The sequence below is a fragment of the Petaurus breviceps genome, unplaced genomic scaffold (genome assembly GCF_028583685.1).
Source record: "Petaurus breviceps papuanus isolate PSGF00001 unplaced genomic scaffold, PetGlider_PUasm1.0 90491, whole genome shotgun sequence".
In the NCBI taxonomy this organism is placed as follows: domain Eukaryota; kingdom Metazoa; phylum Chordata; class Mammalia; order Diprotodontia; family Petauridae; genus Petaurus; species Petaurus breviceps.
Genome location: NW_027187263.1, coordinates 1,623,856 through 1,695,944, shown reverse-complemented (window position 1 = coordinate 1,695,944; position 72,089 = coordinate 1,623,856). Strand labels below are relative to the sequence as shown.

The window sequence follows — 72,089 nt, the reverse complement described above, 5'->3', positions numbered from 1 at the left end:
TTCCCCTATAAAGTACTTTCCTAGGGGGACCTATTGGGAGGGAAAGAGAGAGAAGAATAAGCAAAATTAACTAACAGCATCACAGTAATTGATAGTACAACATTTTCCACTTTACTTGTTTACCAGCCATTGATTACCAAAAGAAAAGAATCTTTGATTTTGACAGTAAGTCCCAATATTGACCCTTGTATTTGACATTTTTGTTTAGTTTTTTTAATGAACATTGTTGTAGTGACTATGTATATTGTTCTTTTACCTAGCATCATTTATTATTCATCAATTTATAATCTTCCCAATTTATCTGAATTGTTCATATTTATCATTCTTTATGTCATTACATTCATTGTCACAGTTTGTTCATACATTCCTCAATCATTGGATATATATATATGTACATATATATATAATTTTTGTTACCACAACTAATGCTGCTATGAATATTTTGTATATATGTGTGTGCGTATGTGTGTATAATTTCTTGCTGTTAATAACCTTGTAATATAACCCCAGTAGTGAGATTTGTAGATCAAAGGATAATGAACAATTTAGTAACTTTTTTTTTTCCAAGCCTTTTTCAGTTCCATTAGGAATAAATTAGAGCACCAGTCTTCCTACTGCCCCTCCAACATTGGATTTTCCCATCTTTGTTATCTTGATGAGTGTAAGGGAGGGAAGAAGAGAGAAAGAGAAAAAGGGGAAAAACACATATTAAGCACTTACTGTATATTAAGCACTAAGCACTGGGCTTAAAAAAAAACTACACAAACAAGATTGAACTTTGAGTCCAAAAGGGAAAGATAATACATGGGAGGGGGGGGAGGGGGGGAGGTGGCTAGAGGAAAGGGCAAAGTTATCGGGTGGAGGGGGCAATGTGGCATGGAAATTGAGAAGTGGAGTGGGTAGCATTGGGACTAAGCTAGTTAAGGTGAGAACTCACCAGTCACAGCCCAGAATCCCAGGTGTAGGAACCCAAGTTCTGGTGGGAGGAAAAGGAAGTAGGAGTTTGGCTAAATTTTGAAGGAAACAAGGAATTCTAAGAAGATGAGGAGGTGAGGGAAAGGGTACATTCCAAGCACAGTGGCTGACAAAAGAGAGGTGTGAAAGAAAACAAAAAGACCAATTGGCTAAACTATATCGTTTATGAAGGAGAAAGTGGAATTCACTAGAGGAGAATTGTATTGATTATTTGGAAGTGATTTTAAGTCTTTAATATGTTTTCTGCATTGTATATGGACTACTGTGAGTTCTTTGAGTCTTCTGAATTTTCTTTGGGGTGAAATAAAGGTTGTTCTGTACTTGATATATACATTATAAATTTGGTTGATGGTATCAGAAGTGTGGACCATATTAATCACCTTTGGGGAAACCTAAATATGAGCCATATTTAGATATTTTCCCAGAGTAAATTCTATTGAGAGACTTAATGGGCCAAAAACAGGCATGGCTCTTTGGGGGTTAACCCCAGGATTGAATTAAGAGAGACATTAGAGCAGCTTTTCTGCTCTCCCCACGTCCATAAGTTGTGTCTTCAAATCTCCTCTGGGTCCTTCTTCTGTTTCCCATCCCCAGAATTCCAATGGATTAACTGAGAGCCTCTGGATTCTTAGTTGATGGACCTTTCACTTAAAAAGTCACAACTCATCAAATTTCCCCTATCAAACATATAGTTCTTGGGGTGGCTAGGTGGCGCAGTGAATAGAGCACAGGCCCTGGAGTAAGGAGGACCTGAGTTCAAATCTGGCCTCAGATACTTGACACACTTATTAGCCGTGTGACTTTAAGCAAGTCACTTAACACCAATTGCCCTCCAAAAAAAAATAGTTCTTTTAAAATGTCCCAGTCTCCAAATGTTTATATGATATCTCATTTTCTTAGTTTTACCCTCTTTGTTCATAAATCACATGCACATTATCTGACATGGTATCATGGTTTACAGCTCTGAAAGCTTCAACATCTCTTTGGTGCTCTGAAACTGCTTTTTTATTCTAATATCCCTCTAATTTAAAATAATTAAATCTATTTTTCTGCCTCTTTATAACATTAAACTTTTCCCACAAAAAAGAGATCACTTGTATTATTGACAAATCAATCCAGCTCCTCACTTCTATAGATCATTTTCTCTCCAAAACTATCCAAATCCTATTTGAACGTTATTTCTTCATGTGTATTAAAAGGGCATATTAAAATAAATTTCTTTTTCTACACTTACTAATAAAAGTATCAAAATGTTCACCTGTAATAGTGCCAATTCTCAGATCATTTGACAACCACATCTCTTCCTTTATACATAAAACCACTTTTTTCTGTCCCTTTTATTGCTAAATTCTTTCATTTATCTTTAAGTGACAGTGTGCCTCAATAAACATCTGATATATCGTCATGCATATGTATACATATATTTACATATATAAGTACATACACAGGTATAATAAATACAGTACATAAATTCCATGTACACATATATACAATATGTTCCATCTATGCATGGCTAATTTTCAAATAACTAGAAAAATGATTTTAAAATACACAACACAAAGTTATGTTTAATATAATATAATTATTCTTTGAATGGTTTAGTGCCCCCTTATCATTATGAAGCTTAAATATAGTTCTGCAATTTTGATTTGGTTATCTGTGCTTTTTGGTTACGTTTAATTGTTATTTTTATTAGTAAATTTTGTTTCTATACATCATATAGACCCCCTTGGTACTCTCAGTTGAATCCTACACATGGTATAATTACTGAAAATAATTAAATAAAACAACTGAAGCTGTTAGTATTGCAGTCTTGTGCCTTGTTAGTGTTTGTTGTTGTGGTTAGCAGAAAGAACAGAATTATGTTATATTAGTACCAATGTTATCCCAATGTTTTTGTTATTTGTTCTGTTGCCATTTAAAGTTGCCTTCATTTGCATAATTGCAATAACTGAATATGTAGTTCTTTATGGTTTGTTCATTATGCATCACTTCATGCAAGCCTTTCCATTTTTTCTTTGAATTCTTCATATCCCTCTTTCCTTATGATATATTAATATTTTCTTATATTCCTTCACCGTAATTTTATCTCCCATTTCTCAATGTATATAGAGCAAGTCAAAGTAGTAGGATCCTAATCATGGGCCAGTGAGCACAGTTCAAGTATAGTCAACAAGGGCACAAAGGCAGGAAAATAGACATAGTGTAGAATAAGGAAATCTCCTCTGCCAATGTTGGTCAGCACATGCTTTGCAAAATGCAAGCCATCTCTATTGGTGGTGGTGGTTGTTATTGTTTGTTTTTTTTACTATTATAGTGCTACTGGAAATTTTTTGTATAGATAAGTCTTTTTATTGTTAACAAATATGTTAAGGTCTAAACTCAACAGAGGAACAGTTAGGTTTAAAGGATATGGACACTTCTGTAATTATCCTTCATTATTCTAAGTGGTTATTTTCAGTGGTTTGAACAACTCACTAGCAGTATAACATTGCGCCTATTTTCTTGAATGCTTGCCAACATAGCCTTCTTCCACCTTCTTTACCAACTTGATAGGTGTGAAGTGATACCTCCGAGTTATTTTAATTTGCCTTTCTCTAATTATTAGCAATTTTGAGAGCTCATTAAGAAAGCCATTGATAGTTTGTTTCTTCTTTTGAGAACTGGTTACACCCTTAGACTGGGGTATGACTACTGGGGAATGGCTCTCACTTAAATCTTAAACGTCTGAATCTAGTCATATAGTCTTATGTCAAATTTTATCAGAAATGTTTCATCAAAGTTTCCTCCCCCAAGTTCATATTTTTCTTATTCTAACTGGATTTAATCCATTTGCTCAAAAGCTTTAGAAAAAATTTTATATACTCAAAATAGGAATGCAATTTAGCATAGTAGAAAGAGGGCTCCCTATCACACAGTTCCCTGAAACACATCATTTGCTTGAGGGGACAGGTGGCTATTCAGACTTTTCACCTTAGGTCACAAAGAGTTGCCTCAACTGGTTTACCTCTGTCAAACCTCCCAGCTCCCCCCCACCAAAAAAAAGTTAAGGGCACCAATTAGCTAAAATAGCATATGGGAGCTCAGTATTCTATAACTGACAGTCTTTCTATCTAGATATCTAGCTAGCCATCTCTGGGCATAAAAATAAATGTGAACATAGCAAACTCATTATTGGCTCACAATTACCTAGGCAATCAATCAGTCAACAAAGATTTATTGATCCTTATCATGTACTCAGCATCAGATCCTGATTAAGGGAAGTTGTGTGGTAGTTATAGAATATTAAGACATAGTTCCCACTGTCGAGGAACTTCTATTCCAGTTGAGGAGTCCAATAGGTATTAAACCATGAGAATAGGGGAAAAAAGCCAAAGCCATGACTTATATATGTATATTGCATGAATATATGTGTATATACACATAAATGTATATGTGTGTTTCTATATACACACATATAAAATAACATATAGATATATGCCTATAATCATACATGTGTTTCTATAATCATCTATTATTTTGTTTTTCTTCTCTGGGCTTCTCTGGCCATGCCCAGTTCCAACATGGAGATGCCCTTGAAGGGCCTTTTTGTGCATGCCTTGTTTGACGACCATGGAGTCCCCTGTGTGCCCCATCACATGGGTGGGGCTAGCCTCCTTTGATTGACTGCCTATGTCTTTAAAACTGGCGGCACTGAGCCATTCACTGGCCTCTTCCCACCACCTTCTTTTTCACTATGCCCTTTCTCTGTCATCTTTTCAGTGACTCCCATCTGCGGTTCCCAGTGTGGATGCCATGAAATGAACTGATGAGAGAGGAAGGACTTGCTTTCCATCGCTCTTTTATCTCAGATACTCTGAGAAATGGGCCTAGAGGTGTTTGTTTTTGTTCTGTGTTGTCTGTCTTCTGTTTCAGGGACTGGACATGATCCTCACACTCCCCAGAACTTTGGGCCATGACAACCTTGGAGCTGGGATTACAGGTATGGTGCTGCAGACACCCAGGACAACATGGAAGCCCTGAGAAGGCAGGGTGCCTGCGATGTGAGGATGAGTGGAGTTCGAGACTTGGAATTGGGACTGGGCTCTGTAGGAAATGAACTAAGCTATGAATATATTCACCTTCCCCTCCCCAGAGACTGCAGTAGTGCAGAGGGAGGAGGTTATGCCTCTCACATGCTTGAAGAGTATGTTTGTATGTTTGTGATTATACCTTTATAAGTAAAAATTCTTTTGCAAAAATAAATCTGGCAGTGGCTAGGTGGCGTAGCGAATATAGCACCAGCCCTGGAATCAGGAGGACCTGAGTTCAAATCAGACCTCAGACACATAACACTTATTAGCCATGTGATCTTGAGCAAGTCACTTAATCCCAGTTTCCCTGCCTTCCCCCTCCAAAAAAAAAAAAACCCAGAAAACAAAACCAAAAGTAAATCTGATTATTAGTGCCTAAATGGGGTGCAGATCACTTTCTGCAACTGAGGTAACAACATCAGTTGGGACTGGAGTCAATGACAATGACAATGACCCTTTATTAAGGGTACTAGAGAACTCTGGGGAAGAGATTGTGAAATTTAGCATAGCTGGCTTTGAGGGAGGAGAAGCCAGGGTGGTCTGCAGTCACACATACATACAGACATACATATGTACATATATTCACGTGCATACCTATAAGGTCATATAATTAATGACAAATATAAAATTCATCTTCACCATAATCAATCACTCAACAGCAAACTTGGAATTAAAGAATGACCAACATTGGCACAATTAATTTGAAAGGACCATAAAACTTTGGACCACTGGATGAACATCATGCAAGAAACATCTTATTTATGGTTGAGAAAATCAAGTCATACCTCTTGGATTATGTATAAAAACAAAAAGTCAGTTAAACATCAAGTCAGGCAAAGAGTGAACCAGAAAGCTGGAGCAAAGCCCCTGGGGGTCTCTCCTCCCCCCCTTCTCTCTCTCTCTCTCTCTCTCTCTCCCAAATCACAATGGCCATATTATTGAATACATTCAGGCAGGAGTAGAAAGAAATACACAGATGGCAAACAGAAAGTCTCCAGAGAAAAAGAAGAGCCTGTACTTCTGTTCTTACCTTTCAACTGAGTGGAAAGTGATAATCTTCAAGAGTGATTCCCTAAGGGAGCTAAAGGTGAAGAATAGCTGCCTTGATACTCCCTCATCCCAAGATCTTTTGTCTGTAAGGACCCAGTGCCTCCATTTCTTTTTGCATTTATTCTTTCTTCTTCTTAAATGAATGAGCATTCTGAGATGGCAGTAATCAGACAACATGGTGGTTCAGAGATCCAGAGGTCCCATCAGAGGGTCCACCACAACTGGAGGCAGTAGCAATGGACACAGGAGAGGTAGATGAAGAAGAAGAATCTGCAGATGGATGGAGAAAGAGAATCACTCAAAGTTGGTGAAGCTTGCTATGAATTGTAGAAGGCACTGATATACAGAGCACAGGAGAGAGCTATGCCTAATTGAGACTTAATGAGGACTCCACAAAAGGGAAGGTAAACAAAGACTTCCAGTGCCAGGACTTGCAAGCTTCCCTTTTATTATGTGTTCCCCTCATGTACTTGAAATCTGAGCCCAATCTTCTAAGGGACATGGTGTGCATGGGAGGAGGGTGACCTCCTAGCTTTGTGCCAATTCTTCTTACTGATGCCTTTTGCTAAAACTTCTAATGAACTCTGGCTGATTACTAGTGGGAAGCACACTGGGGAAAGGGAGAATCGTTTTCTCTCCTCTTGCCACATTGGCTGTGGGAGATCCTCCCATCCAGTGATTGAAGAGTCTGTTTGAAAGAGTTCAGTGTTTGAATTTGAGAGCATAACCAAGGGAGCAGACAGACACACTTTCCAGATAGATGTGGATATAGAGGCAGTTGCTAAAGACCAAGAAGCAACTTTGAGAAAAAACCTCCGGCTTCAGAAGAAGAAATCTGCCTTAAGGACTCAAGAGAGAGTTAACCCTGGCACTGGAGAGTGGTGCTATTGAGAAGAAGGTCTTTGAAACCCTGGGGTCCTGGAGTTTTAAGTTGCCTTGGCCACATGTGTATCCCACATATGTGCCTTATTAGCATTGTGTTCTAAGTCTGTGCCCACCCTTCCCATGGGCACTGTTTTTCTTTATTTTTGTGCTGTATATTTTTATATCTATAGTTCTTATTACCTCCTTTTAGTAAATTACTTTGTTGAGAGTCAATTGTGTCTATTGGCTGAATGTTAATGGGAAGGAAATTGATAGGGGCTTCAGAGTTTTAGTTTTAGGAGTGGGTGTCCTTAAGTCCTTTTGAACCTGAGAATGTCAGCGGCCCTCTGGGGCTCCAGCCAGGGAGTGGGTGTGAAAGTTGACAGGATACCCAGGAAGAGGCATTACACACTACGGTAGTGTTTAATAAATCTGTCCTCAGTCAATAATGCCAGCGCTAAAATAATGACTGCTGAAGGAAATGATGCGCCAGGCCCATCACTACATAAAACAAAACAGAATCATAGAAACATGGCCGTGGCAAGTCTTCAGCCTGCTGTTCAAGGGCTCCATGTGGTTCACACACAGGATGCTGTTGTGGGCTAAGGTGGCCACACATAGGATGCAATTATGTGTCTTGCTTCACTACCAAGGATGATTAAAACACATGCTTTATTTAAATAACCCTCATTTGGATTCCTATGTCATATCACTGTGGTATTCTTGCTGTAACCCAACAGAAAACTAGAAGACAAATTAATGTGTTTATTTTGATAAATTAAAGAAAAATGTAAGCCAGGATTTCTGAGCTCGATTTCCAACTCTGATCCTTAGACAACTTAAATTTTTTAGTATCTAAAATGCCTTCTAAAATTGTCTCTGGAGAGGCAGAATGGTCTATGGTGGTAGATAATAGCTAACATTTATGTCGCACCTACTATGTGTCAGGCACTTGTTAAATGATTTACAAATATTATTTTATTGAAACTTCACAATAGCCCTGGGAGGTAGGTGTTATTATTATCCCTAATTTATAGTTGAGAAAACTGAAACAGAGAGCAGTTAAGTGACTTACCCAGGATCATGCAGCTAGTGTCTGAGACCAGATATGAATGAACTCAGTTTTTCTCTACCCCAAGTCCAGTGCTCCATCCTTATCCATCTCCAGTTGTCCTGATCCATATCTGGCCACTGGATGATGAGGGCTCCAGAGGAGAAAGTCAGGCTGGTGACTTTGCACAGGCCTCCCTCACTTAAATTCAATCCACTTGCATGTCATGACATCACCTCAAAGATGTCATGGTCCTCTTCAAGAATGAAGGACAAGCAGTAGCTGTCCCTAAATAGAGGGTAGGCCTTTTAATCAGAAAGACCTATGTTCAAATTTTACCTCTGCTACCTACCTGCATTACCCTGGAGTCATCTAATCTTTCAGGACCCCCTGGCAATTAAGACTCTTCATTACAAATAAGCTGCTGATGAATTTCTGTGGAGTGAAGAGACTTTCTACACCAGGAATCCCCCTACACTGATGAAATCACAGGTCTATACCATCTTGACATTCACCACAAAGACATTTTCTCAGGGATGTTGTTTTACATATTTAATCAATCAACAAGCATTTTAACAGTCTACACTGTACTAATTACTGATAATTCAGACAAAAATGAAAGTGTCTGAGATTCCATTAGGCACATTATACTATACTTTATCTTTATATACATATAATGCATTTACTAAGTGCATAATGATTGTATTGAATGCCACTATGCCTTTGTTGGCACTAGCATATTTCCATATTTCAATGAATTTACAATCTCATCAGTATGGTACTCCATAAGAGCATATCCTTTCTCATCCAGACTATCTCATTTTGGGCACTGTCTACATCTTTCTATGAATTCTCCATCAGGAGTGCATCCAAAATGCTGGAGACCTTCTTTCAAATCTTTTTATATTTAGAAAGAGGGGATTACCAGTTCAGGCCTTAGGTTTTCTTTCCATTAACTCCTCATTCTTACTAACATAGTTCAATTTTTTTATATTATCAAGTTATAACATTTCATAATATCTCACATAGTAAATCACTAAATAATAATGAGTCTAAAAATAGTAATAACATCAAGCATCTGTATTGTTTTTAAACAAGACAAGATTTCATTTGTACAGTTATTCCTTCCACATCTTGGGAGTTAAGGACATGGTGCCCCTGAAATCTAGAAAATCTGTGAGTATATATATATTTGGCCTTCCCTTCGTACAAGAGAAAAAGTCTGAATTATTATGGCATTAAACAATAAAACATGATGACATTATACAATACTATGCATATAGTTTACACATTTCTGAGTTTCTAAACTTTTCCCGTGTCATCTGCTGGTCTTTATGCATCATCTGCAGCATCTGTAAAACTCCCCAGAAATTCCCATTTGATTTTTTATGATGAACCTTTGATATATCAAAACCATGATGGGGAAAGTCTCGATGTGGAAGGGATAACTGTATAGGAAAATCCCAATAAGGAAACTCCATCTACCAATGCAATTCACACCAGCTCAGAGACTTAGAGTCTCTTGGAGAGTTAGCCTGGAACCCTAAGAGGTTAAATGATTTGCCTAAGGGTCACAAAGCCAGTATTTATTAGAGATGGGACTTGAACCCAGGTCTTCCTAACTCCAAGGTTTGTTTGATGCCCACCAAAACACAATGCTATTCTAATCTAAAAAACATGCAACAAACTGACTTCACTCATTTGGTGTACCAGAAAACAAGAAATGCTAATGATTGTAATTAATTCATGGATTCTGTTAGTTTCACATTCTGCTATTGACAACCTATGTCCTCTAAGATAAGAATAAACAACAGTTGAAAAGAAATTCAAGTTCTGATGCCAACATTAAATAAAATATTTCATGTCATAAACACTAATTGATTTAGTCCAATTATTTCTTCTAACTTCTGCATGACAGAATGGTACCATGCATGATGACCATGCCAATGGGCCATCTCTTCCAAGTAATTTTTAAATGAATTTTATGAGTTTTTTCAGTGTTAACCACAATGTAAAGTGGGGGATTTGGGGGAGTAGAAAGAGGGAGGGAGGGAGGGAGAGAGAGAGAGACAGAGAGAGAGAGAGAGAGAAAGAGAGAGAGAGAGAGAGAGAGAGAGAGAGAGAGAGAGAGAGAGAGAGAGAGAGAGAGAGAGAGAGAGATTATCTTTCTTTTAGGGATGAAAAATAAATGCAATTTGAGATCAATATTTATGAAGTTGTGATTAATTGACTGATGACCAAAAGATTACAAAACGTCTGTCTGAAACATCTACTCAAATTTATTAGCTTTGACCAAAAATTAAAAAACAATCTGAACTCAGTCAATGAAAGAATAATGCATTCCTAATCAATTTTTAATAGCACTTAAGATTTTATATTTTTTAACTTGCTTTTAAATAATTTATCATAAAAATGAATATGATTTAAACAAGGGGTAAGAGGTGTTCCATGGTTACTCAATAGGTTTCTTAGCAAAGGAATTCAATTAAGACTGACTTTTTATTATAAAACTATTTTATTAATAATAATACATTTTGCACTTACAAGAAGGCTTTGAGCCAACCATATCAAAGTACTTGTCAAGATCCAAGTTCCCACCCAGGCTCTGCCATCAATTAATTCTTTTTTCACTTCATTTCTCTGGGCCTCATTTTGTGAATGTGAGAAGTGAGGAGGGTGAACTAGGTGATTTCTAAGGTCCCTTTAAAAATCCCAGATACTAAGTGAATCAGGAACACTTGTTTTCCCCATTTAGTGGCAGAAATCATCTGACCATAGGTTCCCTGATGAGGGAATAAACAGGAAGTCACAGAGCCATATAGAAAATGAGCTGTATAATCATCATGTTGTCTAATGCAAATACCATTTCTTAATTATGATCAGAGTACCTGTTGAACACTCTCGTGTGCAAAAATCTGTACTTTGATTTTTCAGAAAAGGAAAAAGAAATTATTCCCCCTCAAAGCTTGTATTTTATGAAGGAGGATTAACTAAGATGAATTTTCATTTTTCCTAAATATTATTTGCTTTTAATGTGTTCATTATTATATACTATATTTATTCATTCATTCTCAGTCATGGGATTCAGAAAGGGGTGAGACTTTAAGTAATCTCCTAATCCAACTTTCTCATTTTATTGAGAATAACATGAGAGTCCAGAGAAATTAGTTGGCAGTGTGAAGTAATAAGAAAAATGCTAGACAGGGAGTCAAGAACCTGGGTGCAAATCCCAGCTCTAACCTTTACTAGCTGTGTGTAAATTAGATTATCACTTAATATGTAAATTAGATAATCACTTAAGTGATTAGAAAATCACTTAATTTTTAGGACATTCCATTTCCTCAGTCATGTGGAGGAGGGATTAGACTTCTTTTATATCTGTCCCCAGAGGGAGAACCAGCAACAATGGGTGGAAGTCAAAAAGACACAAATTTAGACGATGTCAAAAGTGAAACTTCATAATAAATGGTTGTTGTTTAGTCAAGTCAGTCATGTTGGATTCTCCATGATCCCATTTGGGGTTTTCATGGCAAAGATTCTGGAGTGTTTTGCCATTTCCTTCTCTGGCTCATTTTGCAGAGGAGAAAACATAGGCAAATAGGGTTAGGTGACTCACTCAGGATCACCCAGCTAGTAAGTGTTTGAGGGTGGATTTGAACTCTAGTCTTTCTGACTGCAGGGCCACAGTTCTATCCACTGTGCCACCTAGCTGCCAAACAGAGAGAGACAGACAGACAGACAGAAACAGAGAGACATACAGAGACAGACAGAGACAGAAAGACAGAGACAGCGAGACATATACACACACAATTGGAATGTGTTGACTTGGAGAGGGAGGTAGCAGATCGTTTCTCTTAAGGTCTTCAAGCAGAAGGTGGTCAACCACTTTGGGGGTATATTGTAGTGGAAGGTTTAGGTTTTTGTTTGTTTAGGTATAGGTTGGACTTTTCAGATAGGGCTGCTAAGGCCCCTTCCAGTTCCAAATTTCTCTGAATCTGTAATGTGTAAATGGTGATAGTAATACCTGTGCTACTTATCTCATAAGGTTGCTTTTAGGAAAATCTTTATGAATGTTGAATTACTATATGACTAGTTTTAAATAGCAGAGCCCAGATTTAAACTCTTATCCTCTGGCTCCAAATCAATTCATTCATTCACCTAGCAACCATTTTTTAAGGATCTACCATGAATAAAATACTAGTTGGGTACTGGGAGAGACACAAAGACTACATGATCCAGCAGGGATGGGGTTTACAATCCTGCCACAAACATGAAATGTGCAATAACTAATGCAGAATATAATAGGATGGGTTGAGATAAGATTGCAATAGAATAGAATAGAATAGAATAGAATAGAATAGAATAGAATAGAATAGAATAGAATAGAATAGAATAGAATAGAAGAATAGTACGGGATGGGATGGGATGGGATGGGAACAGAACAAAATAGAATTGAATTGGTGCTGTGTGAGATTTGAAGTAGAAAAAATATGAGTTGAGAGAAAGGAAAAAAGGAGATTAGTGAAGATTCCATGGGTAAAGTTTCTTTTGGGTAGGATTTCAACAGGCAGAGATTAGGCAGGAAGGGGGCCATACGAAATAAATAGCAAAGCTATGGGAATGTACAAAAGTTAGGGAATGGCATGATTTGGTTGTGCTGAGTATAATTAATGCAGCTAGAGAGTAGTAGTTTGAAATAGGTCTGGAAAGATAGTGAAGGGCTTTGAATACCAGTATAAGGAATTCTTCATTTGTTTAGTAAACAATAGGGAGCTATTTAAAGGTTCTACTGAGTGACAGGATCAGATCTGTGCATAAAGAAGAAGAATCTGGAAGCAAGCATTAATCACAGTGGGAGAAAAATAAGAGTCTGAATGTCATTGTAATCATCTAGGCTAGTGGTGTCAAACTCAAATAGAAATGGGGTCACTAATCCATACATCAGGATCCCTGTAGACCATATATTGACTTAGTTTTTATAAGTAATGTTATTATCTACATTTTATTGTGTTTTAATTTATTTTGTTAAATATTCCCCAAAGTACATGTGGCCCCTTCTGGTTTGACACCTCTGATCTAGGCAGGGAGCAAAGAGGACCTGCAGGTTAGTAATAATGAGAACATGGACAAAAGGGGGTTGATACTAGTGATTTTAAAGATGTGGAATCCAGAACATCTATTTGTCAATAAAATATAGTAAAATGCAGGACAGAGAACGTGGCTGGGAACAGATTACAGAAGGAGAAGAAATAATCTTGCACTATGTAGGCAAGATTAACCTGAGAGGCAGAATAGTATAGAGAAAAGAGAGAGCCTGGATTTGGAGTGAGGATGTATAGCAGCAAGCACCCCAGCATACCCAGGATGGCTGCTAGCACAAGTTTCTAGATCTCAAAATGGATTAACAATCTTGCTTTAATCAAACATATGTCATTTACCTAGTTCAGGAGAAAAAGGTCAGCATCCCGAACTTCAGAGAATACAGAGGTTATAAGCAGACAACAAATACAGACAGAAAGACAGATCAGCAGACAGTCTTCCAGCTGTCTGACCATTACATCCATACCTAGTCAGTTGCCAGAGAGGGAAGCATCAACATCTGGGTTTTCAAAGTCGGGGGCTCAACGGCTGCCCAGAGTCTCGTCTGGCTAAATCACACACCACTTCTCAAAGTGAGCCCCTAAACAAACCTCACATCAGGGTATATACAGCCTTCTCCTGGCTCACAGAATGTAACAACCCTCTTGACCCACTGACCAATCACAAAGCACCAAGGTGTGGGCGTTTCTGAAAAACAAGCCTCCTACCACAGACTCCAGGTGACCACATTCAGCCTATTAGGGGACAGAGTACATTTTCATATCAGGGAAGGTTCTCAGAGTCTCTGAAGCCTATCAAGGGGCCTAGGGGCAGGGAAGATCTTCAGATTCCCATTCCCAAAATAACTGTCAGAGGAAATGAAGGATTTGGTTCTACTGACAGAATAAAATTGGGAGCTAAAGTATGGGTAAAATGGAAGCCAGATGATGTTCCAAAGGCTGTGGAGATTATAGCACATGGGAGGGATAACACTGTAATTATTTTTTATTCCAGAGAAGATGATTACAAAATTGTACCCTTAACTTATATATTCTACCGTGAATGAGGCTACAGTAGTGGGCTCATGAACTCCAGTAGCATGGTGGATCCTATATCTACCTTGTTTCTGGTTATTGTCTCCTTGCTTTTTCTTGGCTTTTTGTCTGTCCACCTTGTTTGCTAGATTTCTTTCCACAGGCTTGGTACCCTCCACCTGCAGATGCCTGATAGCTTAAGCTGGATGTCACCCCTTGTCCAAAACTTTGACGTGTCACCCCAGGACCTGGCATTAAGCACGTTCCAAATACTGACCTCTCAAATGGGACCCCTTGGGATAGGGACAGCTCTACATCTGATTTCAGCAGCAAGTAGCCATGGAAGAAGAGATCTTTGCCCCCTACCCCAAGATTTTGGGACCCCATTTGTTTGGGGGGGAATGATGGGGAGCTTGTGTTCAAGCCCCACCCTAAAATATTGTTTTCCATTTTTATTTTGTGTTATCCTTGTTATATTGTTGTAAAATTCTATTGACACCAGTTACTCCTAAAACTCCTATTAACCTATGTGATGAAATGTATTGTTAATGTATTTTTGCCAAGTAAGGGACATGAAAGATCTTGGGGACGAATGTAATGATTATGGGATTTGAAGATCTTCCATGCCCCTTGAACTTACTAACGTAGAAGGAAGGGGTGGGGCAAGAGTAAGACAGAGCCAAGCTAGAGTCAGTGCGGTGACTGGAAGCTTGACAGCATCGGTGGTACAAACTCCTTTTTTTTTTTGAGCCAGCCAGAATTTCTGCTAAGGACTCCTGCTGAGGACTGCCAGGGATGGGAACTGCAGGGGGCTGGAGCTGCTGGGGGTGAGCTTCATGGATGCTGAGCAGTTGCCATGAGTTCCTGATGTCCACCCTTCCACCTGACTGTAAAGGGATGGAAGTCAGCTCCAAGGAGAAAGAGCAGAAATGTGTAGATAACAGGGGTCAGGTTAACAGTACAGACATGCTGGTACTTCTATTGCTGGTTCCTAAGACCCTTCAAGCAATACCTATTTCCAAAGAAGGGGTGCCTTAGATCAGCCAGACTGATCCAAAGCAGAGTCTGAGTCCTTAGAGTGGAGCTCCTGTGTCTTGGGTATACTCTGGCCCAGTCTCCCAGATCCAGGATCACTTCATCTGCCCCTCAAGGATCTAGGATAGTCTGAAGGGCTTGGGAGTCTCTCTCTTCACTGCTGCCTTTGGTTTGGGTCCTCACTGGCTCTGTTTCCCTCCCTACTCCCACTTAGGGACCAGTGATTAGCACTTCAGCACAATTTTACCATTTACCCTCAGTTAGCTTGAATATAAAGATATTTACTTCAAAGATGTAGCAAGAACAAAACAAATGTACAAACACTTCCCCCAAAATCTCCCCTTAATCTCTTTAAGGAAGAGGGTCAAAACTTAGCTCAGTTCCTACATGGCATTAGTTCCACTAAGTTCATGATCCAAAGTGATGTCGCTGCCAGATTAGTCTTTATCTCAGGGTCACTGAAAATCACTCCCAAAGATCACCCCTTGATCCTTAGGGCGTTGATGTCTTGCTTGCAAAGGAAGTGAAAAGAATATAGGGACTTTTAACATCTATCAATATTTTCAACTGTTTAGAGAAAAACACTTTTTTGTCTACTGTAATTCATAAAGTGTTGAAGTTCAACTAGATTTTCATGTATTTGATAAAAATGTGAAAAAGTCTTTTCATTTTTCTATTTCAGTATTCTGGACCATATTAAAGTTTTCCAACCTTTATTAAACACTTAAAAAAAAGAGGTCCCAAAGATCACTCTTTGTTTTTTGGGGCATTGATGCCTCACTGACTCTAGAGTATAGATTGTAGAAAACCTGGATGGCAGAGGGCTTTTCTGACCTTTTGAACTCACAAGGTCAGAGGATCCAATCTCCTTCACCTAAAAGGGAAGAGAACAAATGAAGAAGCCAACTCCTGAGGCCTACTCATAGGGTCAAATAGTTTCCCTTCAAAAGGGAGATGGTCCGTGACTTTTCCTTTCATAGCATTGTCTCTCACAGGAAGTCAAAGAGTAAAGTCACCAAATGAAGAAGAGGATAGGAACTGAGGTGACCAGATCTTTTTGAATGCCTCTGCCTCCAGTCAAAGAGCCTCTTTTTCAATATGTGCCTAATTGATCAGAACCAGTTACAGAACAACCATGTTCCCTAATCTCTCCAAGGTCCTTCCATTCCCATAATCATGACTCTCCTGGAAACAAGCTCCCTAACTTCTGTACACATGCTAGAGCCGCACTACATTTGCTATCCTGTTTGCCCGTAAAGATACCCTAATTCTTCTGTACTGTTCTCCAAATCTTATTTTAAAAAGTAGTTATTATGTGCCTATAACTTGCTCCTGCTTTAAGAGCAAATGGGAGCAGCGGCTAGGTGGCCCAGTGAATAGAGCATGGGACCTAAAATCAGGAGGACCTGAGTTCAAATTCAGTCTCAGACACTTAACACTTACTAGCCGTGTGACCTTGGGCAAGTCTCTTAATCCCAATTGCCCTACTTGCTCCCCTCCAAAAAAAAAGCAAAAAATAAATTAAAATTTTTTTTAAAAAGAGTAAATAGGAGGTCTAGTACAATATACAGTGTTGGAGTTCACTCTTTCTCAGTCCCATAAGCAGCTAACAGGAACCAGATCTCACACGTGACAGAAGTTTTTTGTTTGTTTGGGTTTTTTGTTGTTGTTGTTGTTTAGATTGTGGGAAGGAGCAGAATTTGGTGCTTTGTGACAGATGACCTTTTTAAAAGTTTACTGTTTTTACACAGCTATTTGCTCAAGTATGCCCTTTAGTAAGCTAACTATTGAAACAAGGCTGATGTAGGAAGGAAAGGGTCAGGGTCAGTAGGTGGGAGAGGAGAATATCAATAACAGTTCCGTGATCAAAGGGGTGGAGGTGGGGACAACTAGCAGAATACTGGGTGATTGATAGCCACCTGCCTTAGGATTCCATTGAACAACACTGACATGGCATCTAACTCGTGTGGTACCAGGCAGGATTTCTTTGATTATCTTTCTTTCTCAGTAGAATATAAACCACTTGAGCACAGGAACTGTTCTAATGCATATTTGTATGTCCAGTAGCTAGTTGGTGAAGGGGCTAGAGTGCTGAGCTTGGAATCAGAAAGACCTGAATTCAAATCCTGCCTCCTGCACCTTATTAGTTGTGCAACCCTGAGCAAGTAACTTAAGCTCTCCACCTCAGTTTCCTCAAATGTGAAATGAGGATAATAATAATTACTATCTCCCAGGGTTGTTGTAAGGATCAAATGAGATAATATTTGTGAAGTGTTTAGTGTCTGCAGCAGTAATAAACCTAACATTTATCACAGTGCATAGTATGTAGTAGATACTTAATAAACAATTATTGAATTGAAATGAAATAAATTTGTAAAATACGGGGGCTGGACTCAGTGGTGTCAAACTCAAATAGATATGAGCACTACATATAAGAATAAATATAATTCCATCTATGTTTCATTGTATTTTAATTTATTTTGCTAAATATTTTCCAATTACATTTTAATTATTTGGGGAGTGTCGTGGGTCATATAAGGCCACATATTTGACACCTCTGGACCAGATGGTGTCTATGATCCCTGTGGCACTTGGGTTGTGGGAGATAGTTGAATCAAGATTACTCCAGTACTTCTTCCAGAGTAGCCAAAATGAGGAGGCAAGGTCTGATTTATGAGCCTTAAAGACTTAGTCCCAAAGCTCTCTTCCACAGGAGGCCTTCCCCAGTTCCCACAAGTGCTAGAGCCATCCCTTCTAAGATAATCTTTCATCCACTCTGTATAGATCTTGTATGTACCTATTTATTTACATGTCATCTTATTAGATCTCAAACTCCTTGAAGGCAAAGGTTATTTTTTTCCTATCTTTGTATCCCCAGTGCTTGCACCAGTTTCTGTCATATAGTAAGTGCTTATACAATGCCTGTTGACTGGCTGACTATCTGCTAGCGAGAGTCAATGGGGACATGCATAGTTCAAAGAAAACCCTGGCTGCATCTGAAAATGAGGCAAGGCTTCAGCATCTGCTGTATTTGACTCTGAGTTACTCCCTGTGTTGTCATTGTGGTATCTGAAGGGCTTTATAAGGGTCTGTATTGGTCTGGGGTCACAGCTTGTGTTGTTCGAAAACCTATATATAACACATCCTATAATTAGGGAAATAGCAATGTTGAAAAAGTTGTGGTTAAATTTCGAGCTTTTTTTCATAAAATATGAGGCATGAAACATCAAAGTCAGCGTAAATGCTCTCTACAAACATGTTCAGACCACCACCATTAAAAACAAACCAAAAAACCCTCTTCACTTAGCCTTGTCACCCCCATTGGTCTGTAACCTTTTATTTTCCTACCTTCCACTGACTAACTTCCAGAAAGGGCCTCAGTTTCTACTTTCTTAGCTCTCATTTCTTAGCCCTCACTTCTAAACCCCTTGTAATTTGCTTTCTAACCACATCACTCTACTGCAACTGCTCTCAGATGTGACCAGAGATCTCCTAACAGCTAAATCCAATGGACTTTTCTCAGTCTTCATCTTCCTTGAAGCTCCCCTTTTGCTTCACTTCTCCTTTGGCTTCCATTATGCTCCTCTCTCCTGACTTGGAGATGGGAAGAAAGAATTGAACTATTGCCTCAGATACCTCCTGGCTTTGTGTCCTGTCTCTCAGTCTCAGTTTCCTCTCATCTGCAAAATGAAGATAATAACAGTACTTACCTTACAGAGTTTTGTGAGAACCAAATGAAATGACCCATGTAAAGTGCTTACAGCAATTTATAAATGATGGCTATTATTAGTCATTGTTATTACTTGTCTGATTGCTCTTTTTCTGTCTTTGGTTGGCTTTTTGTTGGTGAAGGTTTCCCCCAAGCTTCTACTGAAGGCCCCACTTTCTTGTTCTTTTTTGCTCTCTTACTCAGTGAACCAATCTGCTCCCGTGTGTCTAGTTATCTCTCTTCAGATAAATTTGGGCTCTTGAAGTCCCTACATCCTTTGGCAGGTCCTACCAAGCAGAGAGCAGTATTTAAGCTGGGAAGAGCACTGACTCTGGAGTCAGAGGTCCTTGATTCAAATCCTGCACCTAATTAATTGAAGGATCAGGACTATAATCTAGGGCTGACTCACACTCTTTCTGCTACACCAGGACCAGGAACATTACTTCCTTTAGGAGCCACACAAACCTTGGAGGAAAGAGAAGTTGAGGGAGGCAATCTCAGAAACCAAATGAATTTGTTGGTGTAAGCATTTCCAGTTGTGATATCACACAAAGCTCCATATTTACTATAAGACCTCCTAGAAATGAGGGGTTGAAACTGAGGGATGAAAGTGGTCAGATCACCAGCATCCGGAAAGTCTATGATGCTGAATATTATGGTGGCAAGCTGGCTACTGGAATGATCCTGAGGAGAGCTGATAAAAGTTCTACTTTTATTGCTTGAGGGGATTGCCTTGTTCCTGCTCTGTATAAGAGCCTCTGCCCTCTCCTATTGGCCACTACAATGGCATAGTCTGACAAATATACTTGCTTGGTAGGTGTGACTTTAGCCAAGGTGTTTTTTGTTTGTTTTGTTTTTCCCATTTGGAGCTCTAGAGATTTCCTCTTGTCAACTGCTGTGAATTTTTTTGACAGAAAAGACTTAAGCATGACTAGTTATCATAGAATCACTGGGTCTATATAACTACACTATGTAAGCCTCCAAAATTAAAGCATGCAAGTGACAAAATAGTTCATGAAATACAAGATTGAGTGTAAACACAGTTGGAATTATAAGTAAAATACTAGAAATGTTACCCAAATGACCCAAAATTGTATTCATATAGCCCAGGCATAAACTTTGTACTAAATAGATTTTTTAAAATCTGCATTTGCAACATTGTTGCATAAACTTGGATTGCTAAATAAAACTGAATAGGGTTCAAAAATCTCATTCCATTATGTTAAACTTATTGTTTAATAACAGGTGGGACCTTCCCATCTACTTGGGCTTCCATGCCAGCATGATTCAGTAGCTCACCAAATCAGAAAAAACCTCAAGCCCCCAAGTAAACAACCCATGTCAAAGCTACTACACAACTTCATTATATCCAGGCTGATTGAACTGCTTTTGTTGACCCAGTCTGATAGCACCATTTCACATTTTCGATGATCATAATACCTCCAACGCATTAGCTTAGCATTTCCCTAGGACTTTGATTGACACGTTGGTACATTTGTCTCCCCCTGCTGTCACCTTGATTTTGGATTATCTTTGGTGAACCGGAGGAAACCAACAAATGGCCATTAGGCCCTAACACCAGGTAGTCTAGGATTTTTAAACTTCGTAAAGATAGCATAAAACAATTAACCACCGAAATATATGCAAGTGACTAAACTATAAATCACAGAGTGGAGGGAAAAAAACAAAATAAACAAACAAAAAAACAAGGAATTTGAATTCCCTATTTGAAAAACAAATGTCTTTCCCAGGAATTTTTAACAGACTGCCAATTTCCTACTTACTCTATCTCCACTTATTTCAGAACAAATTGTTAACACCAGCTTCTGAACCAATTCATTTCGAGTCCTTGGTGATAATGTTTTCACATCCAGCCTAACATATTTGACTAAACTGCTTAAGTTCATTCTAATTTGAGGAATGAGTAGTTCAACCTCATTAGAATTTCCCCTTTCTATACTAGACTCCCAGCCCCACCCTCAAATCCAACTTCCACCATTGGACATATATATTTTCACTATTTCCCACAAGTTATCTCACCTTAGTTTTATGATTGTCTTCTCCTATTATAAAATTAATCTATCCTAGGTTTGTATGACAGTAACTTCTCAATTCAATTCAACCAGACTTTATTAAGCTAAGATCACTATATTAGACATAAATTATACAAAGACAAAATTTTAAAATAGTGCCTGCCCTCAGGAAGCTTAGATTCTATTGAGGAAAATACAACATTTAAATAGATAAATGAATGCAATATAATTTGAAGAGGGAGGGTTTTTTTTTTTAAGTTTTCATGAGCTCTCTATTTTCTTTCCCTCTGTCTCTTCAATCTGATACAAAAAAATTAATTTATTTGTTATGAAGCAAAAAGTTCTGTAGCCATTTCTAAGTAGAAGGTTAAAAAAAATCTTTAAAGACCTCTTGCAGTCTTTCTTTTTTCCTGTTCTAAAATGACCATTCAGGTCACTTTTTTTTTCTAAATTCCACTTTTGCAGTGTCTAAATTGTACATAACCTTTGACTCAGAGATTCTATTGCTATGAATATACCCCAAGGAAGTTGTTGACAAAAAGAAAAATTCCACATAAGCCAAAATATTTATAGCAACACTTTTTTTTTGGTAACAGCAAAGAACTAGAAGCAAAATGTATGCTTGTCCATTGGGGAATGGTTAAATAAATCCTGTTACGTGAATTTATTGGACTATTATACTGTTAAGAAATGACAAATACAGAGAAGAATGGAAAGATACATGAACTGATGCAAAGTCAAAGAAGTTGAGCTGAGAAAGTAATGTATACAATAACAACACTGTAAATGGAAGAACAACAAAATCAGTGAAACTAAATACTGCAAAAATTACAGACAAGCTTGTGTCCAAAGAAAAATACATAGAGGTAGAGGAGGGGGTTGTTAATGGGAAACAATGAATACTGTGTTACAAAGACGAAAATAATGCAAAGAAAAAGAATAATATAAGAAAGTTAATATAAAATTGAGGTATAACTGATGAAAAGCCAATATTATATCCTGGTTTCATAACCTTCTATCAGGTTCAATCATTCATTCAATAATAATGATGATGATATTGATAATATTAGTTACAAGTCATTTCTATAGTGCTTTAAATAGGGCAGTGGATAGAGCACTGGTCTTGGAACCAGAAAGACACATCTTCATGAGTTCAAATGTGGTCTCACCACTTATTAGCTGTATGACCTTGGACAAGTCATTTAACCCTATTTGCCTCAGTTTCTTCATCTATCAAATGAGCTGAAGAAGAAAATAGGAAATTCAGTATCTCTGCCAAGAAAACCCTAAATGGGGTCATACAGAGTAGGACATGACTGAAAAAATATTTAACAATATAATGATTTAAAGTATACAAAGGTGGTAGTTACTGATGGAGCTTCTATAAGGGGCTGAGCCCCACTTAATACAAAGATGAATAATGCCTTGCAGTTGGCCTCCAGGTGTTTAATATAATAACCACAGCCCTATTAACTACTAGGAGGCCTGAAACTATTTTTTGTTTATTAGTTGCTTCCTTATTTATCAAGTATGCATTCTATTAACAAATAAACTGATTGTTAACTCGGTTACAAAAACCTTCAATTGTTTATTCAACATTAGCAACTGTTCAGGTATTCAGCCCAGTATGTAGTTTTTAAAGTTGATTTAGCTAAATTTCCTTTTCTTTTCCCTTCCTTTAGCCAATGCTCTATTCTTGCTAGTTGTTTTTTTTTTTCAGTCAACTAGTTATAGCAGATTCTTTGCTAAGCACTGGGGACAAACACACACACACACACAAAGTTGTTTGACCTTGGTCTTTTGAAGAGGACAGCAGGGTGATGTTTTGGGTTATATATGAATTGGGTTTAAGTGAGGCAGAGCTGCACAAAGCTGTCAGCTTCACTCTCTTCCAGAGTCACTGAAATCCAGAGGCAAGACAAAAGTCAAGATGACTGGAAATGTAGTGGATGACCTAGGTGTATTCAGGGCCTGCAGCACCCTTCTAAGCTCTTGGAATACATTATTCACATCCACCCATTCCTCCGGTGAAGTCTTTGCTTGCTACAGGCAGACATCCCTCAATCCACCCACAGGATTTTGTTTTTCTTTTTAGAGAGGGGAAGGCAAGGCAATTGGGGTTAAGTGACTTGCCTAAGGTCACAGAGCTAATAAGTGTCTGAGGCCGGATTTGTTAAGAGGGAGAGTATTCTGGGAGGGCAGGGGGCTGCCACAAGCCTTGACCATATTGTGAATAGAACAGAGCAGAGGGTTACCCCTTCATCAGATACCAGAGGGAAGGTAGTAATAATGGCTGGGTGGGTGAGAAGGCTGAGAGGGGAGGAGTGTCCGAAGTCTAATAGATGAAGAGGAGTAAAGAAGATGGAGCTTGTCTCCAAGTCTTTGTCAGTGAAATAGGAGTCTCAGTCCTCAACCTCATGAGAGGGTAGGAGATTTGAAGAGAAAAGGGATTTTCAATGGTGGTAAGTGGAATAGACAAGCAATTAAGGTAGAATTTGTAAAACTGTCTAACAGTCACGAGGGCTTAGATGAGATTTAGCTAGTATAAATCTGTAGTGGACCAATTCAGCCTAGGTTCATTATTTCCTCTTGTAAATGAAAAATTATTTTCCCCAAAGCTACTCATAGAATAAATAAAAAACAAACAAAAATCTTATATGAAATTAAAGAAAACCTAACATTAACCATGATTCATGCAACCAACCATACCTGTCTTTCACCAACTGACTAAAAGTGAAGACCATATCCATTGACCTTAATAAGCCAGCACCAATGTTGATTGTCATATTATTTTTTATTTATTTTGTCCATGTGGAATGTTATCTTGTTTTATAGAGCTGAAATCTGTGTGTATATTGTTATTTAGTTTTTTTTTCATTCTGAATTGCTTTTTATCTCTCCATATTTCTTCGTAGTCTTCATATTTGTCACACCTTATTTATTGCTCAATAATATTCCATGCATTCTGACAACCCAATTTATTTAGCCATTCTCAATATCTAAAATAAAAATCTAAATATTAAAAGAAATGCCAATCAAAAAGTTAAATGAAAGCGGCAGGTTCATACTCATAAGTATGAATGAGGGCAGGGAGAAAGGGATTTCAATTAGCCACTGCTGCTATTAATGAAATAAGAAGAGGTAAAATAGTAAGTCCTATGTAAATAACAAAAGTTCTCAACACAAATAAAAGTGATACAATATAAATCAGGAAGAAAAAATATAGATTGCAAACATATTTGCACTAAACAGCTCTGATAAAAAGGTGACATCCCAGATCTACGGGGCATTGACACATATCAGAACTATTCTCTCCTGCGAGGCAGCTTCTCAGAGCGACTGGAGAGCACGTCTCTAAGCCATGAAGACCAAGGAGTCTCTGACCCCAACCAAGTCACTTGATTTCTCATTGCTCCAGGCAAGTCTCTTAAAAAACCTCTTAAATTACAAAGCAATTGGCAGTCTTCTCAGGTGGTAGGTGTTGTATCAGAGCAAAAATCACAGGTTTCAATCAAATACCTACCACTCCACCCACCACCAGCTCTACCAGACTCCAGATCCAGTAGTCAAGGTCCACTGTCACTTAATTATAATCGTACTCCAAAAAACCCTGAGAGGGAGGTGCTGTTATTTACTCCCATTTTACAGATGAGGAAACTGAGACAAACAGAGATTAAATGATTTGACCAGGGTCACACAGCAAATAAGTGTTGGAGGCTGTCTTTGAAATCACGTCTTTTATATCAGCATGGACTGATTTTGGATAGGCAAGCCAAAGGAAAAGTTGACGTCATTAAAGTTTTGATTGACATTTGTTGGATCAATTTAACAATCTTTAGGATTTCTTTCAGATGGGCATTGGAATCAGAACCTATAATGTCGCAGTACATCTGGGGCACAGCTGAAAGCAAGAAAGAGGGTTTTGTTTGTTTTTGTCTTTGGACGTTTTTTACAGTAATCCTTCCTGCTAACTGACAAAGGCACAGATTGGTCATGTAATTGATTTGAGGGTCTGACCTCTCACCCACTGCTAATTAATTGCCTTTTCACACTTCTACGTGTGTGCAGATGGCATTAAGCGTACAAATAACCCTTTGCCTCTAGATACTCCGGGTAATAAACAGGAGCCGTGAGAAAAGATGCAAAAACAAAACAAATAAACAAAAAATCCCTCATCTCCAAGGAACCACAGTGGGAAGAATTCTCTAGATTTCTTTAGCCACTGAGAGCCTGCGGAATTTGGCCAGCCCAAGCAGTAACCTGGAGCTGAAAGGAATCTTATCTCCAAAGAACTGCCCCTTGGAAGAGCTCTTTAGATCACCGCCCAAGTCAAGATGCTTATTGTCTAAGCTCTGGAAAAAAGCCATTTCCAGAGCTCTCCTCTCTAGCCCCATTTCAAATCAATAAACACTTCTTGTGCGCTAGGCACTCCTAAAGGATGGAGAGGGGCAGGCATAGGAAAGGGCTTTATTCAGATCAAAAAAGGAAGACGTGTTTTCTCTGCACCTTCCGATTGCCCTCAAGTGTCTGGTTCCAGCAGGAAGGAGGATGCTAAAGCCTTAGTTTCTTTCCAGGGGTTAAAATACCTTCACTCACTTTCTCTCTTTTCACTTCTCTCTCTTACGGTCTCCTACCAGCTTGCCGCATCTCCCCCACGTTCCTTACTACTTTAGTCCCCTCCCCCATCCCCGCAGGATCTTCATCGACTTTACATTTTCCCGGGGTGGGGGGAAGGGTAGGGCGGGAAACTCCATCTCCCTCTCCTCTCTCAGCCCCCCTCCCTCCTCCCGCCGGCTCCACGTTTCAAAAGCGCGTTTCGGTTCCTCGCTTGGAGAAGGCATTGGCCCCGAAGAGCCGCCGTAGCCCGAACCTTTCAGCGCTTGAGAGCCGCGGCGGCCCGAGCTCGCGACTCGCCGCGGGCGGTGGGACTTCCGTGTTGGCGGGATTCTAAACGCGGCCATGGCTCAGAACGTTCAGAACGTTACATTGTCTCTCACGCTGCCCATCACGTGCCACATTTGCTTGGGGAAGGTAATGGAACGGAGGTTGTGCGGCCCTGGGAGGCGCCGCGGGGGAGGGGGGAGCGGGGGACCCTGCAGGCTCCTGCCGAGATTCTCGCGTAGGGCAGCGGAGTTGGGGGGAAATAGGGAGCCGAGCCCGTGCCTAGCAGCGGAGTATTTTCCGTAAGGGGGTTTTGTGGGTGTGAAGAAGAAAAGGGGGTGTTTGTTTGGGGGAGGGAGACCCGTGGGGGCTCTGGAATAGGGATCCCCGGGATTGCGGACGCTGATGGAGGGATGGGGCGGGGGGGGGGGGGAAGCCGGCAGCGTGGTCTGCACCCTCCCGGGCCCGGTTCGCGTGGACGACAGCTCTTGGGGAGCCCCCGAGTGCGCGGGAGGGGGGAGGGGGCTGCAAAAGGTGGTCTAGCCCTGGCGACCCCCGCGTGGGCGTCCGCCGTGACCCCATTGGAGCGCTGGCTAATCAGAATGCTAATGACCGTCCGAGGTCGCGAGATAACAATGGTCACTTGACTTCCCTTCCCCGGCCTTCTTTCCTCCTGGGCTGCAGGCACTGATTTTTAACTTGTTCTGGATTTATTTATTTATTTTTTACTGAAGGATGGCTTTTGGTTCAAGCCCTCCGTCCGAAATAAACAAAACGACCCCCCCCCCCCCAGTGGTTTTCGTGACAGGCTGTCTCTACAATGTGATGGAGGCTCTCTGCTCTAGGCTTGGCTGTAAAAGGTGCAGCAGACGCACTTGTAGAAAGCGGAACAGTAGCAGTAAGCTTCAATTTTATCTTAAAAAAAAAAAAGAAAAGCAGCCTCCTTTTCTTATTTCTTTCCCCCTCCATGTTCCCTCTTAAAAATGTAAAGGCCCTTTAAACCAAATATTTGGGTGTTTACTGTATATAAGGCACCAGTTCATGTCAGAGATTTGCAGGTCTGTCCTTCTCCCACTCCCCAAAACCAAATACAGACTTTGTGAAACTACAGTTTAAACCACAGGCCGTGCAAGTTCACTGTCAAATGTTTAAAGGCCATTTAAGTCACTTCTTTATCGAGTACTTACTGTCTACTAAGCACCAGTTCACGTCAGTGATTTGCACATCTGCCGTTTACCCCACTCCTCACCCCCAAATACAGACTTTGTGAAATCAGAGTTTAAACCAGAAGGTTAGACTATGCAAAGCTCACTGTCAGATTTTTAAAGGCCATATAAATCATATTTTTATTGAGTGCGTACTATGTGTAAAGTACCAGTTCATGTCAGTGATTTGCACGTCTGTTTTTCCCCCTCCCACTCCCATATACAGAGTTTTTGAAACTACCCTTTAAACCACAGGCTTGCTCAGCTCACTGTCAAATTTTTAAATGCCATTTGAGCCATATGTTTATAGAGTGCTTATTGCGTGTAAGACACCAGTTCATGGCAGTGATTTGTAGGTCAAAATGACCTAACACCTCCTTCCCCCCAAATACAGACTTAGTGAAACTTCAGTTCAGACCTCAGGCCATGCACACTCACTGTCAACCCAGCTTTGGGTGCTTTCCTCCTCCCCAGATCAGTGTTTCCAGAAAATCCTCCTTTAATGAGGGTTAGGAAGTCACCTCCTCCTGTAAAGGCTTGTGAAGTTCCCACTTCTGGTGTTAATGTTTATCATTTATTACTAATTAGGCTAATTCAATTCTTTAACTCTCAGGGAACTATGATGCAAACATGTTTGTAGAGGGCTTTCTGCTTTCACAAAAATGCATTTATCATGTCATTTGGTCCTCACAACCATCCCTTGAAGCAGGATAGGGCAGGTATTTTTATAAACATTCTTTAAAAGAGGAAACTTCAACCCAGAGAAGTTATATAACTTCCTCAAAGTCACCCAGCTAAGTGAGTGATAGAGATAAAACTACCACTGACTTGGGTCACCTTGGAATGGGTATGTGAGAAGCACATCTAAGGCCTTTGACACTAAAGAGGAAGGCCCACAACATTTAAAGGTGGTAAAAGTAGCCGTGATGCAATTTCCTTACAAATGGAAATTCAAGTTTAGCTGAAATAGCATAGGAAATAGTTTCCTTAATTTTGGATCGTTATATCACTTTTACTCATTAGGCTATTTTGCAAATATACTGAAAAACTTTGCTATGGGCCAGTTAAGCAGGGAACACCAGTGTGGGAGCCAATCTGCTTAATGTTATCTGACTGCTGAAGCCCAGACATTGACTTTTGCATCTTTAGTGTACTAAGAATCCCAGTTACTCTGTTGAGAGCCTGTATTAGATTCAGCTTTCAAAACAACAATAAAACCAACCCTCTGTCAGGCATTTTCCTGTTTGTCTTTCCTGATGAAAGCCAGTCAGTCAATAAGCATTTATTGAGTGCCTACTATATGCCAGACACTGTGTTAAGTGCCAGGGATACAAAAATGGGGCAGGAAACAGCCCTTGCCTTCAAGGAGCTCACAATCTAATGAGGGAGACAAAAAGCAATTATGTATAAACATGCTACATGCAAGATAAATTGGAAATAATTAATAGAAGGAAGGCACTAGAATTGAGAGGGACTGAGAAAGGCTTTTTTTTTTTAAAGCAATCGGGATTAAGTAACTTGCTCAAGGTTACACGACCAGTTATTTCTGGGTGTGGTGTGGAGTATCCGAGCCCAGATGTGATCCCCAGGTCATCCCGACACTGGAGCTGGTGCTCTTACTCTCCGAGCTACCTGGCCGCGGAGAAAGGCTTTTTGTATAAGATGGAATTTTAGTTGGAAGGAAACCAGAGAAAAGTTGATGCAGATGACAAGGTGGTTGGGTTTCCAAGGCAGTGCCCCTTAAAACCTAAAAGCAGTCCTTCATTCATTGCTTCTCTGGACCCTAGTTAATATGTGGGACTGGAACTACTTTAACTGAGATCTTGTACTTCAGAGTTGCTTCAGGGTGAATGTGCTGGATGCGTCAGAACAGCCAGTCCATCTATCCAGGGTCCTCCTAGCATAGAATCTTGGAGTTAAAACATACCCCAAAGGTAATCCAGTTTAGTGATAATAATATTGCACATTTATATAAGCACTTGAACGTTTATTGAACATTTTACATATTTTATTTGATTCTCACGACATCCCGATGTGGTAGGTTCTTCTATATCCATTTCATAGATGAGGAAACTGAGGTCAAGAGAGGATAAGTTACATGCCCGAGGTAAACATAGGTCATAAGTAGGAGAAGTGGGATCTGAATCTGAATCTTGATTTCAAAGCCAGCACTCTTTAAAATCATTATACTGTGCTTTAAATAGCCAAGATAGAAGCCACTCTACCTTTTTTTTTTTTTTAAGCAATTGGGTTTAAGTAACTTGCTCAAGGTTACACGGCCAGGTGTTTCTGGGTGGGTGCTAAGTGTCTGAGCCCGGATTCTATCCCAGTATCCCCACTCTGGGACAAGTGTTCTTACTCGCTGTGCTACTTGGCCGCCCCTCTACCCCTTTCTTAATCCTGTGATTTCCTCCCCCCATGTTTCTTTTAATCGAGTGGGTATTGGAGTATTACTATTATGGTTGTGCAGCCATTCTACTTCAACTCTGGCCTCTGCTAATCAGTAAACATTTATTAAGTACTAGGCCCTGTGTTAAGCCCTGGAGATACAAAAAGAAACAAAAGACAGCAATTACCATCCGGGAGCTCATGCTCCCATTGGTTATCCCAGCTTCAAAGAACTATATTCCTCCCACCCCCTTTTTACCTGTGTTTGAAGTAATCAGGTAAATTGAGGGCCATCCATACAGGCTTGCTGCCTGTGTGGTGGGATTTTGAGAGGTAGCTATGCCCATGTCAGTAAAATATCTCCACCACCCCCCACACTCTTTTTTGAAATGCCTACTTCGATCACATCCTAGGACAATACTTTAAAAGCTTAACTATACTGTCTCTAGGTTTCTATTTTTTTAAGGCAAATATTGTTATCTTAAAGTATAAAAATCTTTCCTTGTTTCTAGATCTCTTTTATTACCATAGAGCCTACTTGTTACTTAGGAGGCACTGACTTTGAAAACTTGCCCCTAAAGAGCCAGATAGTTAAATTTCAGTGAAGGAAAAAGAGTAGTCAAAAGAAATTTGTGTTGAGTTAGTATGTCTTTTGGTCCAAATCTAGAATTTGGAAGGCTTATAAGTGCATGTAGACAGTTTATATACAGCATTGCTGTATTTAGCATTATTGAACATTTAGTAACCACTTTTCATATTTCTTAAATACTTGGATATATTGTTTTTTGCATAGATGAGGGGAGTATAGCTTCTCTGCCAGTTGTTAGGTAAAAGAATTCTAATCAATCTTCTAATTCTAATCAATCAATCTAGGCTATCAAGTTCATTATCTGCTGGTAAAAATGTTTATTAGCCTCTCTTCCAATATCCAAGTGTTACTGCATTTTCTTCTTTTCTGTTTTTGTTATGAGTGCTATTCTACCAAACAGTTGTTAATTATCAGGAATTTTCAGCTTTCTAATCCAGGCAGATGACATTATCTCTTTGCATAAGCTTTGGGCTTCTCAAGATAAGAATTAAAGTAGATCTTGAGCTGTTGCCCTTTCACTGATTGCTTAACTTATCAGGATTAGAATCCTAGAATCTTGTAGATTAGGGTACCATAAACTGAACACTTCTCCGGATGTGGTCTTGCCAGTGAAGAGTACAGTGAGCTGTTACTTCCTTTTACGTTATATTTTTACTAATGCAGTCCATGAATGCATTAGCCTTTTGAACATTGTTATTGTTGAAAATAATTTATGCTCTTAATTCCAAAAGGTTTGAAGAATTTTTATCATAATGATATTCTTGATGATAAAAGGAAGATCACATTAGTAATGTTAGTAAAACAATTAGTAAAATTGAGAAACTGAAACTAAGAAGAAAAACTTAAGAAATTTACTTGGTCTCACTCAGTTGTGGATTATATGCCCCCAAGTCTCTATAACAAGGTTCCTACTACTGAATAAACTGGGTTTTTTTTTTAAATTTTCAAAACAAAAACACCTCTTATCCAAACTGTACTGGAAGTTTATCTTTAAAGTATTAGGAACCAGGTAAGTCATTTTGGAAATGTTGCATTCTTTTTCTTCCTCAAAAGTTTGTCCTTGGGAAATTTTAAATTATATTTGATCATAATAAAATGAATATTTTCCTGTGTCAGAGGTCAGCACAAATACACATAACAACAGCACAAGAGAGGTAGAGTCAAAGTGCTATGAGAGTTTTGGGGAAGGATCATTTCCAGTGGATGAAATAGTGATATAGACAGGGAACCTACATGAAGGAAGTAGCATTTTTAGCTGAATGCTGAAGGAAGAGTAGCAAGGGTGTTCTAGGCATAAAGAATGGCATGAGCACAGTATACAGAGAGAGATGGCAAAGGTGAAACTGACAATAGTCTAGTCTGATGGGAACAGAGAATACCTAATAAGATGGGAGAAATGTGGGCTAGGTGATTATACAGTTAGTTTCAGAACTGCTTAAACATTCAGACCCAAAGGATAGTTGTTAATGCTTCTCTGTCAGCTGAGAAGGTGGACTTTTGGAACGTGACCCAGGGACAGAGCTGGGCCTTGTGTTGTTTAACATTTGTTTTTCGTGCCTTGTATAAAGCTATATAGGACATCCTAATCAGATTTGAAGAGGATACAGGGCCAAGGAGGCCTGGCTAATACACTGGATGATTGAGCCAGGGTCTAAAAAAATCTTGCCAGGCTAGAACATTGGGCTGAATCTAATAACATGAAATTCATTAGGGATAAATGTAAAGTCATATAGTTGGCTTTAGAATATTGACTTCATAAATACAAGATGGGGAGAGATAGACAGCAGTTTACCTAAAAAGAGAAGCATCTGGGTAGAGTGAATAAGAGTGCTAGACATGGAATCCAAAAGAACAGAGTTCTGATCCTGTCCCAGATACTAGTTGTGTGACCCTGGGGGCAAATCACTTAACTTCTCTTTGCCTCAGTATCATCACCCTAAAAGATAGGGATGGTGGTAAAAGCACCTACTTCCCAGTTGTTGTGAAGATCAAATGGGACGACATCTGTAAAGTGCTTTGAAAACCTTAAAAGTACTGTATATAAATATCAGACATCATTATTTTTAAAGTGCTGAAATTATAACAGGTTCAATATAAGTCACTACTAGTATCACAGACAAAAAGCTTAGGTAGTCTTAGGTGACTTTTAAGAAAGGCATAGCGTCTAAGAAAAAAGAGGTGATAGTCCTATTGTACTGAGTCTGCTTCACACCACATCTGAGTTCTTAAGCAGTAGAGATGGAATATTATTTTTCTTAATAATTCTTTTTTCTTTAGCAAAACAAATTCCCATTAGCCATTCCTGAAAATGTATGTCTCTTTGAATTTTAACCAACCCTCTTATTTTACTGAACCTGAGAAAGAACCTGAGGAAGAGTCAAGATATGAGCCCAAGGCCCAATGTCATTATCTCTGATCACTCTAAAGATTTGTATCAGGAAGATTAGTCAGGTACTGTTCTGGAGATAAGATGGAAACACTGAAAATGGGTGGAGAGACCAGGCAGGAAGCTGCTATAGGAGTCTCAAGGAGAGGTATTGAGGACTTGGACCTTAGTTCGGTGGGATTCTAAAGGAAGTGACCTATTTGAGAAATTACAGAGGAATAATAGATTCTATGGGGAAGAAGTAAAAGATTATTCTGGGCGATTGAAAAAAATGGCAGCACCATTCTGAGAGATAAGAAAGTCAGAAAGAGTAACTGGTTAGAGAGTAAAAATAAGTTTGATTTTGGATATATTGGGCATAAGGGTACTGGTGCAATATCCAGGAAGAGATACACGATAAGGCAGTTGAAAATTCCCCTCCAAAGTTCAGGACTGAAGAAGTAAGTTTGGAAAAATCAGTTGATGAGATTTTGAACCCTTAGGAGTGGATGGCATGCAGACAGTGAAAAGTATTGCTGCTCCCTTCAGAATGTCACAGAACTGTTTAAGAGATGTTTATGGATATATTTTTTTAAGTTTACAAAGCTCCCAAATTTTATGAAAGTTACTTTTAAATTAAAAATGGTGGTTAACTTGTTTTAGGAACTTTAGATACTTCTCATTCCTGAGCTTGTACCCTTCTAAAATGGATTTAAATTGTTGACTGGAGTACATTATAGCATAATAAATGAATGATATAGAACATTAAATTAATGAGTAGTAGTGATAGTGGTAGCAGTCATATGTGCATCATTCCTTCCATCATTAAATATGTAAATAACCCTTCACAACCATAGCAGTTTTTCTGCCTCTATCTGTGTTCTGCTGATTTGACAGGCTAAGTGGAGTGACTTAGACTTCATTACTGATTTAGTAGTGCATATGTCCTCTTTCACACTGAGAATTCTTTTCAGGAAGTTACGTCAGGCCCATGCTCAACAGAGGCAGTGAGATTTAGTAGAAAAGAGAATGTGGAATTAAAGAACTTGGGTGCATATCCTAGCACTGCTACCATGTGACCTCAGTCACTTCCACTCTCTGGGACTAAGTTTCCTTATCTGTAAAATGGAGGTTGGAGATTGAGTGGACTAGATGGCATCCAAGGCCCCTTTCAGAGCATTGAGTTTGGAGTCAAAACAAAGTAACCCTTCCAAACCAAGACCTATGTTGTATGTGTCTCTTTAAAGGGAAATTAGGTCTCTCTGAAGTAGTAGAAAGACATTACCTTTCTTATCTCATCTTCCTCAGGCCTGGACTATTAGAGGAGCTCCTTTTTTTTTTTTTCTTTTTTTGCTTTTTGGAAGACAATTGGGGTTAAGTGACTTGCCCAAGGTCACGAAGCTAGTTTTTGTGTTAAGTGTCTGAGTCCGGATTTGAACTCGGGTCCTTCTCACTCCAGGGCTGGTGCTCTATTCACTGCTCTACTTAGCCTCCACCTAGCCGCCCCCTAGAGGAGCTACTTTTATTAAGATTATGATTTTCAGGAAGAAACCCAGATCTACTGCTTGCCAAGCAATCCTTTGTGCTTTCTCTCTTTTTCGTGTTTAATGGGCTTGACCAAAACATGTTTCTTGAAGGTCAGAACCTCTTTCTTTTTAAAAGTGACTGGGTAAAGGACCCTGAAAGGAGCCACATTCCAATCTTTGGAATGTTTCTCTCCAAAGTCTATGTGCTGTCTGTTGGAAGAAAACTTATACTTTTAAGAATGAATTCACCTGTAAAAGAGCAGGGCATGGCTTTGTGATTTCATTCTGAAATACAAGCATTTAGCCAAGGGCTGGGCAGATGAATGGAAGCTTCTGGTTTTCCTTTGGTGACAAGGAAATAGATCCAAGTGCCCGATGCTATGGAAAAGAGCTTAGAGGCCTTGCACTTGAAAACTTTGGTCCAGGTTGTATAGCTTCCTTTTCCTTGCTTTTCTACTTTTTTTCTTCTGATAATTTCCCATTTACTTAGGTAGTTGTTTTGTTTTCATGAATTTGCTTTTATATATTGGAGATCTCTCTCTGTATATGTATGTAGATCATAAAAGTGCTGGGGAAGCTTGTTAAGCAATAATGAAATACTCTCTCTGTGTAGGGCACTGTGCTAGACATTGGGGAGACAAAGACCCAAAAGAAAAGGAAACCCTGCCTCCCCGCCACCTCCAGCAAGGAGCTTTGGGTGGCAGGCCAAATAGAACAGTTCTAAGCCCTTCTTCACAAGACAGACTTTCAGATACCTGAAGACTGAAATGACCAACTACCTAAGCCTTCTCCTCTCCAAGCTCAATGTCTCTAGTTCTTCCAGCTGATCAAATGGGATTCAAGACTCTAGTAAAATTCCCCATAGCTTGTAAATCACAGAACTCTCTTCCTCTTCACTTATCCATTGCATCTTTTCTTTTTAGTTCAGGTGATGGCAGTCATCTACTAGAAAGAGCCTCTTGAGTTGATTACTTGTGTGATTACTAATCACCATTACTTCTCTGATTTTGGACAAATCACTTCCTGGATGTGGACCAAAATTTCCTCAGCTGTAATACTAGGAAATTGGAATAGACAATTTCTAAGGTGCCTTCCTGCTCTAGCTCCAAATCCTATGAGCCAGTCTTATTATTCCTGTGCATTATAAGAATATAAAGAGCACAGGGTTTGGAAGAGACCTTAGAGATCTAGTTTATCATCTCCCTTCCCTTTCATTTTACAGATGAAGAAATTGAGGCTCGAATAGTTTATTTGCCCAAAGTCATGCAGATAGTTAAAAAGCAGAGGTATCAGTCGGTCAATAAGAATTTATTAAGCACCTGTTGTGCACTGATGCAAAGGAAGGCAAAAGACAATCCTTGTTCCCCAGGAGCTCACAGGCTAATGGGGGAGAATGCATGCATACAACTCTACAGACAAGCTGTATAAAGGATACATTGAAAGTAATCAGTAGAAGGAAAGCACTAGCATGTAATGGGGAACAGAAAAAGCATCTCATGGTAGGTGAGATTTTAACTGGGATTTGAAGAAAACCAGAGAAGTCAGATGGTAGAGATGAGGAGAGAAGGCATTCCAGGCATGAGGACATGGAGTGAAAATGCCTGCAGTCTGGAAATTAATGCCCTGTGTGGCCAGTATCACTGAATGAAGAGGAATGTGGTATCAGAAAACTAGAATTGGGAAGGCGCATTTGGAGAGTTTCTGAATGCCAAATAGAAGATTCTGTATTTGATCCTAGAGGCACAATGGGAGCTCCTAGAGGCAGTGTGTCAGAGGAGAGAAGCGGTGATGTAGCTGAAAGATGTTCCAAAGGCAAATCAATAGGACTTGACTACAGATTGGTTGGGGGGATGGTGAGAGAAAAGAGTTGGGAATGATAGAGTTGATGAAGAGTTGAGTTTGTGAGCTTAGATGTCTGAGAAAATTGTGGTGGGAGTTTGGAAAATAAGGCCTTGGGGAGGAAAGATAATGAGTTCAGTTTTGGACAGTTTGAGTTGAAGATGTCTACAGAACATCTAGTTGCCTTACTGGTTAATTTGAAGATGTGAATCTGGAAGGTTAGGAGAGAGGTTAGGACTAGACAAGCAAATCTGAGGCTTATTAGCATAGAGATGATAATAGAACCATGGTAGCTTGATGAGATCACCAAGTAAAATAATATAGACAGAGAAGAGCTATTATTTCAACTCCATTGGTACTCAGTCCTAAACTCTTTCCTGTGTATCTTACTAGAGGAGTAACTTGTATCCTTTTACATGGTCTGTGGCATTCTCGGTTCAGAGAGGCATTTAATCATTTGGGGTTGACCTAGATCATATTAACATTTAGGAAATTGTGTTTCTAATTCATATTGTTTCACACTCATTAATTCTGTAGCATATGGTTGGAAATCAGAATTGGAAACAAATTTTATTTAAGAGGAAATGACTTTAGATAAATTGTTAGGTGTCAGTGAACAAAGAGCCACAGGCCTTATTGGCCACAACTTTAGCCACAGAACAAAGCTCTTCATACTTTTTGCATGGCAGAGATTGCAGTGTATGTATCTGGTGGTTTCATTCAATTTCATGTATGTGAGGAATAGCATGGTTGGGAGAAAGAGCTTCTTCATAATTCCTGAGCAGCAGTGGTGCCTGTTCTTGACAAAAAAAAAATCATTTGAATAGTTCAAAACCAAATGTGGATTTGAACAAATGAATGGAATTTGAATTGTGATTACACTTCTGAACTTAGAAACTAAAGCAATGTAACTTTTTTTTTAAAGGTCCGACATCCTGTCATATGCATCAACAATCATGTGTTCTGTTCTATTTGTATCGATGTATGGTTGAAGAACAATAGCCAGTGCCCAGCTTGCCGTGTCCCCATCACCCCTGAAAATCCCTGCAAGGAGATTATTGGTAAGGGCACTAAATACTTGTATATATACATACATATCTGTGTATGTGTACATGTGTGATTAAATTTTGGTTATATGTACTTTGATTGAAGACTAAAGTGAGTAAATTGCAGCATTGTTTTCTGGATGCTGCCATGCCCAAATATGTATCATTTATTCATCATTGTTGAATATCAAATGATCAACAAACATTTACTGAATACTCCTCATATATGCTAGGCACTTTGGGTGATAATAGGGACTGAATATGTGACTTTTTTTTTTTTTTAAGCAATTGGGGTTAAGTAACTTGCTCAAGGTTACACGGCCAGTTATTTCTGGGTGTGGTGCTGAGTGTCTGAGCCCGGGATTCGATCTCCAGGTCGTCCCAACACTGGAACCGGTGCTCTTACTCGCTGAGCCACCTGGCCGCCCCTAAGCAATTGGGGTTAAGTAACTTGCTCAAGGTTACACGGCCAGGTGTTTCTGGGTGGGTGCTAAGTGTCTGAGCCCAGGATTCGATCTCCAGGTCTTCTGAACACTGGAGCCGGTGCTCTTACTTGCTGTGGTACCTGGCTGCCCCGAATATGTGACTTTAATAGTATAGGTAACTGCCAGGTGAAGAAACTCCTTCTGCCAAGAAGCACCTTCTCTGCAACTTACAGTGTCAGAGAGTTGCCTAGAGAACTGAGAAGTTAAGTGACTTGCCCAGGGTCACACAGCAAGTGTGTGTGTGGGGGGGAGGGTTCAATCCAGCTCTTCTGACTCTAGCTTTCTATTCCCTATGCAGCATTGCCTCTTGTGTGTGATAATAATAGCTAACACTTTAGGTTTGCAAAATGTAAAAGATGTGTCATCCTTGCAAAGGTATGTTATCTTATTCCATCCAAAGTGTTTACAAGACAAAGCCTCTTCCCCCAAGGAGTTTATACATTGTTTTAGGGGAAAGTAACCAAACTAGTTGTATGTGGTAAGGAAGACATGAAAAAAAGAGCCGTGCAGTTTGATAGATAGGTACAGAAAGTATTCTTAGAGGAAGTAGCTTTTGGAACCTTTAAAAGTTAGTTAAGATTTTAATAATAATTAGCATTTATATGGTGGTTTGAAGTGTGCAAAGTGCTTTACAAATATTGTCTCATTTGATCCTCCAACAACCCTGGGAGGTAAGTGCTATTATTATTCCCATTTTAAAAGATGAGAAAACCAGGGCAGGCAGAGTTAAATGGTTTGCATAGGGTCATGTAGCTAGTAGGCATCTGATTCTGAATTTGAACTGGTCTTTTAACTCCAGGTCCAGTACTCCTCCATCCACTCTGCTGCCTTGATCTTTTAATGGGTGTAGGTTTTTCCAGGAAGAAAAAATAGTATGAACACACACTAAAATATTAAAGTTGTGTTCAGGGAGTAGTAAATAACCCCTTTTAAAGGAAGTATCAGAATTCTGAAGGTAAGTATTGTCTGTGGTGGACAAAGGAACTTTGACTTTATTATGTTTTAGGTATTGAGGAACCATTGAAAGCTTTTGAGCAGAGAAATGGCAGTGACAACATAGGAGATTTTATCTGTCATTAAAAGAATCACATTGCAGTTAAGCCAAGAGAAGCAGAGACATCATTATTGGGCTCCATGGTTTTTTGTTTGTTTTTCTTACCTCAGTTTGTTGCCTGTGATGAACAAACTGTAATTCTATCTCTCTTGAATAAAGTGACCTTTGAAAGGTAAAATAATTCCAGTGTAGTATTTGCAGAATTTTGTACAAATTCAGAGTATTTTATTTCACTTTTTATGAGTGTATGTTATCTCAAGGGAATGTTTAATTAGTACTAATAGGTCTTTGGTTATAAAGGAACCAGAGGCATCAGGTGTTATAAAATAAAATTTCCATAAATAAATGAAGTCTTCATTTTCTCCACTATCATGTAGAAAATAGCAAGACAGAATAGAATAGATGCAAGGGGAAGCAAACGTCTTTTCAGGAATATTTATTTTGAATTTATTTGTAACAAGTCACTCTGGATTTACAATTAATGTGGCAACTCTTAATCCATTCTAATTGGTTTGTTAGCATTCTGCATGAAAGCAGACATTAATCTTTTCAATTGTATTACCAATAGCCAAGCAAGTTTGAGTAGCTAATTGGTTTTATTTAACATCTGATAAGTGCTCAAGAGTGTACTATATATGATGTGTAATAAAAGCCCAGTCCCTGTCCTTGAGACAATTACCCATGTTCATATGATGCTTCTTTTAGTACGATATTTTTTGAGAGTGATGGAGCCATTCATCATTTACTCTAAATTTTGTTCTTCACAGATTGGGGTGGAGATGCTTTTGTGGGCCTGGAGGAAGGACAGATTTATGCTGAGGCTGTTTGCATGGGCAAAAGGGAGAGCCAGTATGTAATAATGGATAGAGTGTTGGACCTGGAGGTGGGAAGGCCTGGCTAGGTACAATTCTCACATCTGACACTAGTTGTTACTAGTATCATGTTGGAGCCTCAATTTCCTTTTGGGGATAATAATACCAAAAAAAAAAAAATCTGTAGAGCTAGTTAGAGGGTCCTGGGTTTAGAGCTGGAAGAATTTTCAGGAACCATCTAGGCCAGTTTTCTTGTTTTACAGATGAGGAACTAAAGCTCAGAGACATTAACTGAGGGCCTGAGGTCAGGAAGGTGGCACGTAGGAGATCTGGAAGTCCAACTCGGATCCTGATTCTAAACCCAGCTCTCACTGCATTGCTGCCCAGAGAACCTGTGAAGCTCAAGTGAGATCATATATGTAAAGCGCTTTTAAACTTTAAAGTGGTTTATACGATCCAGTCGTCACCATTATTATTAAAGTTTTTTGAGAAAGGGGAGGGGCAGGTATTACTATAATTCTGCTTTTCATCATATCTGTTAGATTCCAAAATTTTTCAAATGTTTTTTTCCCCCTAGGAGGAACAAGTGAAAGTGAACCTATGCTTAGCCACGCTGTCAGAAAGCACCTCCGGAAAACTCGGCTTGAGTTACTCCATCGAGAATATGAGGTGATTCAGTCCAAACCAACACAAGACTTCCTTTAAATATCTGCTCTGTGCCAGGTGCCACCCTAGGCTCTGAGGACACAAAGACAGAACTGAGCATGCTAGGGAAAATGGTGGTGGCATTCTGGTTGAGACAAAAGATTATGCCTGAAACAGTACAGAATGCCACACATAGTGAAATTGTATGTTGCAATAATAGTATCAATAACGTCCTGACTGATTGCTGTACTTTTCCTTTTTGGAAAAGAATGTCTTGTCATCCATCCACATCAGTCATTTTTTCCCCTCATTTTTACCACCCATTGTGAAAGAAAGTCCACAGTGGAGGTTGGAAGGCCCTGAGTGTGGCAGCAGAAGAAACCAGTTTTATTTGTTTATTATTACTTTAGTAGTAGTAAGAGTAATAATAGTACTTAATTTTTACATAGCAAACACTTGCCAGAGTAAGTTTCTAAAGACTGCTTTTCTTTTTTAATAATTTTAATATATTTTGTCCTTTCTCCAGTTGAAACAATTTTAGTTTTTGTTGAAACAATTTTTTTACTTTTTTTTTAGACTTTTGAGTTCCAAATTCTGTCCTTCCCCTCCCCTCCTTGAGATGGTAGGCTCACAAATAGATGTTAGACATATGCTCTCATATAAAACATTTCCATATTAGTCATTTTGTACAAGAAGACTCAAAAGAAAAAGAATGAAAGAAGGTGAAAAATAACATGCTTCAGTCTGTAGTCAAACAATATCAGTTCTTTCTCTGGATAGTATGCTTCATCTTAGTCCTTTGGGAATTCAGAGGGCAGTCATTAAATGCCTGGAATGCTTGGAATGTCTGAGCTGTTTATTTAAAAATGGCATCCAGAAAAAAAACTGGACCGGAAAAGTTAATTATCCTATACATGTTATGTTAGAAGTAAAAATTCAGAGACAATGGTAGATTTTTCCTCCTACTTCTGGTTGGGAGACATAGAGGCTTTGGAGGCAGAAATTTCAAAAGCACTAGAATTAACTGAAAGTGTATAATCCTTACTACTGGATTTTTACCTTTCTCCACGCCCCCCCCCCCCATAGGAAATCTATAAAGCCATGTTTTATGAGACTATTCTTTTGTATTGGAAGATGTTTCCATGCTAGAGATCTGACTTTTTTTTTTTTAACACAATTCAATATGATAATGCATCTATTATGGGACAGCATTGTGCTTAAGTGCTAGGCAAGATACAAAGACAAAAGTGAAAACAGTCCATTCCACAAAAGAGCTTATTTCCTTCTGTACCATGTACAAAGATAAGTAAATACAAATTATGTACAACTAATTTTGGTTGTATGGAGGAGAATCATCAGAACAGGCCTTATGTGGGAAGGGTCTCTAAGCTGAGCCTTGAATGGGGGTTGAGATGTCAGAGGGACTGAGATGAGGAGGCATGAGGGACATGTGCAGAGGCGGGATTCATAACTTCATGCCCAGTATATAGCAAAGGAGGACAGTTTGGCTGCAATGTGAGGGTATTGCAAAGTAAGACTAGATTGCAGCCAGATTGTGAAGGACACTAAATGCCAAAGGGAGGCAGCAGGGAGTCAGTGAAGCTTATTGAGAAGAGAGTGTTGTGATTCAGGGGCTGAATTCACAGTCGGCACTGGGAATACAAAGAAAGGAAAGACAGTCCTGCCCTCAAAGGACTTTAAGTCTAATGGGGGAGACAACATGCAAATAGCTATGCCTGTGTAAACGTGGTACAGAATAAACAGGAGACAATCAACGGAGGAAAGGTGCTGACATTAAGGGGGAATCCTGAAAGACTTCTTGGCTGTGAGGTGATGAGGGAGAATATTCTAGGCATGGGGTTCAGCCTGTGACTGCTCAGAGTTTGGAAAGGAGTGTCCTGGTTAAAGAACAGCAGGGAGGCCAATGTCTCCCACTGTACTGAAGAATCATTGGAGATTGGGTATAAACTCGAGCTGCAGTAACAGGTAATTATTAATGTTACATGTAAGATCAAAGAACTGAAATCTTTATTTGAAATCACAATTTCAGAATCAGTTCAGATAATTTGCTAATTCAGATTTTGAGAAGCTCCTAGCCAGGGAAAAGATTCCAAAAGGTCAGGATCCTTTCTCTCCCTTTCTTGGAGTCCTTTGTCTGGATTTTGCCGTGTTCTCTTGGCATTTCAGGATTGCCGTGTACATCTTAGCTTACGAAATGTTTTGGCTTGATGGGCGGTCTCCCCCTTTTGCCTTTAATTAGGATGAAATAGAATGTCTGCAGAAGGAGGTGGAAGAGCTTCGAGGGAAGAACCTCAGCCTGGAGTCACAACTGAAGTCTGTTCTGGACCCTTTGACCCTGGGCAGCCAGGTAGAAGAAAGGCGGCCAGCTTTGGAGGAGAGAAGTAAGCCTCCCCCTGAAACTGTGTCAGAATGGAAAAAAAGGCTGCGGGCAGCCCATGACATCTATGAAAAAGTCAGAGATGATGTGGACAAACTCAAGGAGGTAAGCCGGGGCAGAGCTTGAGAAATCACATGATGGGGTAGAATTCCTTTTAGAGGTGGTCTGGTAAATCTGAAGCCACATCACAGGGAACTATTAAACCATTTTTGAGGGAGAAAAGTTTCCAAAAAAGCATTTACAACAACCCCCCCCCCAAAAAAACTGCTTCTCTTTTTCTTCTTTTTCCTTTTTTGTGACTTGTGTCTATGGTTTTGTTGATGTGGTAACCTTGTAGTGAGGAGAGTTTCTATACAAATGCAGATCATCTGCTCTGCAAATTAAAGTGTTTTTTGTCTGAGATGTTCAGAAGTTAAGTGACTTGCCCAAGTTCACACAGCTAGTAGGGGTCAAGGTGGGGGACTTGAATCCAGGTCCTTTTCTCATCAAGGCTTATCTTTCTATTCCAAGCTTCCTTTACTAGTATAGTGGACAGAACAATGACCCCTAGAGTCAGGAGCAGTGCCAGGAGAGGCATGGAGGATGGTTGACCTGGGCATTTACTCAAAATGGAGGAGTGAACAGGAAGGTAGAATCTTCTAAGGAGGAAGCTGAGGCATAATGGTGAAGTCCACATTGTCAGGAGGGAAGTCAGTATTCCATGATAGATTCAGACTTGCCGCAGGAGAGCTGGACATTGTAGCCATTCCAAAGTCTGCCCTCAGAGATGCGGTACATTATGAAGTGAGACTAAACCTCAGAGTTGACCTCTCTTTCTGCCTCTTCCACAGAGACCTGCTCTACTCCAGTGAGCTGAAATAGTTGTGTTGACACAGATTGGGCATGTTCAGTGCTCAGCTGTTGTTCCCTACGTTGACTTTCTCAATCAGCTTCCTCACCTTAAAATCACCAGAGAGCATCAGATGAACTTTTAAAGATGAGACCTTGGGTTTGGCTTAGAGAACAGAAAAGAGCCTAGATACCTTAGCCTGCTTGGCCTTGGGTTGTTGTAACCAGATTCTCACCATATACCCACATGCAGAATATATGCTTTATTGGGGCATTGGTGGCCAAGAGGAAAGGAAGGGAATTTACTGCTTCTAGAGGAAAAGGCCTGCAGACATAATCACACTGAGTGTGCATCAGCTTTAATGGGAGGAAGCATTTGTTTTTAAAACTCTGTATTGACTGCACAGTCAACATCTTGAATTGAGGGAGGTTTTTGTTTTGTTTTGTTTTGTTTTGTGAGGAGAGAACAAAAAATATGAAGAAATGGCAGCTTTGGTTTTATAGTCCACTGACTTACTCACTGGCCATTCCCCCATTGGTGATATAAAGCAATAAAACTACATCTAGGCTATCTTAATTTTCTTACCCTTCATTATATTTCCTACACTAAATATTTTTGTATATAGCATATATTCAGGAAACAGATCCATTATTTGTACTTTTTAATAAAAAAAAAAACATACATAGCATACTTGGCCCTCTCCTGTTTGTTTAATGTTCAGGCATTAAACTGTTACGAACCTGAATGCATCTTAAATAAGGGCAAGACCTCAAAACTGTTTTAGGTAGTTAATGAGCACTTAAGGTATAGGCAGTGTGACATAGTCAGTAGAGCTCTGGCTGGCTGCCAGCCTGGCATCAAGTCCCTTTTCTGGCACATACTGGCTGGGTAACTTTGTTCAAGTCATATACCTTTCAGAGCTCCAGACCAGAGCTCCTATATGATTTTAGTATTTTGATGTGTTCATGAGAAAAGAAATATAAAAGCATGTGTGACTTTCTAAGTCAGTATGTGCCCCACAAGGATCTTCAGGTAGGGTTCAGTGTTTTGAGTTTCACACAACTGCTCCAGGAAAGAGCATAAGTTATTGAGAAGGTGCTGAGTTGCTTAGGGTTCTCTGCATCAGTGAAGTCACAGGCCCATTCTCTATCCCTTTCCTAAAGACCTGGAGTCTATATAGTAGGCAAGTTACTAAACTGGGGTCAGGGGAGTGGTGGGGGAGGTGGGGGAAGTAGGAAGAAATATAAAACTTGAAAATGTAATCTGCCTTTTTATTAAGGTGTTTATAATCAGATAAGTACAGAGGGAGAAAATGATATGAATTGCAAAATAATATACATGAAGATATTAGGACTCAGAGTAAAGAAACAGAGTGTTGGGTAGGTGGGTGACTGTAATCTAAGATGGTTTTATTGTAGAGGCAGGTTTGGGTCCAAGAGGAGAAGAACAGCCCATTCTGAGAGTTAACTGATGCCTAGCCAATGGTAAGTCCCAGTCAAGTCATAGAGCTGTAGTGAGGGGGTGGGAGAAAGAAATTAAACGAGTTAGTTTCTAATTTAAGCTTGTCAGCATCATCAAAAAGCATTTGCTAAGTGCTTCTCTCCGTGGTGCTATGCTTGAGAACTTAATTCATTGTCTGTGCATATGAGGAAGTAAATGGCTTTCTCTGTATCTTTGGAGGGGCAGTAATGGTGTTTATCGTCACTTAATGAATTAACCCTCAGTGGTCCTGATTGGTTTATAGCCAGGCAGATAAACAGGTATCCAGTACTCCAAAGAAGCAAGGACAGGTCTAAAGAAAATCAATTTTTAAGTCTAAAAGAACTCTCTGTTACTCTGTCTCCTCTTCTTATCATTGCACATTTCTTTGATCATTTAAAGGATTTGTATTCTTTGAATGGGGGAGAGAAGGAGGAATGAGACAGGAGAAACAACATTAGTAGGAGGTAGGGACTGATGAGAATTAGGAATATTGGGTGCAGAAGAAGACAGTGTAACTTTTGTGAGCCTACTATAATTTTTAACACAAGCAACTTTGGGATTCTTTCTTCAAGGTTTATTTAATACATTTTGCTAGTGACTGAGCTATTTTCACAAATTTTGACCATATACAATCAAAAAGAGGAATGGGGGGTGGGGGAGACATGAGAAGTGTCTGTAACTATTTGAGAAGATTTCATGTGTAAAAAGAATTGGATGTTTTCTATTTGATCTCATAGGACAGAACAGGGAGCAGTGGGAGGAAGTCCAAAGGTTCATAGAGTCCTAAGATTAGAGCTAGAAAGGACCTCTGAAGCACAAGGAAGTTCAATGACTTGCCCAAGGGAGAGGGTTGATTTAAGCTTTAAGTAAGAAAAAAAAATTGCTAATAGAACTATAGAAAGTGCCCTACCCTCCTACCTTGGTGTGGTCCTCACTGGAGGTTTTCAAGCAAATGCTGGATGGTCACTTGCTGGGGCTGCCTCTATAGAGAGAGTCTTGTTGAGGTACAGGTCTGCGTAGAGCAAAGGTTTTTAATCTTGGATTTGAGAACTTGTTATTTTTAATACTTTGATAACTATATCCAAATAATAGGTTTCCTTTGTGATTCTATATATTTTATTTTATGCATTTAAAAAACATTCTGAGGCAGACATCATAAACTTTGCCAGATTACCAAAGGAGAATTTATAACACAAAAAAAGGTTAAGTTCCAACACCTTGTCTACATAGCCTCCTAGGGTCTTTCCAACTCCAAGATTAAGTGAATGTGTAACTCTTTCAGGGTCCAGAACTTAGTTTTCAGCATAACATAGGATTAGACCCCAGAAAGTCAGTTTATGAATGTTACAAATGTCTCATTTGTTTAAAGGAAAATGTCCCTATCCTCTCCCTCCCTCCCACCACCATCATGATTTCATCGATGCAGGGAGCAGCTATTGAAAACCTTCATCTATCATTGCAGAGCAGTACCTTCTTTGTTATTTATAGGTTTAGAGAGTTTCATGGGCTTAGCAAGAAATTGATTTAACTAGCTAATGGTCACACAAACAGGGCCTCTCAGAGGAATAACTTGAACCTTGGTCTTCTGCCTCAAGAGGACAATTCTCTTTTTTTTTTTAGACCATGCTGACTATCATACTTCTGGGGGGGAAAAGAAAGAAAAAGAGAAAAAGTAAAATTTGGAAAGTTATCTTTTTGTTTATTTAAAACTGTACTCTTGAAAATAAGCACTGCAAATCTTGAATTTCTCCTCTTGCTAAGAGCGTTGTGTTTGGTATTTGAAGAACACCATAAGATTGAAAGAGGAAAGCACATTAATGTTTTATGTCATGGGATCTTAGATTTAGAGCTAGAAAGAATCTCAGTGGTGATCTAATCCTACTCTTCCTTAAGCTGTCACTTCATGGGATCGAAAAAAGTTTGGCAGTAGTAAAAGGTTTCTGAACATGCAGTGAGCAAAAATTCATTCAAAATCAGATGTGTGTTTCTGGCAGTGCTTGCCTGTGTTGCATCCTGAACCTTCATTGCAGTCTTGCTTCTGAACAAAGCATGTGAACTTTGCACTGCACATGTTCTCAGGATGCATAACACCAAGGAATGCTGCTAAAACTGGAAAAGTGGAGTAGAAGTTTAAGAAGCCCTGAATCCAACCTCCTCATTTCAGTTTTGAGGAAATTGAGGTCCAAAGAGGCTTCAGTTTGTCCAGGTTCACACAGTAACTATCATATTCAAGATTTGAATATAGATCCAGTCACTCTAGATCATGTTTTTTCTGAGGCCAACACCTTCATTTTACAGATACAGAGAGATGTGAAGAGTCACTCAGGCAGAATCACAGCTCCGTTCAGGGTTTCACAGGGAGCAGATCTTCTGACTCAAAATGCAGTGTGGTCTTTCTTTATGCTCTGCCTTGCCTCCTGAAGCCATTGATAGCAGTTCATTGGGGCAGTCATAGGGTCTTAGATCAAGAGCTAAAAGGATCCCTAGAGATCATCTAGCCCAAATTTTACAGAACAAATGCTTTTATTATGGGGATTTGTTCTGTTAAATTTGGATTCAGTCGAAGGACTGCACTTGAGGACCTAGAGGGCCACATGTGGCCTTGAGACTGTAGTTCCCTGCCCCTGATCTAGACCAGCCCTCTTCCTTTTACAGATGAGAGAGAGGGATTAACCAAGATCATACAGTTGGACTACAAGGGATATTGCCTGTTGGATAGACCTCTGGAAAACTTTTTTCTGTAAATGAAAAAAAAAAAAGAGATAATCTTGTTGCTTGAAGGAAAAAGAATTATTCAGTACTAATTTTGCTGATAAATGCACATGGTAATGTTGTGATGCTTTAAAGTATTGTCACATTGAAAAACAAGAAAACAAACAAATATGGCTTTGCCATTATGACAGTCCCTTAATAACCCTGTGCTAATGAACATCACGTCGCAGTTTTCTTTTCCCTCAGTAGGAGGTGTGCTCTGTATTTTGGGAATATGAATAAAATATGTCCTATTGCATCTCCAAAGGCAATTCTCAGTGGTGATTTTACAATGATGGCTTCGTTTGTGAGGACACAATTCTCACAGGTAGTTTTCTGATGTCTCTTTAAAAGCAAAAACATCACTTACTATAGATATTCCAAGAGCACTTAGTCGTCACTTGTGCTTTATTATGTTTCATTTTCTTTCTTTAGGCAAATAAGAAACTAAAATTGGAAAATGGTGGCCTGATGAGGGAGAATTTGCGGTTGAAGGCTGAAGTTGATAACAGATCACCCCAAAAGTATGTATTTTCTTTACAAAACATGTTTCAGCATCTGCTGAAGGCAGTAATAATGTTGCCACTAAGAGCTTTAGGATGTAAAGCTTTAGGATGTTTGCACATTTTCTCACTTGATTATCACAGCAATCTGAAGCGTAAGCATGACTTAAAAGGACCTATTTGGGGGCAGCTAGGTGGCTCAGTGAATAGAGCACTGGCTCTGGAGTCAGGAGGACCTGAGTTCAAATGCAGCCTCAAATATTTAATATCTACTAGCTATGTGACCTTGGGCAAGTCACTTAACCCCAGTTGCCTTACCCTTCTCCTTCCAAAAAGGAAAAAAAAAAGAAAGGACCTATTGTTTGGGGATGGCTATACATTCCATGAACTGTGATTCATCTTAGTCCATCTCATACTCTGTTTTGTCTTAGGAGATGGTCTTTTTGAATTGTTGTGAGAAAATTCATCATCTGATTGGCTGATTTTTTGGTGATGAAGGTACAAGTCACCATTTTAGATACTGAGTCTCAGGGAGATTAAATGGTTTGCCCAGGTGTCTGAGCTGAAAGGAGTCTCTCCCAGGTCTTCTCCTTGCAAATCTAGTACTCTTTTTCACTTCGCTCATGGAGGCCATTCTGGCAAATTTGCAAATGTGTTTGACTATTGAGTTTTAATTTGAACATGCATGTTTATCGTGATATTACTATCTGTCTAATATCCAAATGCATGCACTCTTATTAGTAAAATCCTAGTCTCAGCCAGAGGTTTTGGGCTGGCCCATTGCCACCACTTATATATTTTAAAATATATAATTAACTTAAATAAACTCCCCACCAATAGGTCATGTCTGAATGTACTGCCATCATCTTTTTTTTTTTTCTGGATGGGGGAAGGCAAGGCAGTTGGGGTTAAGTGACTTGCCCAAGGTCACACAGCTAGTAGGAGTCAAGTGTCTGAGGCTGTATCTGAACTCAGGTCCTCCTGACTCCAGTGCCGGTGCTCTATTCACTGCACCAATTAGCTGCCCCTATCATCTTTCAAAAAAGAATTTCGTTCTAAAGAAATATGTCTTCCTCTTCTCTGATGAAGGATGGTTTCATATGGCTTGCAAAGGAGTAAATTTTTTTCTGTTTTACATTTTAAGTATATAATACCAGAGCACAGGCAAGCACCTGCAGTACTTCTTGAGACAGGATGTAGAGAACATTTCATCAGATTTGGGACTGATTTCACGCTCTAGATTTAGCTGCTCCTTCCTTTGTAACATGCTATCCCATGTATCATCTAGCTAGATGACAAAATATTGTCAATAACAGAAGAATCCCTTAACTGGCCCTCAATTTTTCTATTTGAAATGGTGAGTGGAAAATCAAGACTGAAAAGTTGAAGAAGAGGAGAAAGAAGAGAGACAGGAGGGCACTTTCTGTTACTTGTTTTCATGAGGATCTCTTAGTGCTTTTAGGAAGGAAGTTTCAAGGGAGAGGCTACTGAGCTCCCAGAAATCAGGTGCCATCTCTGAGGTTAGCAGGCGAGGACTCCTGACGCTCTGCTAACCACCAGCATTCACTTCTCCCCATTAGGAAAAAAGACGAGGCAGTAGACGGGAGACAAAGCAAATTTATCCCGCCAGAAATAGCCCAGCTTGTCAGCTGTGGAAGAGAAAGTGTTGCCTCCAGGAAAGCCAAGTGTGGTATCAGGAAATGGCAGAAGGGAGCCGTAATTATCCACGGCCAAGCTCAATTATCAGTAGAGACAGGAGCAGAGATTTTACTTTTAAATAGTTCCTTCCCTTCCACTCCCCATCTCCATTTTTCTTCCCCTCAGTTGGGATAATGTCCCACTTTGACAAATGAGTGAAATAAGCTTAGGAAATGTTGTTGTTGTTGTGTGGTGGCTTGGATCTCAGTGATGATCATTGATTGGCAGTGCTCCCCTTCAGTCAAAGTAATGGCTGTCCATTAGCTACTTCCCACAGCACACTGAATAGAACTTAAACCATTTTGCAGCTTTTATTCCTTGAAAAGTTGCCCACCAAATATTTCAGATATAATGCCAACCATGAGAACTGTCTTTTAAATACCTATGGCTTCAACTTGACAAATTACTAAGAATCAGAAGTTTCTCACCTGAAGGAAATCTGCCCATGCCCCTTAAATAACCAAGTAGTCGCTGGAACCAAACACAGCAGAAGGACTTTGAATTTCCTCTGTCCCTCCCTTTCTCTTAATGTGACATGTCTCACTAGAAACGTGACTTGAACTCAACAGTATTGCAGATCAATTTGCAATGCATTGAGGTATTAAATGCATTGCATTTGATTTATGGCCTTGTTTACTCTGCATCTCCAAACCTACTGGGATTCAGAGAAGCAGCTGACCACAGCTGAAAATACCCAGGTCTGGTTCATCTAAGGAGAGAGTTCTCTTTTTGTATGGTTAGGAACAAGATAAAAATGCCATTCCTTCTTTGGGATGGATAAGAGGGTCTTTTTATAAACCAAATAAAAAATGCTCACATTGTTCCTTTTATGTGTCTATTCAATGAGTGTCTCCTAAGCCATGTGCTGGGCCTCTTTTCTTTTGGTCTGGGTGTGAATTTCTGTTTTTGATTGATGATTTTTTAATATTTGTTTGAAACTTACATGGTCTTCCATTTCCAGAACAAGGAGCTTAAGAAAATTAAAATTAGAGATGATAAATTTAAAAGGAGGATATGACCTTGAAAGATTTAAGTATAAAAGCAGAGGTTCTTAACCTGGGATCCATACACCCCAATGGGATCTGTAAACTTGGATGGGAAAAAAACTCTGCAACTTTGTTTCCACTTACATTTAGTTTCCTTTGTAATTCTGTGTATTTTATATATTTCAAAACATTAATCTGAGGAGGGGTCAGTAGGCTTCACAAGACTGCCAAAAAACGATTGAAACAAAAACTGACACAAAAAACGTTAAGAAGCCTCACTTTAAAGAAACCAAAGCTAATACAATATCAAGAGTATATATCGAAGAGACTAGCTCCTCTCCCACTTTAGAAGCTGTTACATGACGAGAAATTTAAGCTTTAATGCAGATAAATTTACTTTATTCAGGGATATGCTTTCAATAAAGTAGTTTTCTTAGACACATCTTAAGTGAGTATAGTGATCTTACTATTTCCTGTAGAGGAAAAATGTCTAAGAGGAAAGAGAGTGAATGAATTCCATCCAGTGATAGAAATAGAACCAGCCATTGTTTATCTGAATAGATGAAGCAGGGCAAAGGTATAGGTCATTAAAGGCAGCAGGTGATTATTCCCAAATCATTGTTTTCAAGCTATGGTGCTACACTATGGGGGGAATGGGGAAAACAAAGTGTAAGACTTGATTCTTGATCTCAAGGAACTTAGGTTCAGATGGTGAGAGAAGCATATGCTGTTTCTCTCCAATAAACATCCCTGAGAAAATGTCTTTTGTTGGATTAGAAGTGGTCTAAACTTTTGATTTCATAAGTATAAGTGAATTCTTGTCAAATGCTTACTGAGTTTCAGTCATAATTGGCAAATAAATAAGTGCTAAATTACATAATGTCAACTAGAATAAAAGATCAAAGAAAGGAGAATATGGAATGAAAGAGTCTGAAGAGGTTTCATGGTGGAAGTAAGAATTGACCTGAGCCTCAGAGGTTGAGTAAGATTTGGATAAGTAGAAAAAAATAGAATCAATGTCCCTGAGCCTCAGTTTCTTTATCTGTAAAATAAGGAGGTGGAAGAGACTTCAGAAAAAGACATATTTAGCTCTACCCCCTTGTTCTATAGATAAAGAAACTGAGGCCCAGGGACATTGAGTGGCTTGCCCAAAAGTTAAATATTTATTAGGCATCAGAAGTAGTATTAGAACTCAGACCTTTTGGTAACAGAATCAAGAGTTGTTTCTATTCTAACATGATGCCCCACCCCCATAGCAAGCTGTTGTTGAAACCTATGTAGCTTATTCATTATGTTTCTTCTTTGTTCTATGCTCATTCCATGCTGGAATTCAATAGTACTTCCTTTTTTAAAAAATAATTTTAAAAATTATTTGTATTTGATGTTATTTCCTTTTTAAATTTTCAATTCCAAATTCTCTGCCTCTTTCCCACTATTCTCTCACCCATTGAGAAATCAAGCTATATGATATCAATTATACATATGAAATCATGCAAAACATATTTCCATATTAGCCATGTTTTAAAAAAAGAAAAACAAAGGGAGAAAATTCAGTTTACACTCAGTCAATTCTCTCTCCCTCTCTTTTCCCTATCTCTTCCTCTCCCTCCTATTTCCCCTCCCCTTCCCCCTCTCCCTTCTCCCTCCCTCCCTCTCTCTCTGTCTCTCTCTCTAGCATTTTTTCATCATGAGTCATTTGGAACTGTCTTAGAAAATTGTATTGATAAGAGTAGCCAAGTCTTTCACAGTTGATTATCATTTCATCATTACAACATTGCTGTTACTACATACAGTGATCTCCTTGTTCTTCTCACTTCACTTTGCATTAGTTCATGTAGGTCTTGCCATGTTATTCTGAAACTGTGCCTGTCATCATTTATAATACAGTAGTACATCATCACAATCATATGTCACAACTTATTATCTTCTCAATTTCCTATTCCTTGCCATCAGAAAAAGCTGCTATAAATATTTTTATGTGGGTAGGTGCTTTTACTTTTTCTTTGATCTCTTCAGGATACAAACTTAGTAGTGGTATTGCTGGGTCAAAGTGTATGCACAGTTTTATAGCCCTTTGGGCTTAGTTCCAGATTGTTCTCCAGAATGGTTGAACCAGTTCACTACTCCACTAGCAATTCTTTAATATACCTATTTTCCCTCATCCCTTCTTATCATTTCTGATAGGTGTGAGGTGCTGCCTCAGAGTTGTTTTAATTTGCATTTCTCTAATCAGTAGTGATTTAGAGAATTTTTTCATGACTATAGATAGCTTTTGATTTCTTCTGAAAATTGCTCATTCATATCATTTGACCACTTATAAATTAGTGAATTGCTCTTATTTTTATAAATTTGACTCAGTTTCCTATATATTTAAGAAATGAGCCCTTTATCTGAAAACTTGCTGTACAATTTCTTTATATTACTTCATCACTTGTCTTTGGTACATTTTTAGCAAATGTAGTTTTCCTGATTATCTCTTAATTATAATTATTATATAATTGTAATTATATAATAATTATAATTACTTAATTATAAGTCTGTTTTTGCTTTTTGCTTTGTCTGTGATCATGATTGCTACTCTGGCATTTTTTTACTTTAGCTAAAACAATAAAATCAGTTCCAGCCCTTTACTTTAACTCTGTGTGTGTCTTTCTGTTTCAAGTGTGATTATTGTTAATAACACATTCTGTTTTCTAATCCATTCTGCTCTCCACTCCATTTTTTTGGGTGAACTCATTCCATTCACATACACAGTTATGATAACTAACTGTATTTCCCTCCATCCTGTTTTCTTCTGTTTATCATTTTTTCTCTTTTTATCCTGTTTATCCTCAAAAGTTTTTTTTGCTTCTGACCACTGCCCCCCTTAATCTGCCTTCCCTTCATCCCCAATTTCTCTTATCCCCTTTCCCTATTGGGTTCTTTATTTCTATATCCAGCTGATGAGAGTAAGGTTCAAGCATTGTACCCTTACCCCCCATTTTCCTCTTCACTAAAAAAACTCTTCGTTGCAAACTTCTTTTATGTGAGAAAAGGTTCTCTATTCTCCCTCTCTCTTCTATATCCCACCCCCCCCTCTTTTTTTTTCTGGAAATCATCCCAACATAATTGATTCATGCATATACCCTTTGTCAATGTAGACTCCTTTTAACTATCATAATAAATAGAAATATATTTATTTATTTATATATATATATATAATGATAATATATAAATAATATGTAATATAATAAATATAAATATAAAAATATTCTTAGGAATTATATGTATATTCTTGCATATAGGAATGTAAAGAGTTTAATTTTCAGTCCCTTATGATTAGTCTTTCATGTTTCCCATTTTATACTTCCCTTCAATCTTGTGTTTGAATGTCAAATGTTCTTTTCAGCTCGGGCTTTTCATCAAGAATGCTTGGAAGTTCTCTGTTTCATTAATTGTCAATTTTTTTTTTCACCCTGAAGGATTATGCCTTGTTTTGCTGGATGAATTATTCTTTGTTGTAATCCTAGTTCCTTTGCCTTCCAGAAAATCATATTCTAAGCCTTCTACTCCTTTAATGTGGTAGCTGCAAAATTTTATGTGTTCCTGACTGTGGCTCCACAGTATTTGGATGGCTTCTTTCTGGCTGCTTGTAATATTTTCTACTCCACCTGGAAGCTCTACAATTTGTCCATGATATTTCTGGAAGTTTTCATTTTGTGATCTTTTTCAGGAGGTGATAGGCGAATTCTTTCAATTTCCATTTTACCCTTTGGATCTAAGATATCAGGGCAGGTTTCCTTTATAATTTTTTGAAAATAGAATGTCTAGGTTCTTTTTTCGATCATGGCTTTCCTACAATGTAATAATTCTTAAATTATCTCCCCTGAAGTATTCTGATGGACAAAGTATTTTGATGATGAAGTATTTTCTAGGACACTTGCTTTTCTGGTAACATAGTTTACATTTTCCCCCTATTTTTTCATTTCTCTTGACTTTGTTTTATTGTTTCTTATGTCATGGAGTCATTAGCTTCCACTTGCCCAGTTCTGATTTTTAAGGAATTATTTTCTTTAGTGAACTTTTGTATCTCCTTTTCCATTTGACCTAGTCTTCTTTTCTTCAGTGAATTTTTGTACCTCTTTTACGAAGTTCTTAATTCTCTTTTCATGATTTTCTTGCATCACTCTCATTTCTTTCCCAATTTTTCTGCTGCTCATCTCTTTTTTGAAACTCTCCCAGAAATGCTTGTTGGGTTTGAGTACAGTTAGCATTTTTCTTTGAGGCATTGCTTGTAGCTGTTTTCACATTATTGTCTTCTCCTGAGTTTTTCCTTTTCACTGCAGTAGCTTTTTGTGTAACATTCTTTGTTCTTGTTGTCTGCTCATTTTCCTAGCCTCTTTCTTGACTTTGTGCTTTTTGTTAAAGTTGAGTTTGGTTTACCCAGAAGTGAGGAAGCATTGTCTCAAACTTCAGCCTTTTTCTTGCTGCTGTTTTCAGAGCTAGTTCTGGGAAGTCTCTAAATTTTGGGTGCTTTCAGAGTGTTGTGATCCAGGGGAGAATTATAATCACTGCTCTCCTTGTCTTCACCTAGGATTGGCCTCTGCTTATCTTGTGCCCTGCTCTTCTGCAACCCCAAGTGTTAATCTTTTTTCTGCCTCTGAACTTCAGCTAGGTCCCCTGGTCCCTTGTGAACAACCAGAAGCACCCCTCTCTGCCCTGGACTTAGAGGCAATAGAGCTGCCATTCAGCTCTCTCTACACCCAGTGCCTCAAAGACACCCCTGTAATCTATTTCTGACTAGTTGTCCAACCCCTTTACTGTACTGAGAGCTCTAGAAATTGTCACTTCTACTGCTGCTGCTGTCATGGGTTCCTCCAGTGCTGCCATAAAGCTCCAGCCAGCCCGCTAGTCAGGTGATAGTGTTCTCAGGCCAGCCTCCTAAATTGTATCAGGCAAGAAAAATGCCTCACTCTAATGCCTCACAGTTTAATTATTATGGGCTTTACTTTGTTATGTGTATGGCTAGGAATCTTGCATATTCAAATAATGCCATCTGTTAATGCCAGCATCCCTGGATATGGCCTGATGAGGACTGAGGGACCTTGAATACACACGCAGATCATTTTACTGCTTCGCACTCCTAAGGCTTGAAGAGGCCAAAGAGCTGTCCCAGACCAGTACTGGTTTAATACCCATGTCACCATGGGGTGGTTGATGTGAACAGAGGCTCCAGAAATTCCCACTGGTCAGTCTTTTTCTCAGGTTAGTGGATTAAATAGGCCTCTCAGAAGAGCATTTGAAGAAGATATCAAGTCTTCCATCTCCTCCATGGAGACCACAGAACATTTCTCTCTGTTCCTTAGTGGTGGATAGGATGCTATCTAAGCTCTTCTCCAGTTTGAAGATAATTTTTTTTTAATTCATTGATTCATTTTGCTTTTAACACAACAGAAGCTTCCCAACAAACCCCTTTACAAAGCATATTTACCATGAACTTTGACTATAAATAAGAAAGAGGAATGTGGTCTTTACCTTTGATATTATGGTGCTAACCTTTATATCTGACCAGAGCTTTGTGGTCCATGTTATAATAATAGCAACAATAACAAACATTTATGTAGCGCTTTAAGATTTGCAAATCATTTTATTATGTATCTTATTTGATCTTGACAACAGCCCTGTGGTAGGTGCTGTTATTCTCATTTTACAAATGAGAAAATTGAGTCTGAAGGGGGAATTTGGTAATTTGCCCCGGGTCATACAGCTAAATAAGTGTCTAGGGCAGTATTCAAACTTTGGTCTTCCTTGCTCCAAACCAGAAACTTCATCCATTACATCATCACTTGTGATCATTATGTATATTCTTTTGGCTCTGCTTTCTTTATTCTGCATCAATTCATTCTGGTCTCCTATTGTCTCTCTTCTCTGATTCCATCAATCTTTACAACATAGTAATATTTGATTACATTTCTACATCATAATTTGTTCAGCTGTCTCCTAATTAATAAACAGATATTGTATTTCTTTCCTTTTGTTGTCACAGGTAATACGTCTGTAATATTCACATTTGAACTCTGACAGGGCAAGAGCTGAGTTGATCTCCAAGTGTAGTTAGGGACTATAAAAGCAAGTTAGTAGAGATTCTTGGTACCTTTCAGCAGTGTAGGGAGTTTGGACCAAACAGCTTATATTTTAAGCTGTAAAGATATAAATGCTAAGACCTACCGGATGGATGACCCTATTTTCCTGAACCATTCAGAATCTCTGCTTACAAAAAAAATCATCAGCTGTCTTTCTGCGCTACCCGATGCCAGTGTTCCAGACCCATATTTGTCTATAGGCTTATAGCTGTGGAGCTGGAAGGAATTTTAGAAATAGTCCAGTCCTTTCATTTTTCAGATGAAGAAACAGACAGAGAAATTATGGGACTTGACTAAGGTCTCATAGTGAATGTGTATTGTGGGCCCATGATTTGGACCTGCTCCATAGTTTGCTGCTCTCCGGAAGTTCTTGACATCTTGCCTCCTGAGTCTGCTCCAAATCCATAATTCCTGGCATTTGACCCTGGCCTGTTAAGATGACTGAGTTTTGTTATGCCCTATGGTTTCCCTGGAAGGGGATCTTGTAGACTGTCAGGGGAACCTGATGGTGCCCTGGGGCCAGACTGTGACAGCAAGGCACTAAAATGAGTTGTTTGTACAGGCCCCTCAGCTGCCTAAGGGGCCCATCTCTGAAGGCACAACTAATTGGGAAGGGGCAGAATGACCACAATCTTTCCTCCTCTGCTTGCTCTCATTATAATGATATAATAGTAGTGTAGTCTGTAGATATTAGTATAGTCTATAGATATAATAGTAGTAATATTTTGTAACATGCTAATGACCAAATATATTAGAGTGTCAGAGAGACTCTCCTAGAGAGTTGGGACTGTAAGGCTTTAAAATGGCTTTTAAAAAAAAATCTCTCATTTTTCCACTGACTTCCCCTCCACCCCCCTGAAGAGAGAGGATGCTCACAAAACTTTATATCTAATCAATTGTAGTAGATTTGATTTTAAATTTTGGCAAATACATTGTTCTTCCATGTGGCCTATTGCAGTGTACAATGTAGAAACATCTAGAGAGTTATTAGTCTCTCCAAACTTACATTTTAAGTATGCTCTTCTCCCTGTCCCCAACATATATTACAAATGTTGTGTTATTGCTGGGGTTTTATGGGATAATTGTACAAGAGGGTCCTTTATTTGGTACTGGCAAAGGACAAAGAAGAGGAATTGATTTCTGAACATTTCATTGCAGTCTGTACTAGTTTGCTGAGAGTAAATTTGGTCCACAAAAGGTTAGGATTCCCAGAGGACATTGGTACACTGATCCATGAAAATGGCAAGAATATTATTCAAAATTTTCTGGGCCGTTTGGGTCTAAGAATTGGGGCTCAGGATTTCAAGATTGTGACCCAAACATTACTTTCCCCACTTTGCACATCAAGATCAACAGATGGGTTGCTCTAGTTCTGAGTACCATCAGCTTTTGTGTTTCTGGTGGAGTTGAAGTTAAATAAATATAATTTAAAAGCAGAAAAGATGCCATTACCAAGTAAACAAAATACCCCTTCCTTACCTGCAGTGCAGAGAAAAGCTGGTTACATCAGGTCAGTCTGCTATGGTTGGAGCATATCACTATAGGAACCAGGCCAAGAATAAGAGAAGATTGGAAATCGGAAGCTTCCTGAGAGACTCCTCCTTCATCAGTTCCAGACAACATTTGAAGAAGAGAACCAGTATTGAATCTAGGCTCTATGCTTACACCTGCAGCATGGCAATCCTGCACAACAGCACTTCTAGACTTTTTCATCATTCCTCAAACCATCCTCCCACACTCTCAGCTGAGAACCATATCTCATTTTACTGGAAAGATTGAGGCCACTTGTCAGGAGCTTTCTCTTTTCCCCTCTTCAACTTGCATTTCCCAATGTTTTCTGCTACTATTTCTACCTAAACTCCATTTAACATGAAGAGGTGGCCCTTCTTATCAAGACTGATCTTGGCAATGTTCATAAATGATCCCTTCCCATGTTCATAAATGATCCTGTTCCATCCCATCTTCTCTAGCAGATTGCTTTCTCTACCACTCCATTTGCAATTTCTCCTTGTCTACTGAATGCTTCCTACTGCCCATAAACATGCCCCTGTCTCTCCCATCCCCATTTGATCTTCCCGAAGCCCTGCTAGCCGTTATCTCATACTTTTTCTCCAGTTTGTGGCTAAAATCTTTGAGAAGGCTGTCTGTAATAGGTTCCTTCTACTTCCTTTTTACTCTCTCTTTCTCTGTCTTACCTCTCTCCAATCTGGCTTCCAACCCTATCATTCAACCACAATTTCTCTTTCTAAAGTTAATGATCCCTTAATTGTAAAATCTAATGCCTTTCCTCAGTCTTCATCCTTCTTGAATTTTCTGTAGCCTTTAACACTGTCAGTCACCCTGTTATCCTTGGTATTCTCTTCTCTGGGTTTTTGTGATACTTCTCCCCTGGTTATCCTTTGTTAGATTTTCATCCAGATCATATTTAATAACCATGGGTGTCCCACAGAGCTCTGTCCTGGGACTTTTTTTCTTACCCCTCTATATTTCATTTGGTGAGTTCATCAGCTCTTCAGTTATCATCTCTGTAGTGATGATTTTCATATCAGTACAGCCTTAACCTCTCTCATAACTTCCAGTCTCAAGTTATTAAATACCTGTTGGACATCTCGAACTGGATATACCATAGACGTCTCAAATTAGCATGTCTAAACCAACTCATTATCTTTCCTCTCAAGCCCTCCCCTCTTCTCGAAATCTCAGTGTTATCCTCAACTACTCACTTGCATGCATCCCATTCCTCCAGTCTGTTGCCAAGTCTTAATATTTCTATCTTGACAGCATCTCTTGTACACTTCCCCTTCTCTTCATATGCATAGTTAGCACCCCCTCAGTATAGACCCTCAGTGCCCCATACCTGCACTATCACAATAGTCAGAGCGTTGGTCTCCTTGCTTCTGCCTCTCTCCCTTCTCCCATCTCTCTTCTCCATTCATGTGTCAGTTTGAGCTTCCTAAAATGTAGATCTGACCATGTAACTGTCCTACTTAGTGCATGACAGTGTCTTGCTATTGTCTCCACGGTCAAATATAAACTCCTTTAAGTTTTAAAGCCCTTTACAACATGGCCTCTTTCTACCTTTCCAGTCTTATTGCACCTGACTGACCTCAGTGCACTCTGTGATCCAAGACCAGCAATACTGGCTTTCTTGCTGCTCCTCAGAGCCTTTTTTATGGCTGGCCCTAATACCTGAAGTACCATCTCTCTTCATTTCTGGTTCCTAATTTCCCTTTCTTCAGGACTCAGCTTAAATCCCACCTTCCGAAGAAGCCTTTTCCAGTTGCCCTACTTACTAACACCTTTCCATTGAAATCATCTCCCATTCAAATTGTATGTATCTTCTTTGTACAAGAATGTTCGAGGAGTAAGGACCATAGCAGTGTTCTGCATTTTCTGTCAAAGTCTGTCTTTTAAACTTTGTTGATAAAGTAGAAAAATATTGTCATTCTAGTAAGGTATAATGAAAGACATGATAAAATGCAAACTAAAATTGGTTCTAATAATGTAGCTTGTTTTTTGTACATCTCAAAGTTAGATTCTGAGTCCAGGAACTTTATAATGGTTTTGTATGGTTGTTTTATTTTTTTTTTTTGGTCTAGATTTGGAATTTCATGGTGTAGAGAACTCTCAGTTGGGAAACTTCCTCTGCCAATACATGTCAGTTGTTGGCAGGGTGGGTGAGTAGGTGCATGCCACATGGTTACTTTCTCAGGTTCTCACAATCAAGATGTCACAATGACAGTCCTTGAATCCAGGTCTTTCTTCACTAATGTCGACTATGCCAAGCTGACACTGTCTGATCAATGAGCGCAGAAGATATTCTCCCTTAAAAAAATCTGGCAGTGTCACATTAACAATAATAATAACAATAGTGGTAGGAGTAGCAGCAGTGCCCATTTACATAGCTTTTTAAGTTTGCAAAGTGCCTTACAAATATCCTTACAGTCTTAGGAGATGGGTGCTATCCTTATCCAGATTTTGCAGAAGAAGAAATTGAGGTAGATGTTAAGTAACTTGCTCAGGGTCAGTCATGGCTTGTTAGTGTCTAATTCCAACTCCAGTGCTCCACTCATTGTACCACCTAGCTGTCTCAATACAAATCCTCTTTTTTGGCGTTTAAAGCCCTTCACAACCTGACTCCAACTTATCTTTCCAACCTTAATATATATACATAACTCACCTGTATTTACTGTTTGTTCCAAGTAGAATGGCCTTTTTGCCATTCCTGATACATAGCATAACCTTTCTCATATCCATGCTTTTGTACATACGGGCATCCTTTGAACATACCCTTTCCTTATCTCTGCCTCTTAGAAACCTGAGTTTCCTTCAAGGCTCAACTCAAATTCTGTTAACTACGTGAGGCCCTGATTTGGCCCAGCCCCAGAGTTGCTAGTTCCACTCTCCCAAATTCCCTTACGTATGCTTATATGTATACATGCTGTGTCCCCTTTAAAAATGTAAATTCCTTGAGGACAAAGGCTCTTTTCATTTTTGTTTTTGTATTTCCAGTGTCCAGCACCTAGCAGGTGTTTGATAGATAATTAATTGTTCATTGGTTGATGTTACTGACCTTTTAATAATCCAAGTATTATTGCTCCAAAGGCTTGACGATCTTTTGAATATGTTAAGACTAGAACCATAGTATCTCTGAGATAAAAAGGGCATTAGGCATCACCTCGTTTATCTTCCCCATTTTGTAGATGAGGAGACTGAGTCCTAGAGGGAGGATAATAGAATCAGAGAATTAGAGATGGAAGACAACTTCTTGTTCATCTAGCTGAACCTCTTCAGTTTACAGAAAACTGAGGAACAGAGATGTTAAGTAACTTGTCCAAAGGCACACCTTTATTAGCAGAGCTGGAATTTGAGCCTTGGAAATGTAACTTGCCTAATCTAGCCTGGATTGGAATTGAAGTCCACTGTATCGTGATATCTTTCTTGGCTGAGACATCTAAGGGATGTTTCTTGCTTTATTTTAATTCTTTGACTTTCTCCTCACATGTCAGCTTTTCTGTCACAGGATGGAAAGAATTACTGTAGGTTTCAGTTAAAATGTTGGCATTTTGGCTTCCCTTCAGTGAATCTGTTGATGAGCATTAAAAAAAATAACCTGAAGCATTAGAACAAATAAATGGAGAATCATAAAATCATATCTGAACTTAAAATCTAATATCACAGAAGTTTATATTTATAGTTTGCTCTACTATCACAAAGCACTTTGACATTCTTGTTCTCATTTGATCCTGGCAAGTATCCATGAAGCCATAGTGTAAACGTTGTTCCCATTTTACAGATGAGGAAACATTCTAAGAAGTGGAATTCCAAAGTCAGAATCTAAACGCATGTCTTTTGCCACACAGCCTCTCATGAGGTAAATAAAATCATCTGAGTTTGAGGGGAGAGGAAAGGTCTTTGTAATATTTCCTTATAAAAGCCTCTGCTGCCTTCCCAAACATCCTTCTGCAGCAGTTCATATATTACCTATTAGTATTACTGGATTTTGAGCAATCTGATTTTTCACCTGAGGATACTCATTATAAAAATTACACTTGAGAATTCAGTTTTCTCGTGGTAAGCAACTTGGATGTTGCCACTTTTCATCTTTGTAATAAATAAACATATTACATAGTTCTTCCATTTAAAAAAAAATCTTGCCAGATATGTATGTAAATGTGGAAGCTTTTTCAAAAAAAAATCCACTCTTGAAGTAGTCTAGAGAATTTATTGCTAAATTGAACCCCCAAAACTTTGTGCACATTGAATGAAGGATTGACTTTTAAATATGAGGGTTTGAAGTTTTGAAGTATCTATTAAGGGAACTGTATCATGTATGGGCATTATATTTAAATATTCCAACTAGCAAACTTTACCTTCCCACCCCCAAAATAAACCCTTGTTCTTAAAAAGAACAGATTGGTGCTATTCCTTTTTTAGAAACTAAAGGAAATGTGCTTTCCCTTGGAAATAAAGTTAATTTCAGAGAGCACATCAATGCTAGGAGATCATATGTTAAGGACAAGACAGATTGTAACTTCTTTAACTCTTCCAGAGTCAGTAAATAGGAATAGTGGGAGACACTTTGGTGACCTGGATGCCTAATGGTTGACTGTAAATTAGAATTCAACTTAGCATGAGAGAAAAAGGAAGATTTATTTGTTTTAAATAAAAATGGGGTAGAAAGTAACGCAGATATGTATGGTTGCAACAGCACATTCAGTTCATTAAGCATGTATTAACTGCCTCTTATGTATAAGGTGCTAGAGGCACAAGGAGTGAGAGTGTGTTTGTGTGTGTGTAATGATAGTCATATCATTTCACTTGCCACCAGGAACTGACATTTTGTTTAGACAAAGTTTCTTAACCTTTTTTGTATCATGGTTACATTTGGTAGTCTGGTGAAGCCTATGGACAAATCCCTTCTCAGAATAATGGTTTGTTGCCTAGGACATGATAAAGTTCAGTTAGGGAGTTAGTGAAAAAGTCATTTTTCCCATCGTACTTTATAGACCCCGTAAACTCCAGTTTATGAACCTAAGGGGGTTCTCATCTGTACACAGATAAGTAGCAGGGAGTGATGAGTGCAAAGGATAGGACTAGAAAAAACACCGAAGCAATATGAAAAGGGAGTGATCAATTTCGGTTCTGTTTTGAGAGGAGTAGGGGGAGTGGGGAATGAGGAAAAGGTGTATTTCAGCTATGGAAGATGGCTTTCAAAAACAATCAAGGTTGGAGATGTCTTATCAAGTTATGGAAACATCTAGTTGTTGGTCGCATGTCTCTTACTATTTGCCATCATTGTGTATAATAGCTACTCAGTTGATACTTGTTACTAGTTCTGATGTAGGGTAGATTCAAAGTAACATAGGAAGCAGGGTAGGTAGGAGTGTAGAGTTACCTGAGAAGCAAGTTTTCGTCCAAGAAAATTATATTATAGGTTCAGAGAGTTATAAGAAATTCTGAGAAGTTACCTAAGAGTTCATCCCCCTGCCACTAGGCCAGAGTGCCAATGAAACATCCCAGACAAATAAATGGGAATTGAAGGTTTAGAAAATGTTTTAAATAGGTGTTTATTTGGGAAAGAAAATGTGTTTTAATTGAAAGTAGGAGAGGTTAGAAAAAGGGAAGTTGAGTGTGTGTGGGGGGGGGTAGCCTTTAAAGCTTGTATTCATTATTTCATCAGAAAGCATTTGATTCCCACAGGGTATATGGATTTTCCTGGTACCCTCGTCAGTGTACTAGTGCATGCAACTGACCAGTACCTGCCCTTTGGGGGAAAGGTCAGTGAAAACAAAGTGAGGAAGGGATGATTCTATGATGCGTTCTTTTCAACCTCAATTTTAAATTCTTGTTCTCAGGAACATTGTGAAAATGTTTTTATGTGGAATGTATCTGAGCCACAAGCACAGATTTTGTATTTCAAAGTTGGAAGAAATGAGATTGATGTCCCATGCAATAGTAAAATGCCAAAAATAAGTAGCTCTGGAATGAGTTAAAGCACAAGACTCAGAAAGGCTGAGTAAAAAGCTGTAGATCTAGGATGGCTGTAATTGAAAGGGACCAAATAAGTATTTAAAACCATCTCTCTCAGGACTGTTAAGATTTCTGAATTTCAAATTGGCATTTTATATTTGACAAGGTGACATTGTGTAAGAAATGTATTGTAAAACATGGCTGTACGATAGGAAAATGATTGAATGTAAATATTTCAAGATGTGGACTACTGTTCAAATGTTATCATAAATCTTTGCCATTGTTTTAGGGGATAACTCTTCATGCATATTTGAAGTGAATTGATAGATCTAGCTTTTGGAAGGGTAATCTTCAGATAGTTTCCGCCTCAGTGCTACTAATGGTTTATTTGATTAGTAAAGAATACTGTTAGCTATTCACTGTTGTTATTTTCTATGTGTTAATATATAGAAAGAGACATTATTAAGTAAGAAAAAAACCCTAATGATGGAGTCTGTTTATGTCCCTGTTCACTGAGGGGGCCTGACATTTCAATGTTATGTATGTGGAATCAGAAAATGCAATTATTTGTGATCTTAAACTTTTCAAAAGAAAAATTAAAAGTATAAAAACCTTGCTTCAGTTGGAAGATTAATTGTCCTTCCATTTCTTGCAGGTTTGGCAGGTTTACAGTTGCTGCTCTTCAGTCCAAAGTAGAACAGTATGAGCGAGAAACAAATCGCCTCAAGAAAGCCCTGGAACGAAGTGATAAATATATAGAAGAATTAGAATCTCAGATCTCACTGTTAAAAAGCTCAAGTGAAGAAACTGAAACTACAAACTCCATTAGCCAAAGAGTACTTTCTACAGAAGGCCAAGGAAACAGTCACTCTGAGGAAAGTACCACAGCTTTAACAAGTCAGATAGATGGTGTCGGAAAGCAGCCTGTTCCAGCCAACCCAACTTCTACACACCTTACACCATCTTCAAGTAGTAGACTCTCAGATATTAACTCTGCTAGTCAAGAAGGCTCAAGTGAGAGAGAGACGGAGTGTTGTAAGAACAAAGAACTTTTCCCAGAACAGTTGAAAATCCTGTTAGGTGTTACTGATACGAGAATGGATGCCTGTTTGGAAAGACAGTGGAATAATAAAACTGGGAATTGTGACCCTTACAAAGATGAGGAACTTTATGATCTCCCAGCTCCCTGTACCCCTTCTTTGTCTCTTAGTTGTCTTCAGCTCAATACCCCAGATAACAAAGAAAGTTCTCTGGTCAAAACTGAGGGTATCAGAAAGCACTCACACCATTTAAGAAAACTGGTGTTTGATGATTTTTGTGGCATCTCAAGCAGTTGTGGCAAAGATTCCCTCCAGGACAATACAAATAGTTGTGAAAACGGAAAGAAATCAGAATGTTTCACTTCCCCAAAGTCAGTGTTTTGGGATTGTTGCCCTACCAATTTTGTCCAGAATTTAGATTTTGAAAGTTCAGAGCAAAACACAGTGGCAAGTTCTTCTGGAGATATGTCATTGAAATCCAGTGAGAAATCAGGCTCCTGTTTATCTAAAAGGTTAAATTCTATCCGATCCTTTGAAATGAATCGTACTAGAACATCCAGCGAAGCATCAATGGATGCAGCTTACCTTGATAAGATCTCTGAGCTGGACTCCATGATGTCCGAATCAGACAACAGTAAGAGTCCCTATAACAATTTTAAACCTGCCGACATGGAAACCCCAACAAAGTTAGTACAAAGTAGTGAATTTTTGGATGATTCTGATAAACTAGAAGAAAGAACTAAGCCAAACCTTACAAAATGTTCTCAGTTGCTCGATCAGCCAGGAAATAGAAATGAGTGGAAACCCACTTCTTTTTTCATCCTTTCACCATCTGACCAAGAGATGAATGAACACTTTCCACTCCTCTCCTCCCCCAATTCAGGAACTAGTGAAATCAAACCCCAGAACTGTTTGTTTCAGAGGGAGTTTTCCCAGAGTTTTTTGTTTAGTAACTCACATAAGCTGTTTGATGATCAGAGGTTTGGACCATCTTTTTTCAAGATGTCCTCAGAAATGCACAATGTTCATAATCACCTTCAGTCCCCATGGTCTGCCTCCTTCGTGCCTGAAAAGAGGAATAAGAATATGAATCAGTCAGCAAAAAGAAAAATCCAGAGTAGCCTTTCTAGTGCCAGCCCATCAAAAGCAACTAAAAGTTGATTCATTTTTATTGAAAAGGTACTTTGTCCTGAGAGGAAAATAGAAGTTTCTGAACTATTGGTTCCTCCTTCCCTATCCCATTCCCACCCCAGAATCCATAGTTTGTACTGATCCTTTTAACAAAAAAATAAGTCAAAAGTGAATGGGCTAGTCTTTACTTCCGTATTCCTGAGAAAACCTTTCTTTAATAATGCCAGGAATTTGGCTGTCATTTGGGTTTGTTTGTTTTTTAAATCATCATCATTGTTATTTTTATCATGTTTCAGGTTGGGTATATTTTGTATTCTTGTATTTTATTTGTCAAGTTCAATAGCCTTCTGGTAAGAAGCAGCTTATAGATTTTCTTAAATAAAATTCTTAGAGCTGTCTGCACTGTCCATAAAACATTTTGTTTTCATAAATGCTTCTCTCAGTATGTAAATTTTTTTTACCTGCCCCTTTATTTTATTACAGCAATGGCCTGACTTTAGGCAAGGTCACATATTGTGAATTAGCACTGTGGGCTTGAGTTCAATGGAAGTATTCTATATGATTTTTGAGTTTGGGACTTAAAAAAAAAAAATTGTCTTTTGACTAGCCAGTATAGATACAACCTCAAAATTTGAACAGAAGGAACCATGGTTTATAACTTCAAAAGGGTTTGGGTTTTGTTTTGTTTTATTTTCCTTTCTTATGGCTGAATCTGTTTACCTACCTCTTTGTGGAAAACCAGAAATTCAGCCTACCCAGAATGGGAAATATGGCAACTTCATGGCTTGGATGTAGAGCACTCTTAAGTTCTCAGTCCCAAATTCTAGCTCTGATGATCCCCAGGGCTACTTATTGAAGTGCTGGACTTGCTATTTGCATGGCGCTGTGCTTTATTGAAACCACAGTCTTTGTGCATGCTAGCATTCTTGCTTGCTCTGTGTTCCATGCTAAAGAAAGTTAAGTTTTGGTTAGCAATAGAATGTCTCTCTTATGTAAGGTACAAGTGCTTTTTTCTTTTGTGGGGAGTGGGTAGGGGGTGGGGGAGGGGAAGAGTGAAGCACAATTTTTAATTTAGGTTTGGAAAAGCATTTGATATTCCAAACATTCAGTCTCCCTATACAGGCCTTTAAAAATGGGTTTGTATGCTAATGACTTGTTTACCTAATGTGCACTGAACATTTTACATTAATACTGTACTGTTTTACATTAATACTGCATGCTTTTCTATGTGAATTGAATAAAGGATGTCATAAGCACTGTAATCCTTGATGTTGTCTCAGATATCGAAATAATATACTGAGAGCAGGAAAACTGCCCTTATCGCTTTTAATTGATTTGGAAGTCTGAAATAATCTGTCATAAATCTTTTCCTGAAAATTGGAAGATTCTGTTTCCTTATGTGCAATAAATGCTTTTTGATTGGTCATTGTGGACCTGGGTAAGATATAACATAATTTTCATGTTAACAGACATCTTTCCTATAAGTGTTCTTGATCATTTTGCTACAATACCATGTTGATAGAGCAGCTAAGGTGGTGCAATGGAGGGAGCACTGGACTTGGAATCAGGAAGACTCATCTCCTTGAGTCCTCGATACTGGGCCTCGATACTAATTGTGTGACCCAGGGTAAATCACTTAACCCTGTTTGCCTCATTTCCTCATCTGTAAAATGAGAAAAACGGTTTCAGTATCTCTGCCAAGAAAAAACCAACCAAATCACAACACAAAACCCCAAAAGACTAGGACAACTCTGAAATGACTGAACAGCCACTGCTGTGTTGATGAGTCTGAGCTCTAGGTAAAGCATTAGAAATTGTAGTGACAAACCTGGAAGAATATCTCTACAGCTGGAAACATTTTCCTAGTTCTGTCCATGGTTGGAAAAAAAAACATTTTGTTTGCTAAGGATGTGCTTGTTTTTAACGTGGGCACTAAAATTGTCTCTTAAGGTGTTGTACCATCTACATAGTGAATTAAAATATGTCCTTTCACTTTCTTTATATGTGGTGAGGTTCTGTCATCTGAATTACCATTCTTCCATTTCCTACCTGCATCCCAGAAGCACTTCACAAGCATTAATTAAAACGAGTAAGTTCATAGTTCTAGGGAACTGCAGGACATGATTTAATATGCTTTTCTTATTTTGACTATTGCTTTTTTAAATTAGCAATATCACCATACTTGGATTTGATTTTTTAAAATACCCATACTTTCGAAGAGACAAAATGGTTGAATAATTACAGTGATATTTCTCAAAAATTCTTTTTAAAGCAACATTGATTTATTTGAGCTTTCTTCCCAAATGGTTCAGATTAGAGTGCATTTGAAATGCAGAATATACTTCTAGAAGAAAACCATTTAAATCACAAAACCTGCATACTAGTACATCCAGGCACTAGTACTATGGTCTATGGTCCAAGTTTCTGCATCAATGGACTGGCCCTTGCATGTCAAAAGCTAAGTTGATCTGGTTACATTATAAAATCTGATTTTTATTTTATGTCCTCTTTAGTAGATGACACAAGTTCTTACACACACAGGTTCCTTTATAGTCAAGCCACTAGAATTAAAAATAGAGTAGAATTTTTGAAAGTCCTACTATTCGTTAACTAATGCTGTTTTTCAAGTAGCACTTAATTCCTGCTGTTCTTTATACCCATCTTCTCTATTGGCTTTATGTGATACAATAAGTTTACAAGAATGTTCTTTAAAAAATTTTTTTTAGGTCAAGGTTGTCAGGAGTATTACATTCATTCTTTGCTATTAATTTTTCAAGGACAAATAACTAGTAATCCAATAAAGAACTTTCACACCACAAACTATATAAAAACACTACTAACTGAATTTTTAAAATACCATTACAAATCCTCAATAAGCAATTTGTCTTCAGATAGGAAGTGAGGAAATAGGACTTGATTTGTTTGATTTTTTTTGGCCTTGGTGAAGGACATCAACTTTCATGCAGTTTAAATATATCCACAGTGTTTTCTTTCCATTTCTAAAAATCAACTGAGAACAAAGTTGAAAAGTGTCTTTCAAGGTTTACTCCTCTCAGAAGTATAGAATTGCTTCATTTCTCAGACACTGAGTTCTAGCTTCTTCTGGAGTATATTTGAAGGTAGATTCATTAACTGAAGTTAGCTTCTTTAGGAGAAACATCTGGTTTCATGGTTGTATAAAAATGCCATTCATCTGATTCAGTGTAGCAACTAAACTCTAACTTAATAGTCTTAGAGGGATCCCTCACAAAATGAAAAAAAAAAAAGTGACTTGCCCACAAGCATGTAGATAGTACAAGCCATGACAGGACTTGAACCTAGGTCTCCCATACTTCATGTGCCCTCATCTACTATACCTACATTCCCTCTCTTGGTTTCTTCTCCAAACACAATTTGATTTATTGCTTACCATTTTCTATTTTGTTATTCAGTCATGTCTGACTTTCATGAACTCATGCACCATAGCATTCCTAGACCATCCATGGGGTTTTCTTGGCAAAGACACTGGAGTGGTTTGCCAGTTCCTTCTCCAGTGAATTAAGGCAAATGGTTAAATGACTTGCCCAGGGTCACACAGCTAGCAAGTGTCTGAGGTTATATTTGAACTCAGTTCTTCTGACTCCAGGCCCAGCACTCTGGTATCCACTAAGCCATCCAGCTGCCCCATCCTCATAGTTCTATAACTGACAATTATTGAGTGCCTGCTCTGCTATGTGTGTGCTACTATTTAAGGTGTTACAAGTTCTAAAGAGAGAACATTAATTTGTGACCATAATAAAACATTGCAAGAGCGAATGCTATTTTTTTTGTTTTGCTAATGTCACTAATTGTGATAACATAATGTTAGATTCTGTGGAAAGAGGTTATTAAATGAAAAGTAAGAGGGAGAAGGGGGCCGAGGAATAACAGGAAGGGGCAGGTAGTACCAATGGGGCCAATGTTTTAAATGGGTAACTGATTGAACTAAGATTCCTGGGGTTTCAGGGTGGCTTTGGGTAAAATGTGTTAATAACTATTTTGCAGTGACATTGGGCAAGGTGCTGTTATGCAGGTATACATCTCTATGTATTCCCCACCCCCAAATGAGTCAGGAACTTGAAACATGCCTCGGACCTTTCAAAAGTATTGTTGATACTTTGGATGATGCCTGAAATCAGTCCCAAACTGAAGCCTATAAGTTGTGGAGTGTAACTTAGCCCTTTGGTTAGAAGGGTTTCCTAAAGTCTCATATGAATGTCTTCTATTCCTATTTGTGGGAGTTCTACAACTCAACCTTTGTCCATCATGTTGAAACTCTACACCCTTAATAATACTTGGCAGATGGAATGCCTTTTAAGCAGTGATCTCAAAGTGCATTGTGAACATTTATTGTCCAGTTCTCGGAACCCCACTCTGAGCTAGGAAGCATCTATCATCATCCAGATTTTTTATCTTGGAGCAGAGGTGCTCTGAAGCTGTTCTGGGCCTTTGTTTAATAATATGAATGATTCTAGAACGCTTTGTACTGTATTTGCTTTACTTTCTATCCTAGTCCTTGCTCTTTTGGATGCACTTTACAACCCAGCACCCACTTCTGAGGAAGAAAGCCTCCTTATTTGCTTCCCTCCCCCTCCTTTCTCCTTCCTTCTAGCCTCTTACTACCTTCAATCTTTTTATAACCATGAATATGTTGCCAATTGCCACCCCAACATCCCCCCTCCCTGAAAAGGTAATATAGGAAGAGACACCCTTTTTCAAGCTATGGCTTGGCACTGCCCAGGCCTTTCTCCCCCCTTTAAAATAGTTACCCAAGGGATTTACTCTTTGTGGGGGCAGAGGAGAGAGACTGGTAAGGAGTGTTTTGTGGATGATTATGTCACCGAGGTATAAAGTCTTCCCAGAGGCCATGACAAGGAAGGAAACTATTTCTCTTTTGCAACTGAGTGTGTTTTTGGTTTCTCTTTCCCCTCCCTGCTAATGGTCCCGTGTTCAATGCCTGGGGCAGGCGGCCTGGTGGCTAGACAGCTGTTCCCAGGGCTCTAGAAAGGGTCAGGCGGTGGCCACGCTTGCAAATCACTTTCTCCATTAAGCACAAGCCTGCTCTCCTAAGGGAGTGAAAAGGGCGCCCCGCCTCGAAGACGTTTATTATCTTCCGAGGTTCAATGTGCCTTCTCCTGAACCAATCTGGGCCATCTCTGGGATCAACGGTTGGAACCTTGGGTTCTTACGTCCTTTCTGGAAGTAGTTTAGTCCTCCTCGAGTTCCACTGAGGTCTTCGCCTCTCCCTTAGGGTACCTTCAAACTTTATTCCAAGTATCTCAGACTAGCCCGTCCTCCGCCCCGCTCTCTCGCAAGTCTGCTTTCCGCAGACAAACCCCTCCCCCCCCCCCCCCCCCCCCTCCCCCACTTTCGCCTCCCCCCCCCACACCCCCCCCCCCCCCCCTTGGCCGTTGGGACCTGGGATGGACCGATCTTGAACTTGTTCGTGCACCTTCCGTACCGTGCGTTCGCAAAAACCCTAAGTGTCCTGCCAATGCTCCCCCCCTTACCCCCGCCCCAGCCCACAGGCCCGCAGAAGTCCCTTCTGCGATTTATTAGTATTATTTTTACTGCTAACCAAACCTGGTGATTAAGACGAGGAACTAACAAAGAGTTTTCCTTCCACCTTAACCTTGCACACAATCCTTTAACAAATTAATTAATCCTAATGAATTAACACTTCATTTATTTAAACGCGCTACAGTCCATGAATTAAATTTTCATGCAGTGATTAAAGGCTGTTAAAATATGCATGATTTCGTTAAAATTTTATAATAAATCAGGGCAATGTGTTACATGACAAGGCAACTATTTCCCAGCCCCTCGGAACGGGCTTTGATTCGTGCGGAGAGGAAGGAGGGGGTTGTTAAGGGAGCGCGCAGTTGCTGGCTCTTCTGGAGACGGAACTCGGCTCAGACCT

General features: G+C 39.0%; 1 protein-coding gene and 1 long non-coding RNA gene across 5 annotated transcripts in view; one reads left to right on the top strand and one right to left on the bottom strand.

Annotated features, from left to right (window-relative positions):
* LOC138141786 (uncharacterized) overlaps nt 1-13,715 on the bottom strand; it is a 49,883-nt gene extending 36,168 nt beyond the window's left edge. Inside the window, exons 1-2 of the long non-coding RNA XR_011163260.1 lie at nt 13,580-13,715; nt 6,079-6,368 (exon numbers count right to left, since the gene is read on the bottom strand). This is a non-coding gene — a long non-coding RNA (uncharacterized lncRNA). The remainder of the gene's footprint in view (nt 1-6,078; nt 6,369-13,579) is intronic.
* Nucleotides 13,716-25,705: 11,990 nt separating this feature from the next.
* Nucleotides 25,706-67,581, top strand: OBI1 (ORC ubiquitin ligase 1). Of its 4 annotated transcripts, XM_069062643.1 has the most exons (8): nt 25,706-25,934; nt 36,622-36,757; nt 39,671-39,762; nt 41,999-42,241; nt 47,467-47,526; nt 47,634-47,722; nt 60,107-60,184; nt 64,636-67,581. In XM_069062643.1, the coding sequence occupies exons 1-8, from the start codon at nt 25,863-25,865 to the stop codon at nt 66,179-66,181; spliced, it is 2,316 nt and encodes a 771-aa protein (XP_068918744.1). In that variant the 5' UTR covers nt 25,706-25,862; the 3' UTR covers nt 66,182-67,581. The 4 variants fall into 4 exon arrangements, with proteins under 4 accessions (XP_068918744.1, XP_068918745.1, XP_068918746.1 ...); XM_069062644.1 differs by lacking the exon at nt 47,467-47,526 and having other exon boundaries at nt 25,711-25,934; XM_069062645.1 differs by lacking the exon at nt 60,107-60,184 and having other exon boundaries at nt 25,712-25,934.
* The last annotated feature ends 4,508 nt before the right edge of the window (nt 67,582-72,089 follow it).

Coding starts and splice junctions, on each gene's coding strand:
- OBI1 (XM_069062643.1), top strand. CDS start 25,863: ATGGCTCAGAACGTTCAGAACGTTACATTGTCTCTCACGCTGCCCATC. Junction 25,935..36,621: donor GCCACATTTGCTTGGGGAAG/GTAATGGAACGG, acceptor TTTTTTTTAAAG/GTCCGACATCCTGTCATATG. Junction 60,185..64,635: donor GTCAGTTGTTGGCAGGGTGG/GTGAGTAGGTGC, acceptor CATTTCTTGCAG/GTTTGGCAGGTTTACAGTTG.